Source organism: Schistocerca americana, chromosome 6 (genome assembly GCF_021461395.2).
Source record: "Schistocerca americana isolate TAMUIC-IGC-003095 chromosome 6, iqSchAmer2.1, whole genome shotgun sequence".
Taxonomy (NCBI): Eukaryota; Metazoa; Arthropoda; class Insecta; order Orthoptera; family Acrididae; genus Schistocerca; species Schistocerca americana.
Window position 1 is genome coordinate 267091859 of NC_060124.1, and position 72089 is coordinate 267163947.

Sequence of the window (72089 nt, forward strand, 5' to 3'; positions counted from 1 at the left end):
GTTGTTTTAAAGGACTTGCATACACAATGAGATTTTCACTCCATAGAGGAGTGTGCGCTGATATGAAACTTCCTGGCTGATTAAAACTGTGTGCAACACCGAGACTCGAACTTAGGACCTTTGCCTTTCGCGGGCAAGTGCTCTACCAACTGAGGTACCCAATCAGGACCCACGCCCCGTTGTTCTCAGGAGAGTTCCTGTGAAGTCTGGGACGTAGGAGACAAGGTACTGGCGGAAGTACAGCTGTGACGACGGGGAGTGAGTCGTGCTTGGGTAGCTCAGTTGGCAGAGCACTTACCCGCGAAAGGCAAAGGTCCCGAGTTCGATTCTCGGTCCAGCACACAGTTGCAATCCCCCAAGAAATTTGTCTTGCATACAGTTAAAATAAGAGCGCATTCGCTCATCCGGTACACATTTGGATAAAAAAAAGAAAAAAAATGGGGCAGGAAATGTTGAGGACAATATGAAAGATATAAATTAAAGCACGGAAAGGGAAATTTTAGAACTTGCTGGAGGAAACGGATATTAACGTACACAGAAAACGGAAACCAGGATTACTGCGCAATTAATATAATGAGCTTAACCTGAATACCTATTCTGATGTATCCAGGGTCCAACTAGTTTGAGCTGCGTCACGCGCCACTGCAGCTCGGGGTGTGGTCATGTGCGCCGACCACCAACAGCGAGGAAACTGAGTCTCTTTCCGCAACCTCCGCAGAGGGAAAACAAAAACTTCTCACAGAGAAGCCACGGAGCGATGTCACTTACATACCACTCCAAATGTGCCATCAGCTGTCAATATTTTAATGGACAGGCACTGTCTTGTTGTGTATCTAACACATAGTTACGTTTAAACGCTTAGTCGTGCTGACAGGTTTCCATCAGTAGATGCGATGTTACTTTTAAACTTAAAGTTCTGATTTTTATTCGATTACGTATTATTTAATTTACCATGGTAGGAACTTTCTGTTATTATTCTGAACACGCTTGACTTGGACTTTAAGTATATATTTCATTTCCACATATTATAAGTCAGTTCATGTTTTATTGTCAGACACTTATTTTGCCAAATGAAATAATTTTTATCTATGAATACGCATACTGGATTTTAACTACTGAGTTTACGATACTGGCTACTCAGTAGCGTAGTATAAGTGCGCTCTACTGTCCTGTTTTCTGTATAAATACAGCGCGCAGACAGGCCATCACCACCAATTACTGTCTACCTAGATATATAGAAATTGATGTTGGTACTTATTTCGGAATATTTTAATGGTACGAATGCCTAGTCTGCATGGCTTTTAATCATGTTAATTTTTTTTATTTGTGTTTCTTATTTATTACTGAGCCTGTTATACATTTAGTCTCCACTAATTGAACTCGGTCTGTCATACCATTGCTTTTTTTTCTATTTGTAACAGAGTTTTTTATTTATTTTTATTTATTGCCAAATTATAAACCTTTTACCTGATGTTTAAAACAGGACGTACAGCTTACAATTTAGGTTTTTCACATTTTTACAGTTTTCTTTTCTTTTGCTTTATCTACAACATTTACAAAGAATGTTACATTTCAAAATAACAGTAATTTAAATTTGAGATATAAATAAAATTTTGTTGTTTCTTAGGAAGAATATAAAAAGATGATAGGATAGAGGAGAGATTTGTTAGAACAATCACCGAATGTGACTGACGGTGAATACCTCGGAATGGTTTCTTCGAGCCGTTGACCGCCAGTCTCACACACACACACACACACACACACACACACACACACACAAACACACACACACACGCACAGACACACACACAAATGGTTATTAGTAGAGAAATAATATTGCTTATCCTATTGTATTACTAATACTATGTATTAACTACTTTAGATGCCCAACCATGTACAGCATTTGGTGATTTCTTGTCTCGATCGCCAGCACCTTATGCGTATTTACTGTCACATCTCAGCTTCCTCCTCCTGTTCCTCCTCATTGTCACTACTTCCGCTGTCGCTGTGGGTATCGCTGTCCATCCTCTGGAGATTGTTGTTACGCTGCACATAGGCATGTCTGTAATGTCGTGTCCGCATGTACTCTTCATGTGTTTGTCAGTGCGCTTAATTGTGACCATTGTTTATCGTCTCGTTTGCTGTGTATGTATCTATGTCTGTATCTGTGTAGTCTAAGTGTAGTGTATGTCTATTGTTCGCGTATTGCCGCAGAATAAGACAGTTTGTACTGGGGAACCTTCTTCCCCGCATGTGCATGTAGGTGTCTGCCTCAGACTCACGCGGTTTAAGTGAGTGGGATAAAGTCTGCGTCCGGTTAAGAAACGTACCATACCGCGGCTGGGATCGATATGTCTCATTCTCAACCGCTCCCTTATGTCAGGGAGGAGGTCGTGCAGTCTACGTCCCTTATCACGTCCCACTCACCTTGCCAGGTATCCAAACGCCAGCTTTTAAGGTGACGTATCGTCTCTGTCAGCACACCGGTTATTGTGTGTACCTTATCTAGTCTCCCCACCTTTAACCACAGCCTTGCAGCTCTGTATTTGATCGTGATATCTATGGGGCATATTCCGAGCACCACACATAGTGCATCCGCTGAGGTGGTGTCGAAGGCTCCAGGTAGCCTAAGGAGGACACTTCTCTGCCCTCGTCTGACCGATGCTTTGCTGGTGACCACGCTCAGTCTATATGCCCACGTGCTAGCTGCGAAGCTGAGTACTGATGCGAAGAGCGCACAGTGGTATGTCCGTATGAGAGGTAGTCTGTACTGTTTTGAATTTAGCCTTACCAGTTTCTGTAGTATTTTTTCTGCTTTGTCTGTTGTTAGCCTTATGTGTTCGTGGAAATTCAATTTTTCGACTATGTGTACCCAAAAATAAGGCGTAACGTGTGTCCCCAATTTTAACCGAAGCATTCCTTTGGAGTGATCCTTTCAGTAATGTGTATGTTGTTTTGTTTTCGGCTATCCTGAGTTTGTTGCTGTGACACCACTGAATAATTGTTTGTAGTTTTCCACTGGGTTTCTCTTCTAACTGGGCTCTGTTGTTTGCAGTGACTACAACTAATAGGTCATCTGCGTAGGCGACAATTCCGTCTGACCTGTCATCCCTATCCAGAAGTTGTAGAGAGGGGTTCGAGTGTTATGTCCCAGAAGATGGGGCTGCAGCTTAACCCTTGAGGTCAGTCTTGGATAATTGTTATAATTACTTTCCGGCTGTCCATCTGCCATTCGACTACTCGGTCTTTACAGTAGTCTAGAAAACTGTTGTACAGTGACTGCGGTACCTCCAGATGTCTTAACCTCAGAAACAGTGCGGGCCACCAGAGATTACCAAATGCTTCGGCAATGTCAATCATTATTGCCATGGCGTATTTCTGTTTTGTTGTGTTAACTATATGCAGGGCTTGGTTGATGGCATCATCTATTGATTCTGAAGCTGAAGTGGTGTCGGCTCATACCCCTGAGAGCTCTGTGTGTTTGCAGGCACTTACACAATAGCTTCTCCTGAATCTTTGCTAGGGTGCTTATTAGGCATATTGGCCTGTAAGTCTATGGATCTGAAAGATCCCTGTCCGCTTATTCCTTAATAATGACTGCTTTGGAGGTTTTCCATTCTGTAGGTACCGTGCCCAGCCGTAAGGCATCGTTCAGTAACGTTGTTAGGAACGGGGTGATCTGCGGTGTTAGTTTTTTCAGTGTTTCCGAGTGGGTACCATCTGGTCCAGGTGCTTTCTTGTTTTTGAGCACTGAGATTGCTATCGCAACCTCTTCTTGCGCAAACGGACAGGTGACAGTTGCATTGTCGTATGGTGTGTGTAGGTTTCTCTTAGTGTTGCATGATATTGTGTTTCTGTATCGATAACGTCGTCAGGGAGCAGTTTATACACCAGAAACTCCACTGTATTCCTCCATCCCCTCGTTATCGAGCCGTCATCCAGCCTTAGCGTTTCCAGAACTAGTGGGGTTTTTACCTTCTCTGTCAATATTTTGTGTGGTTCAAATGGTTCAAATGGCTCTGAGCACTATGGGACTTAACATCTGTGGTCATCAGTGCACTAGAACTTAGAACTACTTAAACGTAACTAACCTAAGGACATCACACACATCCATGCCCGAGGCAGGATTCGAACCTGCGACCGTAGCGGTCACGCGGTTCGAACTGAAGCGCCTAGAACCGCGCGGCCACACCGGCCGGCTTGTATGGTTCCCCCATATGTTTTGCTCTGTTTGTGTTGTTACAAATAGCTCCCATTGTTTTCTACGCGTGTTGTATAGGGTCTGTCTATATAAGTTTTGTGCATGCCTATATACTTCAAGTCTTATTCGTCTGTCCCTGTCTGCTATCGCCTTTGATATAATTTTCGTTTGCGCCTTGCGTCCTGTTTGAGTCTCGTGAGTTCATTGGTCCATGGTATTCGTGAGAAATTTGTGTTCTTTGCTGTCGGTATTGAAGTGTTTTGTGCATTTTGTATTACCTGTGTTAACTTGTGTGCTCTATAATCGATACTTCCTTTGATGTTTTCTAGATCGTGTCGTTGGATAATTTCCGTTAATTTGTTCCAGTCTGCTTTGTGCAACAGCAAGTGTCTGGTGTGTGATTTGGTCATTGTGCTCTGAGTGTGAGTTAGTGTGAATGTTGTGACATTATGATCACTACTGGTTATGTTGTCGTGTACAGTCCAGTTTGTTACGTATGCCATTGCTGCATTATTTGCTAGCGTAAAGTCGATATTACTGCTCGTACCATCGAACCCTGTATATGTTGGTATAGGTCCTTCCGTATTCATTACATGTAATTGTGTTTCTTGTATTAGATCGGTGATTATGCGTCCTCTGTCGTCTGTTCTGTCTGAGTTCCAGACGGTCGATGTGGAATTAATGTCAGCACTTATCACTAATTTTTTGCCTCTGGCATACATTACTAGGTCTCCGATGTAGTCTGCGTACGGCTGTATTTGATGGCTGTATTGGGCGTACATGGATGCAATAACCCATGTGACGTTCCCCTTAGTTATCTCTATGGTAACAAAGTGTTGATTGCGTAACTGTGTTACCTTAATTATGTTATAAGTTCTGTTTAGAATTACTATTGCAGCCTTACAGTCATTGCTGCCTGTTATTGTGGTAGCATGTTTTGGTAGACATATCAGTTGCCCATTTCTATGATAAGGTTCTCGTAAGCACATGATGTCTGCCTGCAACTCTTGTGCTATTTTAGGGATTTCCGCGCTGACTGTCGTGCTGTTTTTTGTATTATGTTGTAAGATATTAATTTTTTGTCTTTGTGTTCAGGGTGTTCTAGGTGTACAAAACATTTACTGCCAGTCTGTGAGTAGTCGAAATATGTTCGTCCGTGTGCTCTTACATGATCTACGAGGGCAGTTCAATAAGTAATGCAACACATTTTTTTTTTCTGAAACAGGGGTTGTTTTATTCAGCATTGAAATACACCAGGTTATTCCCCAATCTTTTAGCTAGACAACACTATTTTTCAACGTAATCTCCATTCAATGCTACGGCCTTACGCCACCTTGAAATGAGGGCCTGTATGCCTGCACGGTACCATTCCACTGGTCGATGTCGGAGCCAACGTCGTACTGCATCAATAACTTCTTCATCATCCGCGTAGTGCCTCCCACGGATTGCGTCCTTCATTGGGCCAAACATATGGAAATCCGACGGTGCGAGAATGGGGGCTGTAGGGTGCATGAGGAAGAACAGTCCACTGAAGTTTTGTGAGCTCCTCTCGGTTGCGAAGACTTGTGTGAGGTCTTGCGTTGTCATGAAGAAGGAGAAGTTCGTTCAGATTTTTGTGCCTACGAACACGCTGAAGTCGTTTCTTCAATTTCTGAAGAGTAGCACAATACACTTCAGAGTTGATCGTTTGACCATGGGGAAGGACATCAAACAGAATAACCCCTTCAGCGTCCCAGAAGACTGTAACCATGACTTTACCGGCTGAGGGTATGGCTTTAATCTTTTTCTTGGTAGGGGAGTGGGTGTGGCGCCACTCCATTGATTGCCGTTTTGTTTCAGGTTCGAAGTGATGAACCCATGTTTCATCGCCTGTAACATTCTTTGACAAGAAATTGTCACCCTCAGCCACATGACGAGCAAGCAATTCCGCACAGATGGTTCTCCTTTGCTCTTTATGGTGTTCGGTTAGACAACGAGGGACCCAGCGGGAACAAACCTTTGAATATCCCAACTGGTGAACAATTGTGACAGCACTACCAACAGAGATGTCAAGTTGAGCACTGCGTTGTTTGATGGTGATCCGTCGATGATCTCGAACGAGTGTGTTCGCACGCTCCGCCATTGCAGGAGTCACAGCTGTGCACGGCCGGCCCGCACGCGGGAGATCAGACAGTCTTGCTTGACCTTGCGGCGATGATGACACACGCTTTGCCCAACGACTCACCGTGCTTTTGTCCACTGCCAGAACACCGTAGACATTCTGCAAGCGCCTATGAATATCTGAGATGCCCTGGTTTTCCGCCAAAAGAAACTCGATCACTGCCCGTTGTTTGCAACGCACATCCTTTACAGACGCCATTTTAACAGCTCCGTACAGCGCTGCCACCTGTCGGAAGTCAATGAAACTATACGAGACGAAGCGGGAATGTTTGAAAATATTCCACAAGAAATTTTCGGTTTTTTCAACCAAACTGGCCGAGAAAAAAAATGTGTTGCATTACTCATTGAACTGCCCTCGCATATATACTTTGTCCAAGTCGAATGATTCTAACCTGCGCAGGCAGACCTGGAGCATGAGATCGAGCAGAGGCTCTGCCGATGTAGGAATGTTTTCTGTCCTTAGGATGATTCTGTCTGTTTGCTTAGTTACTTGAAAACAGAGAATGTCCCTTTGGATGGCACAATCTAAGTAACATCCGCTGCGCTGTTAGCAGGATCTCTTTTTTCTCTAGCCTACTTAAAAGTAAGTTAAATTCTAAATTATCATAATTAGGTGTAACTGGCTTGCTGTTGGTGCTGGTTTCTGTTGCGGTCGCTGAGGCTGTACTAGACTGATTGTGGCTTGGTTTTGGCCGCTGTTTGGGAGACATTTTGAGACCTTTGGGATGTCACACGGTTGCATTTCGTTTTGTCACACGCTTCTTCAATGCTTTTTGCCTTCGCACGTTTTTCACTGATGTTGGTGGTGCTTGCTGGTATGATGTCGGCGATGGTGGTGATTTGTGTGGGACTGACTGTATTTGTTACGTTGTCTTTGTTGATGTTTGGATTGGAGGTTGTTTCTAGACGCACGTTGATATCGTTGCAAATGCCACACGTCTCTCCCTCAGATTTCTCCTCATCTAATTTATCTACTTTTATAAGTCTGGGTCTGGTGGTTCTGAGTTTTGTACTGGTCTGTGTCCTGAGGGTTTCGATGTGTTTTGATTCAGGGTCTACGTGCCTGTCTGTTCCTTGGTCCTTTTTCCCGGAGTGAAGAGTGCCTCCCGAGACAAATTTGACTTGTTTGATGTACTGTTCTCATTTACGTGTGTCTTAGGGTTTTCCATGTGATGATGATTCTGGTTTGTGTTCATCTTGTATATGTGCGATGTGATGTACTTCAGTTGGGAGAAATTGTGAGGGAGTTTGTCGGTTTTGTTTGCACATTTTCTTGGGCACAATATGTGTAAGCTCATCTTCCAACTCATCTATCCTCTGTGTTAATGTTATTTGGAAGTTTATCCCGTAGTGTAATTGTCTTTTTATTTGATTGCTACCTCGTAGTGGATGGAGCCACCAGTTGTCGAGTCATCTATGTATTCTATCGTATTAATGCACCTATCTTGTAACCTTGTTGAGTGTGTTAGGGGCGGGATGGGTTCATTATCGTCGTAATTCTCCGGCAGAAGATTCATTTGTCTTCTCCAGGAAATTGATCTTTGGTAGCTTCTCTGTAATGTTGGCGGTGATTTGTATTTATGTGTTTTGGGTGATTGGGTTTGGGCGTTCGTGCTTCTTGCGTGTGTACTGATTTTCGCTGCATTACTCCATACTCTCCAGGAGCCGGTCATGCAACTGTTTATTGGTCTGACAATCACCTTCTTTTGTTTTATTGCAGACGCGGCCTCTGTAGTTGCAGGGGATGCAGACGCAAACCGCGGACGTGCACTCAGTGCTCTTGTGTCCTTGGCTGCCGCACTTGTCACACGTAACGTCGGCCTTTCTGCAGGTTTTAGTCGTGTGTCCTAGGTCACAACACTTAAAACACTGATTTCCTACTGTATAGTCTTTCACAGAAAGTGATTCGAAGTCTATGTAGACTCTCTGTCTTCGTGTAAGGACTTTGTACAGATGTGGGCTGACCTCCAGTATCTGGTGACTAAAACCCCTTCCCATAGGCCCTGTTTTGAACCTTCTTTTGACCTCTCTGTCGAAGTCTTCTTTCGTGGTGTCACCGCTTAGATTCTGCTCGTGAAGGCTGTCTAGAAACTCTTCGTCGGTAAGTGTATCTGGCACGTGATATACTGCCACGTGTGGTTTGCGTTTTCGCCGTCCTTCACAGACAATGGTGTGCAGGTCCTGTGTTTTCATTTGTGCTACAACTGCAGTCTGGATGGTTCTGATTGATTTGATATGTATATACCCTTTCCTGGGATTTATATTCTTGGTGATGGTCTGTCGAACAGCTTTGGCGTCTTGATTTGCTGTCGATTTGATATATAGTGTTGTGGCCTGTTTTGTTTTAGCCTGTTCTATTCTTCGAGTGTCTTTGGTTTTGGGCTCAAGGCGGTAGCATATTTCAGTGTCTGTGCTTGTGTTTGTGCTTGTTGTGTGACTTTATTACTTAGTTATCTAATGTGTTGTTGCATGTCTTGGTTCGCTACACTCAGCTCTCTATTTTCATCCCCTAATTTCTCAGCCTTCTCTTGCAAAGTTTCTATTTGTAAGTCTTTGACTGGATTCGAGGCTCTCTGTAGTTCTAGTCTTAGTCACCTATTTTCATCGTTTAGGCAGGACAGTTTAGCTTCGAGGCTGGTTATTTCGAAAGCCAAGGGAAACATTTTGTCTCTAATGACGGTTAACAGAGCAGATGAAACATGCTTGGCTTTTACCTCTGTTCCTATTTCACTCAATATTTTGTCTATGGCTACTGTCTTTTGACTGGGGGACATAGGCGCAAGTTCTTCCTCCGTGTGTTCGATGCCGGGTGTGACGTTGATGGCTCGAGCTAGCGTTTTACCCCACGGTTTCCTCCTTCTTCCGTCGGCCTCTGGTGTGGTGGTGTCGCTGCTGCGTCGGCTGTAATCAAGGCTGAAGGTAGACAGGCGGTTGTTAACCAACAGCAGGGAGCACGGCTGGTGGCCGCTACTGCTGGCGTCGACGGCGGGGCGCGGGCAGCCGGTGGCCGCTGCCGACGCGTCGGATTCCGCTGCGGCTGGCGAGGTGTCGCAGCGCGCGGCGCGGAGTGCTGACACCCGAGAACCGACGCGGCTGACTGGCGAAACCGACACGCGCTCGGCCAGCGGGAGGGCGACGGCCTCTCCGTTCAACTGTTCAAATATGTGTGAAATTTTATGGGACTTAACTGCTAAGGTCAGCAGTCCCTAAGTTTTCACACTACTTAACCTAAATTATCCTAAGGACAAACACACACACCTATGCCAAGGGAGGACTCGAACCGCCGCAGGGACCAGTCGCATAGTCCATGACTGCAGCGCCGCAGACCGCTCGGCTAATCCCGCGCGGCTCCTCTCCGTTGATCCGTTGCACACGACGAACGCACTAGACGTGCTTTAATCACTCTCTCTGTTTTATTTGCAGTACTTAATGAGTAAAGAAAAACGGACTATGTAAGATAACATTCCCGGTACCCGATAATTAAATATCAGTGTCCACAATCAAATTTTGCTGAGAAAATCTCTATCTGAATGCGGAGGCACATCACACTGCAACCGACTCGGCGGCCATTTTGCCAGTATTTGTAACAGATGGCAATGTCCGAATGTGATAATTATGAATTGTACAGCTTATGTAATCGAGGCAGACCTTTACAAATAAAATGCCGTAACATGATCGCGGAGTTATTTCCAGCCTTTGTCTTCAATTGATATCTGTAGATGTTCCCAAAGACGTCTGGAAACGTACACACATTTGATACACCAAAAAGTAGCATATGTCGTAGCTCCATATACAAAAAACACAGCTAATCGTGTACCTATGTTATACAGGAAATGAAGTTTTATCTTTCAAGGGAACCTCCAAATCGCACCCCCCTCAGATTCAGCTATAAGTTGGCACAGTGGATAGGCCTTGAAAAATGGAACACAGAATAATCGAGAAAACAGGAAGAAGTTGTGTGGAACTATGAAAAACGTAAGCGAAATATACAAACTGAGTAGTCCATGCGCAAGATAGGCAACATCAAGGAGAGTGTGAGTGAAGAAGCGCCATGGTCCCGTGGTTAGCGTGAGCTGCTGCGGAATGAGAGGTACTTGGTTCAAGTCTTCCCTCGAATGAAAAGTTTAATTTTTTATTTTCAGACAATTATCTGTCCTTCCGTTATGTTTTCATCACTTTTTTGGGAGTGATTATCACATCCACAAGAAAACCTAAATCGGGCAATGTAGAAGTATCTTTTTACCCATTCGCCAAGTGTACAAGTTAGGTGGGTTAACAAGATATTCCTGTCATGTGACGCACATGCCGTCACCAGTGTCGTGTAGAATACATCAGACGTCTTTTTCTGTGGAGGAATCGGTTGACCTATGACCTTGCGACCAAATGTTTTCAGTTCCCATTGGAGAGGCACGTTCTTTCGTCTACTAATCGCACGGTTTTGCGGTGCAGTCGCAATACACAGACACCAAACTTATTACAGTGAATAGAGACGTCAATGAACGAACGGACAGATCATAACTTTGCGAAGATAAAAAAAAGTTAACTTTTCACTCGATTGAGGACTCGAACCAAGGACCTCTCGTTCCGCAACCGCTCACGCTAACGACTTTTTTCTTTTTTAATCTAATTTTTTTCGCTTTTGTTCGTTGTATCTGCTCGGGGCTGACGTCGTAAGACGTCCATTTAAGTTCGTTGTTGATCGATTAACTCAGTTAGCTGCCCTCTTAGAGAGGGCAGCTAACCCTCTGACCAAACACGCTTAGCTACCGTGCCGGCATTTTTATAGTTCGGTGCAATTGTTAGTGGCGGACGTCCCCTGACGCCCGTTGAAGTTCGTTATTGATCCATTTACTCAGTTTTTTTATTACAGAGGGCAGCTAACCCTATGACCGAACACGCTGAGCTACAGTGCCGGCGTCACTGGACCACGGCTCTTCTTAGCTCACACTGTCCTTGATGTTGCCTATCTTGCACATGGACTACTCAGTTTGTATATTTTGCTTATTTTTTTCATAGTTTCACACAACTTCTTCCTGTTTTCTCGATAGATCTGTGTTCCGTTTTTCAAGGGCTATCCACTATGCCGACTTATAACTAAATCTGAGGGGGGTGCAATGGGGAGGTTCCCTTGTTAGTAGCTTAAGCCTGTCTTGCGGCATATAACGACGGAGCATGACATGAGTGCTCTGCTTTGTAGTGGACTGGCCAGACAGCCAATCCACTATGACCGGTAGCCGAAAGGCACGCGTTTAAGCTCACGCAGGCTGGCGTGAGGTCTGGAACAGGTCAGAGAAATAAGACTAGCAAAACAGGAGGTAACTGGTAGAATACTTAACTTTAATCCATAATTGGTGTACATCGCTCTTGACGGTACATGTTTTACAATCTCAATATAAACTGGTAATGGCGCCTTGCTAGGTCGTAGCAAATGACGTAGCTGAAGGCTATGCTAACTATCGTCTCGGCAAATGAGAGCGTATTTGTCAGTGAAGCATTCCTAGCAACGTCGGCCGTACAACTGGGGCGAGTGCTAGGAAGTCTCTATAGACCTGCCGTGTGGTGGCGCTCGGTCTGCAATCACTGACAGTGGCGACACGCGGGTCCGACGTATACTAATGGACCGCGGCCGATTTAAAGGCAACCACCCAGCAAGTGTGGTGTCTGGTGGTGACACCACATGCTTAGCGTTGGTTACGCAGCAACAAACGACTGTGGCTGCATTGCTTTCCAATTTCAATAAATTAATTGGATTCTTTTGCGAAAGGTTTCAGCGCCAATATTAAGAGGCATTTTATCGTTTTCATTGCCTTTCCGAGAGCTGTTTCATACAGTTATGAAATCTACGCAGTTCCATTAAAAAAAAAAAAAAAAGACACGATTCAATATCTCGGTTGGTTCCAGAATTCAGAGCGTTACCCACACAAAACATCACGTGGCTCTGGACACACTGTCAGTTGGCAAAATCTCGTTTCCATTTCTCGAATCATTCATAAAATAAAAGGGGTGTTACATCTTGCGTTACTCGCCCTGTACATCTGACATTACACGCGTGCTGTTTGCTTATTGCTTTTGACTGTGTCTCATTGAATATTAACTGTGAGAACTGGTAACGGACTAATGCAGTCCCGAAATCTATTGTCCTAAATAAATCACACATTTTAGACTATTGGTGCGTAGCCACCTCATTGCTGATTCGTGATAGGGTAGGTGGGGATTAAGCCCCGCTTGCGGTAAATCTCGCTCCGAGATTTTGAACTTACTTTCTTGGATTCAGGAGTTGTCCTCCAGGAGACAGGTTTTGTCCTGTTTCAACTTACTGTTAAGGAAAGTTCGTCGTGGCAGGTCGCTTCATAAATGAGAAAGTGAGGTACGTACGGATTTTTTTTTTTTTCTACTTACAGACAAGTTTTCTTCAGATGTTTTCTTGAATACTGCATAATGTACGGTTTCAAGAGAGGAATCAATAAATTACTCGTTCACACTATTGCACTTAAGCATCACTATCACGTGAAGTAATTATAAGTCGACAATGGCGCATTCGTCTGAAAATGGCGAAATGGGGCTAACCCTCGCAAGTGTTCTGGTGTAAACCTCCGCAGTTCCAAAATTGTGATGATGTGTCTTCTTTGATTACTCTCTAGAAGATGACATTCAACACACACTGCGTGAGATTGTCTCATACAAAGATATAGATCCGCTGTCTAAAATAATAGGTGGTTAGCACACTGGACTCGCATTCTGGAGGACGACGGTTCAATCCCGTCTCCGGCCAGCCTGATTTCGGTTTTCCGTGATTTCCCTAAAACGCTTCAGGCAAAAGCCGGGATGGTTCCTTTGAAAGGGCACGGCCGATTCCTTCCCCATCCTTCCCTCACCCAAGCTTGCCCTCCGTCTCTAATGACCTCGTTGTCGACGGGACGTTAAACACTAATCTCCTCCTCTAAGATAATAGTCAGGAGAAATTTTCTAACAAAAAATTGAACTTGTGTTTCCAAGGTTGACACCCAACAAAAAACGAAAGAAGTATGCGTGGGAAAAGAAAAGCTTGCTACTGATATGCAAAGGCATGCCAAAGAAAGAAAGAGTGTTCTATATAGATGTAAGCTAGAGTCATTTACTTCCAAGCAAAAAAGCAAAACTGTCACTTCATTACGCTTCAGAGTCAGGATCACACTTCTGACTTCATGATAGTACCTCTGGTATAGATATGGTCTTAATATTTGGAGAAGAAGTATCTGGAGAAGAAGAAAAAGAAGAAGAAGGAGATACCGGAACTTCTAAGAGGAATCAGAGGACCTAACAAAGTACAGTATTTCCTAGGTACATAGATAGCTTACCCTATGTAATTGCGCTTTTTCAGATTACAGTACTAGTACTCCTTTTGTAGAGAAGAAAGTATTATATTCATACAAGTGTTTTTATACATTATGTTCTAATTTAGGAGGCATTTCAGTTCAATATTGTAAGTTTCTCTATGATCAGATAGACCTGGAACTGGGATCAGTTGTAGGACAAAACCAAATCTATGACTTCAATGTGAATCCGTGGAAATTTAGCCCCTCATTCAATGGAATATCAGAAATAAACTGAAAATTGCGGGGCTTTTCACCACCACCCATCTACCCTACAGCTGTACTATAGCTGCACAAAAGATAAGTATATGTATTGTTTAAGCAATGGGGCATAGCGCACACACCATCAGATACCATGTTGCGTATGCCTGAAGTTGTAAAACTACTATAGCCTAGCCGCGCGGAATGGCCGCGCGGTTTGAGGTGACATGTCACGGATTGCGCAGAGCCTCACGCCGGAGGTTCCAGTCCTCCCTCGGGCCTGGATGTGTGTGTTGTTCTTAGCATAAGTTTAAGTAGTGTGTAAGTCTAGGGACCGAGGAAATCAGCACTGTGGTCCCTTAGGAATGCGTACACATTTGAACATATAAACCATAGGCAACATAGACTATCAATGGTTCAAATGGCTCTGAACACTATGGGACTTAACTTCTGAGGTCATCAGTCAGCTAGAACTTAGAACTATTTAAACCAAACTAACCTAAGGACACCACACATCCATGCCCGAGGCAGGATTCGAACCTTCGACCTAACGGTCGCGCGGTTCCAGACTGTAACGCCTAGAACCGCTCGGCTACCGCGGCCTGCTACATAGACTATCGTAAGTAAGCATAGATAAGTTGGATTTCCTGGTAGTTTTAGTCAGTTAAGAGCGTAACGGCGCTGCCTTTATTGTAGGTGTGTTGCATGGTTATCGGGTGTTATTTCGGTTGCTCTATATGTATATCCGATCAGCTTCTTGCTAGACTCCCCTATAAACTGGAAGTGATGAACAGTCTAGAAACTTAATGAGGAAATGTAAAGGGCCGTGTAAACTACAGAACTTATTTTTGTACATGGTTATCCTCCTGTGTGTTACTTTACAAAAGACATATTTACAGCATAATTAAAAATATCAATGTTTAAATCGAGTTTTACTCGGAAATTGCTGATTTTTAATGTGAAACGGAAGGGTGTTGTAGTAGTTTATCATGTATCCGTATAAAACGCAATTTCGTTAAAAAAATGGTAAGATTAAAATTAAAAAACACTATACTATTTCAAAAGTTGCTTCAATACTTCATCGGGCTTACATTAAACATTTTTCTTTTATTTCTAAACAACTGCCACACTTATCAAAGATAACAGGAAACTCATGCCGTTAATCATGATGACAAACATACTATTGAGAACAAAATAACAATTGTTATTGTTGCACGTGACTGTGTGCACAACGGTAACAAAAGGTGGGCCACAGATATGGTGTGGCAATTGCTGTTGCAGGAAAGCTGGATGAATGATGGAATGGTAAGAAAGTGGGTGAGAGAATTTAAAGGTGGCCGCACAAGTGTGTATGATGAACAACGGAGTGGGCGTCCTTCGGTAGTTAATGAAAGTTTGGTGCAGGACAATATGGTGAGAGAAAACAGGCGCTTTACGATTTCCTCCTTGCGGGATGACTTTCCTAATGCTTCTCGTAGTGTTTTGTATGGCATTGTGACGAAGCACTTGAATTAATGAAAATTGTGCGCCGCGCGGGATTAACCGAGCGGTCTTGAGCGCTGCAGTCATCGACTGTGCGGCTGGTCTCGGCGGAGGTTCGAGTCCTCCCTCGGGCATGGGTGTGTGTGTTCGTCCTTAGGATAATTTAGGTTAAGTAGTGTGCAAGCTTAGGGACTGATGACCTTAGCAGTTAAGTCCCATAAGATTTCACACTCATTTGAACATTTTTTTTATTTAATTGTGCGCACGTTGGGTACCGAAATTGTTGACGGATGTGCACAAAACCAAACCTTTAGACAGTGCATTAACTTTCCTTCAGCGGTACCACATGGACAGTGATGATTTCTTAAGCCAAACTGTTACGGATGATTAAACATGGGTGGCGTACGTCACACCAGAATCAAAGCAACAGTCCATGGAAGTTCAGCAAGGGCATCGTTTTGCTGCAAGACAATGCGCGTCATCATGTGGCGAATCAGACCAAATATCTCATCACATCTTTTCGATCGTTAGCTATAGATCATCCTTCCTACAGCACCGATCTGGCGCCCAGTGACTACCATCTGTTCCTGCAGATCCCGGCGGAGGTTCGAGTCCTCCCTCGGGCATGGGTGTGTGTGTTTGTCCATAGGATAATTTAGGTTAACTAGTGTGTAAGCTCAGGGACTGATGACCTTAGCAGTTAAGTCCTATAAGATTTCACACACATTTGAACATTTTTTTTTTTTTTTTGTTCCTGCACTTGAAGATACACCTGGGTGGTCAACGTCTTCAAGACGATGACGAAGTCAAAACAGTGGTGATGCAGTGGTTAACAAGTTAGGCGGCAGACGTCTATGAGGAGAGTATTCAAAAACTGGTACAACGTTAAGACAAGTGTCTCAATATTGACGGAAATTATGTAGAAAAGTAGTTGAAGGTACACGCTTTCATGTTCAAATATAATTATTGAGATATTTTAGCACGTCTTTAATTTCAAATGGGAACTTACTTAAAAAACACGCCTCGTATAACTGAGTACAAGTTTACAGGCACTGTGCTTTTTATTTAGATGTACATTCTCTACTTCCTGCAAGGAAACAAGGAGGACGAGCCATAGATTTTACTTGGCCATCTGAATGGCCACCTGCAGTTATGTTCGTGGAAAGAGTTGCTGGAGAACGTAGCCTTGGCTCTTCGTGAGATTCCACTTCAGTGCGGATGTTCGCAACCATCTCAGTGCTTTATTTCCTGTAGACTGGAGGGGAAGGTCCTATTCCATGACCTGAAGATCACTTGACCTGAAACCCCTTGATTATTTGCTACGGGGATATCTAAGGTCGCTTGTGTATGCGAGATGGAATTAGATGCTAGAACTGTAGTTGCCTGTGATGTAATTCGCAGGCCAGGGTAGCCGAGCGGTTCTAGGCGCTTCAGTCTGGAACCGCGCGACCGCTACGATCGCAGGTTCGAAGCCTGCCCCGTCCTGGATGTGTTTGATGTCCTTAGGTCAGTTAGGTTTCACTAGTTCTAAGTTCTAGGGGACTGATGACCTCTGATGTTGAGTCCCATAGTGCTCAGAACCATTCGAACCATTTTTTTTTTTATGTAATTCGAAACAGATCAGGTATATTTGTCAAGGTGAGTCATAAACTTGTTCACCAATGACATGCTTCCATAGAGGTTTCAGCATATTTTGTAAAATACGGTACAGATGGTACGTTCACTATGACGATGATGGTATCTCAAATTAACTGAAGCTAATGTAAATAACAAAGTAGACAATTCCTGTTATCTCCTTCAGCTGGCTTCTGCGATCCCGGGTTCCCCAGCACAAGTTGCTCAGTAGAGGATCGTCTATGTCCTGTTAAATTTTTGCACCCTCTTAGAGAAACACTCCGCAGTTTCTTTCTGTTTGTGCATGTAAATTGTACTTGTATCATTAGTAATTGCTTTGGTTACATAATTATGCGAACAGTCAGTTTTTTAAGCTTATAAAATGTAATCTTTGTTGTGTAAGTATGTGAAACACACTCTGGCCTATCGCTGATCGCTGATCGATGTACGGTTTCAGACATGGGCACAATATTTAATAAAGAGAAGTTGTCAGATTCTACTTCTTGTCTCGCGCATGCGTTTATGTTTCCTACCCTACTAATACCGGTAACCCTATAATGTACTGTCATTTACGTACGAAAACCACCGAACCGTAGTACTGGTGGAGCGCATCTCTTAGCGTTAAGTGTCTGAATCGTTGCCTGCGGCCCACGTAGCGTCGGGCGTCCATCCGCCCCGCAGCTGGCGGCGGGCGGCCGTGTGTCAGGGCAGGCTGCCCGGCTGTGCTGATCGCCTAACCACGCCCCCACCGCCCTCACGCGTTATGCCGCTCATCGGCTCCGATAGCCCGGCCGGACGCGATCATGTGCACATACGGCCTGTTTGCATGAGATGAATATTTATAAACAGCGCCGGGGCCGGCCATCAGATTGGCGCTTATGCGAGCTGTCGGCCGCCGCCCCCGGCGCTCCAGCCCCCCGGATTGTGGGGGCGGCGGGCGGACGGTCGATGGGGCGCGTCTCGCCTGCCTCCCGCGGCTGCATAAGCAGGCGACCGGATCACTGCGGGCACCGTGCCGCGCCAGCCAGATGGAGTCAACGCCACTTCACCGGCCTTCACCGGCAACGCGCCACTCTAAACTGCCTGTAAATAGCGAGCCATGATTTCATTAGCGAAAACACGTGCCGCGCGGTGATTTGCACGAAATTATAACCTAACCATATTCCGAACGTTACAATCCATTCGTCGTGCGGCATTTCCTCTAGAAATTATTTACTCAACTCTTATCCTTCCTAGTGATTTTTCACTCGTATGGTGAGCCTTTTCGACTTTCTGAGCAATGTCTTACCCGTCGTCCCAATCGTCTGTTAATATAAGTAGTAGGCGCTATCTGTGGATCTGGTAAACTTTACTCTGTTTGCCGGCCGCTGTGGCCGAGCGGTTCTAGGCGCTTCAATTTGGATCCACGCTGCTGCTACGGTCGCAAATTGAATCCTGCCTCGGGCATGGATGTGTGTATGTCCTTAGGTTTGTTAGGTTTAAGTAGTTCTACGTCTAGGGACTGATGACCTCAGATGTTAAGTCCCATAGTTCTTAGAGCCATTTGAACTATTTTTTATTCCGTTTCTTATCGTATTTTAACAGATTATGTACCTTATTTTTTAGCCAGATGGAGAATAGCACAACATTTCCCTAAACGAGCTTGGAATACCGCCTAGAAACCATACACAGGCCACATAGTGTACCAGATAGACAGTCGTATATGCGCCGCGCAGATTCTGCCTGTGTGTGTGAGTCTGTTGAGCTGGGGACATAGAAACTACGGAGAGGCTTCGCCCCGCCGTACAACAGGCCACAGCAGTCAACACACCCCACCGCCGCCCCACCCCCGAAGCCAGGGTTCTTGTGTGGTTCGGCCGCCAGTGGACGCCACCCCCCTCCCTCCCGTTCATAGACGAGTGTAACCCCAAATGCTTGTTTGGTGTACGTGTACGTGGAGGCAGTGTTTTAGCAGCAATCTCCGACATAGTGTAGCTGTGGCGGAATAAGGGGAGCCAGCCCGCATTCGGCGAGGCAGATGGAAAACCGCCTTAAAAGCCATCCGCAGGCTGACCGGCACACCGGACCTCGACACTAATCCGCCGGGCGGATTCGTTGCGGGGGAGAGGCACGCCTTCCCGCTGGGCAAGCACCGCGTTAGACCGCGCGGCTAGCCGGTGGATTAGTATGTCTGAGTATGGCTTACTTTCCTGTCCTACCAGCTAGCGTGCTACGTGTTAAAGTATACCTACCCTTTATTCAAAAACTGGTATGTACCTCTTGACCACCTTATTTATCATACTGCCTTAGGACCTAACGCCATTGTCAAATACAAGCGTATGTTGTGGAAGGGTGTCAGTGAAGATGCACTGGTGCAATTACACTAAAGTTATCTCAAGAAAAAATGGCGTTTCTACAGCTACATAAAACTTACGTCGCTAAAAAAGGAAGAAGTAAGTACCCAGTGGAAAAATTATATTAAATGCAGGTCGTTCAAGAAAACGAAAAATGGTATTGTATGTATTGTATTGTATGTTAACCGGGGGCCTAGAGACGACGGAGAGGCTCCGTCCCCGCCGCAGCCGCAGTGGTCCTCAACCCCACGACGACTACCGCAGTCCACTTCACCCCTCCGCCGCCCCACACCGAACCCAGGGCTATTGTACAGTTCGGCCGCCGGTGGACACCCCAGGAAACGTCGCACACCAGACTAGTGTAACCCTCTGTTTGCGTGGTAGAGTAATGGTGGTGTACGCGTACGTGGAGAACTTGTTTGCGCAGCAATCGCCGACATAGTGTAGCTGAGGCGGAATGAGGGGAACCAGCCCGCATTCGCCGAGGCAGGTGGAAAACCGCATATAAACCATCCATAGACTGGTCGGTTCACCGGACCTCGACACTAATCCGCAGGGGGGATTCGTGCCGGGGACCAGGCGCTCCTTCCCGCCCGGAAAGCCATGCGTTAGATCGCACGGCCAACCGGGCGGGCTTTAAGAGTGGTATTACTCACCAAAATACCTATAAGACACTGTCAGGTAAAATCAAACTCAACATCTGGTCGAAATTACGTAGCGACATTTGAGAGCACTCTCACTGTACTCATCGAAGTGTACAGGCCGAAAAAAATCGCAGCAACAAAAAATTATTAATGTAGAGTAGTGAAATTTCTCCAATACAAAACTGCGAGACCACAAATATAATAGGGAGACAAACCATTGCCAATGCAAAAATCTGGCCGGCCAGGGAGGCCGAGCGGTTCTAGGCCCTACAGTCTGGAACCGCGCTACCGGTACGGTCGCAGGTTCGAATCCTACCTCGGGCATGGACGTGTGTGATGTCCGCAGGTTAGTTAGGTTTAAGTAGTTCTAAGTTCTAGGCGACTCATGACCTAAGAAGTTAAGTCCCATAGTGCTCAGAGCCATTTTTTTGTGAAATCTCGCAAATTAATAACCGGTTTAATCGCCACAGTGTTGAATGCAACCATGCAAACCTCCCTGCATTGTGTTGTATAGGTGTCCTTTGTCAGTTTCTGGGATGGAGTTCCATTCCTACTGCACTTGGTCAGGCAATACAGGGACCAATAATGCTGTTTCTGGTTGACGGTGGTGTTGTCGTATGATAATGTTCCGTAAGTGCTCGATTGTAGACACATCTGGTGATCGAGCAGGGCAAGCAACACGTTGACACGTTGTAGAGCATCTTCGGTTACAACAGAGGTAAGTGGGTGAGCGCCTATTTGTTGGAAAACACCCACTGCAGGCAACAGGTCCATTAAAGAGACGGACGCTCAAATTTGCAATCAGGTTGTATGGGATAGTAATGACAGTGCTTCTGCTGTCATTAGAAATCGCACACCCGCATTGTTACTACAGTTGCAGGTTCTATGTGTCTAGAAGGCATCTCTTTGGTGGCAGGCCCTCAACCGGGCGCCATCTAACCAAGTACGGCCATCGCAGAAGCAGCTTCCATCAGAGAAGGTAACAGACCTCTACCCTGCCTCCAATGAGTATGACACCACTGAGGTCTCAAATGGCGTTGGTTTGGCGTCAGTGGAATGCATGCTACAGGACATCTAGATCGGAGCTGTCCTTGAGTAATCGATCTGTAACAGTGGATTGTGTCACTATGCGTCAACTACTGCTCAATTTGCTGCTGCAGATGCAGTACGATGCACCAGAACTACACGTGATAGTCTTCTCTCTTGTTAGCGCCAAGTGGTCGTCTGAAACTCTGTCTTCTTCCGACCATACGTTCTGTTGACCACCGTTGTCAGGAATCCCGTACATTGGCCGCTTCCTGCCAAGTCTTTCTGCAATATCGCCTTCTCATAGCGATACTAAACGACGTCGTTCATACTCAGTGAGTTGCTGACAGTGCCGTCTTTGTCACTTTAAAGCGCGTATTTAAATCAAACCTGACATGCATCCTCCTAGTGGCGCTACTATCACCACTCTTACGCGACCTGTGAGAAATATGATGAGACAGCATCATTCAAATGTAGAAACATGCCTACTGACTTCCGTTTATATAGCAAGACTCCTTCTTGGTGTTGCATCAGGGTATCAGGTAAAGAAGACCGCCAGATATCAGTAGGATATGGCGTTTGCATTTCCGGAAATGTGTTGCTACTCAGATTATTATGTACTTACTCCCCTCTACAAGCCCTAGAAATTTGTATTGCAATTTCCGAGCACTCTGCTTATAAATACCTTAAAATCGTTATATTGCTATTCCAAAGACGACATACAAGTAAATTTACAAATTTAAATGCAAAACGACGAGAAGCGTCTCGAGTATGTGAAAGTTTTGCAGAGACAAGCTCCAGTGTATAAAATGTAATACAGCATGCAGTACACGTAAGGACAGCAATACAACAAATGAGTATGTGTTCAATATAGCGGACAAAATAAATACTGAAAAATTCGCACCTGCCAAATGTTGTGATAATGCACAGTGTGCAACCTACTGTTCCTTGGAAATCTGGCCACTTATTCTGAGACTGCGATATTATTATCGCGAGTAGTAGCTAGCAAACAGCTGTTGGTAGCAGTCGGACGCAAACTGCCGTGGACAAAAGACGCGCGACTGGTGACCCGTCGCAGCCTGCCTTTATCGCTATACGAGTTGCATTCAAGTTCTAAGGCCTCCGTTTTTTTTTTCTCCAGACTAGAAAGAGATAGGAACATGCGCATTGTTTTAAAATGAGGCTGCGTTCAATGTCAATACGTCCCAGAGATGGCAGCACCGTACGGCAGATGGAATTTTACCGCCAGCGGCGAGAATGAGAACTGTTTTAAATACTTAAAATGGCGACGTTTTCCTTACTTGAACAGCGTACAATCATTCGATTTGTGAATTTGCGTGGTGTGAAACCAATTGAAATTCATCGACAGTTGAAGGAGACATGTGGTGATGGAGTTATGGATGTGTCGAAAGTGCGTTCCTGGGTGCGACAGTTTAATGAAGGCAGAACATCGTGTGACAACAAACCGAAACAACCTCGGGCTCGCACAAGTCGGTCTGGCGACATGATCGCGAGAGTGGAGAGAGTTGTTTTGGGGGATCGCCGAATGACTGTTGAACAGATCGCCTCCAGAGTTGGCATTTCGGTGGGTTCTGTGCACACAATCCTGTATGACGATCTGAAAATGCGAAAATTGTTATCCAGGTGGGTGCCACGAATGCTGACGGACGACATCATGGCTGCCCGTGTGGCATGTTGCCAAGCAATGTTGAAGCGCAACGACAGCATGAATGGGACATTCTTTTCGTCGGTTGTGACAATGGATGAGACGTGGATGCCATTTTTCAATCCAGAAAAGAAGCGCCAGTCAGCTCAATGGAAGCACACAGATTCACCGGTACCAAAAAATTTCGGGTAACCACCAGTGCTGAAAAAAATGATGGTGTCCATGTTCTGGGACAGCGAGGGCGTAATCCTTACCCATTGCGTTCCAAAGGGCACTACGGTAACAGGTGCATCCTACGAAAATGTTTTGAAGAACAAATTCCTTCCTGCACTGCAACAAAAACGTCCGGGAAGGGCTGCACGTGTGCTGTTTCACCAAGACAACGCACCCGCACATCGAGCTAACGTTACGCAACAGTTCATTCGTGATAACAACTGTAGTGATTCCTTATGCCCCCTACTCACCTGACCTGGCTCCTAGTGACTTTTTGCTTTTTCCAACAATGAAAGACACTCTCCGTCGCCGCACATTCACCAGCCGTGCTGCTATTGCCTCAGCGGTTTTCCAGTGGTCAAAACAGACTCCTAAAGAAGCCTTCGCCGCTGCCATGGTATCATGGCGTCAGCGTTGTGAAAAATGTGTACGTCTGCAGGGCGATTACGTCGAGAAGTAACGCCACTTTCATCGATTTCGGGTGAGTACTTAATTAGAAAAAAAAATCGGAGGCCTTAGAACTTGAATGCACCTCGTAGTAGCGCCGGAGAAGACTTTGGTATTAAGTGAGGGTTTTTTGGTAATTCGTCTTTTTGCAGCACGTAGTTGTTGCTTGCTTGCACACTGGAGGGATTTTGTCAAATTTCTATATTCATACATTGAAAGTAATTTTGTTCACATGGTTCAATTGGCTCCAGGCACTATGGGACTTATCTTCTGAGGTCATCAGTCCCCTAGAACTTAGAACTACTTAAACCTAACTAACCTAAGAACGCCACACACATCCATGCCCGAGGCAGGATTTGAACCTGCGACCGCAGCGGTCGCGCGGTTCCCAAAGTAATTTTGTATCTTCGTTATAAACAGATATGTGATTATTAATTATAGAATCTCCAGAGTAATTAAAGTTGTTACTAATCAAAGTGTGCAATAAGAGTGAAAGTCGAAGTAAAGTCTATCAGTGTTTAAATGAATAATATATTGGTTTCTTTCAGATTTTTACACACCTTAATGCTTGTCGACCAAACTCCTCCTAATCATTGAGCTTCTACATAAGAAATAGTGGTGGTAGTTTTATTAGTAGTTGTGACCATGCATTCAACTCAGCATGGATCCCAGTAATACTTTCGTATTATTTTAGCTGGATGCAGAATATTCACTCAGATGGAGTGGCAAGACAAGTTATCTATTGCCAGCAGGAGCATTATTGTATTAATTGCAAGGAGATGTTAAAAAAACGTTTTTATAATCATAGTCAGGTATAAGAGAACTTGATTTTTCATGATTCATAGGAAGAATAATATATTTCTGTTTTTTTGTTCTCATTCAGAAACCAAATATTGTCAGAGGTTGAGCTTTACACATTTTGATACGTCTTTCACCAAAACAATAATATTTACAAATAAGGATGTAGACAATTCTCAACAGTATGCTGTGACATATAAGTATGGGAGATTGCACAAAAACAGGTGTTAATATTTTTTATTGATTTTTAACGTTTCTAGAATGTTGTAGATATCATGTAATAAATAATCTGGTCGTTGTCTTACGGAAAGCTAACGCTAAAAACTGGGTTATTATATATCATATTAACTAACACGTAAAGTACCAGTAACAAGCTCAATTTATAATAAGTGAACCATGAAAATAAAATAAGGCAGTCAAACCGCTGTAATGACCCATTGGAGCATTCAAAAATATTGCAGCATTCTGATATCTCACAGACCATTTATGCATTTTAATACTTTCTTCTTTTTCCTACCCTTATCCAGAATCTTCACAAGTCGACGTGTTAATTATTGAACTTGACAATAGTGTTAGGTGCGCTCCCCTTCCTGTCGCTTTACCTCCTCCCCCCCCTCCCCCCGGCCTTACCTAAAGCCCCACCAGAGAGAACTTATACACTCCCATATGTCTTCGAATCGTGTGACAGCTTGATATCCATCTGATCAGATGTGAGAGATCGCCTTAAAATACAAATATCGCCATTCTTTTTTTTTTTTTTGCAGCCTACGTCCTGAATTAACTGCTGGCTGTATTCCAGTCTCTGTCTTCCTCTATAGTTTTTACCGTCTATAGTTCCCTCGAGTACCATGTAAGTTATTCCATGATGTGTTGGCAGATGTACAATGCTTTCCTATGTTGTCAGTCTTTTCCATATAGTCCTTTCGTCGCAGACTCTGCGGAGATCCTCCTCATTCCTTACCTTATCAGTCCATCTCTTCTGTTCCCGTTTGCCCACAGTCCATGTTTCGCTACCGTACAATGCTGTTCTCCAAACTTTTTTTTTTTTTTTTTTTTTTTTTTTTTTTGTCATCAGTCTACTGACTGGTTTGATGCGGCCCGCCACGAATTCCTTTCCTGTGCTAACCTCTTCATCTCAGAGTAGCACTTGCAACCTACGTTCCTCAATTATTTGGTTGACGTATTCCAATCTCTGTCTTCCTCTACAGTTTTTGCCCTCTACAGCTCCCTCTAGTTCCATGGAAGTCATTCCCTCATGTCTTAGCAGATGTCCTATCATCCTGTCCCTTTTCCTTATCAGTGTTTTCCACATATTCCTTTCCTCTCCGATTCTGCGTAGAACCTCCTCATTCCTTACCTTATCAGTCCACCTAATTTTCAACATTCGTCTATAGCACCACATGTCAAATGCTTCGATTCTCTTCTGTTCCGGTTTTCCCACAGTCCATGTTTCACTACCATACCATGCTGTACTCCAGACGTACATCCTCAGAAATTTCTTCCTCAAATTAAGGCCGGTATTTGATATTAGTAGACTTCTCTTGACCAGAAACGCCTTTTTTGCCATAGCGATTCTGCTTTTGATGTCCTCCTTGCTCCGTCCGTCATTGGTTATTTTACTTCCTAGGTAGCAGAATTCCTTATCTTCATTGACTTCGTGACTATCAATCCTGATGTTAAGTTTCTCGCTGTTCTCATTTCTACTACTTCACATTACCTTCGTCTTTCTCCGATTTACTCTCAAACCATACTGTGTACTCATTAGACTGTTCATTCCGTTCAGAAGATCATTTAATTCTTCTTCACTTTCACTCAGGATAGCAATGTCATCAGCGAATCGTATCATTGATATCCTTTCACCTTGTATTTTAATTCCACTCCTGAAACATTCTTTTATTTCCATCATTGCTTCCTCGATGTACAGATTGAAGAGTAGGGGCGAAAGGCTACAGTCTTGTTTTACACACTTCTTAATACGACCACTTCGTTCTTGATCGTCCACTCTTATTATTCCCTCTTGGTTGTTGTACATATTGTATATGACCCGCCTCTCCCTACAGCTTACCCCTACTTTTTTCAGAATCTCGAACAGCTTGCACCATTTTATATTGTCGAACGCTTTTTCGAGGTCAACAAATCCTATGAAAGTGTCTTGATTTTTCTTTAGCCTTGCTTCCATTATTAGCCGTAACGTCAGAAATACCTCTCTCGTCCCTTTACTTTTCCTAAAGCCAAACTGATCGTCACCTAGCGCATTCTCAATTTTCTTTTCCATTCTTCTGTATATTATTCTTGTAAGCAGCTTCAATGCATGAGCTGTTAAGCTGATTGTGCTATAATTCTTCGGAATTGTGTGGATGATGCTTTTCCGAAAGTCAGATGGTATGTCGCCAGACTCATATATTCTACACACCAACGTGAATAGTCGTTTTGTTGCCACTTCCCCCAATGATTTTAGAAATTCTGATTGAATGTTATCTATCCCTTCTGCCTTATTTGACTGTAAGTCCTCCAAATCTCTTTTAAATTCCGATTCTAATACTGGATCCCCTATATCTTCTAAATCGACTCCTGTTTCTTCTTCTATCACATCAGACAAATCTTCACCCTCATAGAGGCTTTCAATGTATTCTTTCCACCTATCTGCTCTCTCCTCTGCATTTAAGAGTGGAATTCCCGTTGCACTCTTAATGTTATCACCGTTGCTTTTAATGTCACCAAAGGTTGTTTTGACTGTACTGTATGCTGAGTCTGCCCTTCCGACAATCATACCGAGCGAGGTGGCGCAGTGGTTAGACACTGGACTCGCATTCGGGAGGACGACGATTCAATCCCGCGTCCGGCCATCCTGATTTAGGGTTTCCGTGATTTCCCTAAATCATTCCAGGCAAATGCCGGGATGGTTCCACTGAAAGGGCACGGCCGACTTCCTTCCCTAATCCGATGAGACCGATGACCACGCTGTCTGGTCTCCTTCCCCAAACAACCAACCAACCGACAATCATATCTTTTTCGATGTCTTCACATTTTTTCCTGCAGCCATTTCGTCTTAGCTTCCCTGCACTTCCTATTTATTTCATTCCTCAGCGACTTGTATTTCTGTATTCCTGATTTTCCCAGAACATGTTTGTACTTCCTCCTTTCATCAATCAACTGAAGTATTTCTTCTGTTACCCATGGTTTCTTCGCTGCTACCTTCTTTATACCTATGTTTTCCATCCCAACTTCTGTGATGGTCCTTTTTAGAGAAGTCCATTCCTCTTCAACTGTACTGCCTACTGCGCTATTCCTTATTGTTTTATCTATAGCGTTATAGAACTTGAAACGTATCTCGTCATTCCTTAGTACTTCCGTATCCCACTTCTTTGCGTATTGATTCTTCCTGACTAATGTCTTGAACTTCAACCTACTCTTCATCACTACTATATTGTGATCTGAGTCTATATCTGCTCCTGGGTACGCCTTACAATCCAGTATCTGATTTCGGAATCTCTGTCTGACCATGATGTAATCTAATTGAAATCTTCCCGTGTCTCCCGGCCTTTTCCAAGTGTACCTCCTCCTCTTGTGATTCTTGAACAGGGTATTCGTTATTACTAGCTGAAACGTGTTACAGAACTCGTCATTCTACAAGGCCGATTTCATCCGGGTTCTGCGCGGGTCTCGAAATCACGGAGACATCGTGCTAGCGCCCTAGCGTAAAACCATACGAGGAGGTAAAAATGTTTACTCCTTCGGAACAAAAAACCTGTTAAAACATTATTGTTGTTGATTGTGCTCCACAACTTTTATAAGTGGTAGAAATAACGTCATGTAATACCGTTAGCTGCCGTTGAATTTATGATATATTGAGATACAGGTTTCTCTTCAAGACCATTATCCAGCACCAATTTTTCTTAAGAGCAGCGGTTTCACACGTGCATCAAAATTACAATGCCTAAAATACAATATTTGCAAATAATGTTATTCATGCATCAGTAGTTGCATTATTTCACCATGGCTAAGCATTATTTACAACTGTTATATTTCTCACGTCACGTTTTTCTGTTTATCTACGCAACTCCTGCTGTTGACAGATATCACCGCCGCACATTGGTCTTCGACCGAGACGTGTCGCACAATAAAGAATAAACTGAACAGCACCTAAAGGTGTTGTATGATCACATTGCTACAAAAAATTGTTGCATAACCTTAGTGCAACTATATCACATTGCCAGTATGGAAATAATGACGCAGCAATTACCCGAATGTGTCATTTACATAATTTAAAAAAGGATACTTTTTACGGAAAGCATGGTCTCATTATGAAGCTCATTAAAGATCGGACTGATCATAATGGATTAATGCATTTTAGAACGTGTTGGGATAACGTTATCGAGGAAATTATTGAGTTTTTACGTTCATAAACAATCACACATTTGGACAACAGGTGTTTCGTAATATTCGCGCTGAAAAACAAAATAGTCACTTTGTAACTCCGACGACAAAAATGTATCTGTTAGCGTGGAAGACCGACACCGGAGAATCTCAAAATTCACATAGTCGCTTGTGGAGAACACGAAGAGTGACATGGTCGCTTACTGTATATCTGATATATTCGATAAATATCCTTATTTCGCACTTGCACTGACAAATGTCGACCTTCATAATGCACTGGTGGTCAACGTTGAACAAAAATATTTTGTTGGGTTTCTAAACATTCTTCTTTTGTTAAACACATTGTGACATACCTTAAGGTAGCAGAAACGTTAAGTAACACTTCACATCAATAAACTGTTGAACTTACAAGCAACAGTACATTCCAAATGATAAAAGGAAATAATAGGATTAATAAACTTTCTTAATCATGTGAGTGACGTTACTCGGTCACAGTTTGCACTGTTACGACACTTTGAATGGCACAAGTGTTCCTCGTTTATACAACTGATTGCAATATAGATGGGGCAATAACAGGTAAAGATGTTTGAAGGATTAGACACGCTATTTATTCAGCAGTGATAGTTTTCAAAGGTCATAGCTAGACAAACTTCGTTAAAATATTTTCGTACACCATTGTGAACTTGTATTCGCCGTCCCTGTGTCACTGCTGGTCTCTAATACTGACTTGGTATCTTGAGCTTATCTCCCAAACTGAGCCCTGGTTTCACAACAGTATCTTTCATGAAACTTCCTGGCAGATTAAAACTGTGTGTCGGACCGAGACTCGAACTCGGGACCTTTGCCTTTCGTGGGAAAGTGCTCTAACATCTTTTTTCTTTTTTTAAAAAAAAAGGTCTCATTTTGTTCGCTTTGAGCATTGCATCTGCTCGGGGCGGACGTCGTAAGACACCCCTTTAAGTCAGTTGTTCATCGATTAACTCAGTTTTTTTACTGCAGAGAGCACCTAACCCTCTGACCGAACACGCTGAGCTACCGTGCAGGCGTCCATCTGAGCTTCCGAAGCACAACTCACGGCCCGTGCTCACAGCTTCACTTCTGCCAGTCCTCACAGCTTCATTTCTGCCAGTACCACGTCTCCTACCTCCCACAATTGTGATCCTTTCATAGCATCTGTTATTGGTAATTACTAAACACCAGTGGCTGTTAGCTTTAATTTGTACGATAAAGCACTGAAGATGATCATTATGTGATCGAAAATCGATTTTGCTGTTAATAAATCATCAAAATTACGGCCAACGCTGACCTTCCTCCTAATTTTATCTGCCGATTTGTTCTTGAGTTAAGTAATTACCTTTTGTAATTGAACAGTTAACGCCTCTTAATTTGGCGTTTATCTGAAGGAGTTTTACACATTAACTTCTTCTGAAATTTTCCGGTGCTCCTGTACAATAAATGAGCAATTATTAAATCATGGCGCGAGTAGAATTTGTGTGTACAGATCTTGTGATAAGTGGGCCCCGCTGTAATTTGTTGTTGTGTATTTCAAGTGCTTGTGTTAAATTAGATTTATCTGGATACTGTTTGAGGTTTTAATTTCTGTCAGTTATTAGTATTAATTCGCTTAAGGGTTCTACATGCATTTTTAAGATAGCATTGGGGATTTTAAAAACTTTATCAAAAATAAAAGGGGAAGGACAATAGGTATTTAAATAACTGTTGAGTAAGAATGGTTTGTTAATAAATTTGTTGTAAGGGAGGTCTGAATTAATGTTAGCCCGGCACCTTACAACTCGTCAACAGCTCCTACCATACCACTTGGCTTGGACGGACATTATTTCTGCGTTCTCCACTTCGTCACTAAAAAGCCTGGCAAAATCTGGACGGGCCGGAATGGTATATATTTGGCAGAAGGACATCTGGCAACGCTACTCGTATCGTAACATCGCAGTCACGACAGAAAACCATCAGGCGGGTTCTCAGTTTTCTTCGAACTTAGCTGAGGACAGGGAATGGAATAACTGCTACACCGACAGCCAACGGTTCACACTTTACGGCCTTTCTTACATGCTAACACAACTGCTGTCAGCTCCATCTGTATCAGAGAAAATTCCAAATTGCATAAACATGTCGTGACATAAATATCTTAAGTATATTAAAATATTAAAATACCAAGGTTTTCCTGAAGTTGCTTCGGCGGGAACTACGACGCGAGCTTGTGATACTACCTGTGCCTTTTCTGTCAGTAGCACGGGGTGTGTTCCTTCCATGGCTTCGGTTCCGACACGCGCTTCCACAGCACTAAGGGCCGTGTTTGCACTCAACAAGTCCGTCCCCCCCGACACCATAATGAATACGTTAACACGGCGTTCGACTCCAACGCCAGACTGCCGATGTTGTCCGCAACGGCGAGTTAAAGTGCTTATCCGCAGCGGGGAATGCTTAATGCGCGGCTGGGAGGTGGATATTGGCGCTTTATTATTTACGGTCGGCCACATTAAAGCAGTGCCTGGCGCTACCTGCGGCAGAACGCGCCTAATGGTTCCCTCGGTGAATCATTGAACGAGCGCAGACCGTAAAGTCGCATTCGCTCTCCAGAGCCCTCACATGCTAAAACATGGCCGCACGAGAGTACGCTACATGCATATAGCCACTGATGGTTCGCGGAACGAACTTCTCTCTTTCCCATGGACCACGGCCAGCGACATCTACTTCTGAACCCAAGTGGTATTATAAGAAAATGAATCTGGAAAGAGCAGCACCCCGACTGTTCCTGTCAAGAAGAATCTTGCACCATTTCTAATTACTCGTTACGAACTAACGATTGGCGAATACTTCTCACGAACATACAGTTCCGACTGGACCACCTTTGACCAGTTTGGGCTAGGTGATACAGCTCTGTAACTGGATGAGGAAAAGGAAACCTGTGATGTGTTCCGTACAATTTGGAGTTGTGTGAGTGTCTATTTCGAACCATGTGAACTGCATAGAACGCTTTTCGATAAGTGGGAACACTGTTGTTATCGTGGTCTTCAGTCTTGAGACTGGTTTGATGCAGCTCTCCATGCTACTCTATCCTGTGCAAGCTTCTTCATCTCCCAGTACTTACTGCAGCCTACATCCTTCTGAATCTGCTTAGTGTATTCACCTCTTGGTCTCCCTCTACGATTTTTACCCTCCACGCTGCCCTCCAATACTAAATTGCTGATCCCTTGATGCCTCAGAACATGTCCTACCAACCGATCCTTTCTTCTAGTCAAGTTGTGCCACAAACTCCTCTTCTCCCCAATTCTATTCAATACCTCCTCATTCGTTATGTGATCTACCCATCTAATCTTCAGCATTCTTCTGTAGCACCATATTTCGAAAGCTTCTATTCTCTTCTTGTCTAAACTATTTATCGTCCATGTTTCACTTCCATACATGGCTACACTCCTTACAAATACTTTCAGATACGACTTCCTGACACTTAAATCAATACTCGATGTTAACATATTTCTCTTCTTTAGAAACGCTTTCCTTGCCATTGCCACTCTACATTTTATATCCTCTCTGCTTCGACCATCATCAGTTATTTTGATTCCCAAACAGAAAAACTCATTTACTACTTTAAGTGTCTCATTTCCTAATCTAATTCCTTAGAATCACTAGATTTAATTTGATTAGATTCCATTGTCCTCGTTTTGCTTTTGTTGATGTTCATCTTATATCATCCTTTCAAGACGCTATCTATTCCATTCAAGTCATTTGCCGTCTGAGACAGAATTACAATGTCATCGGCAAACCTCAAGGATTTTATTTTTTTTTCCAAGGATTTTAATTCCTGCTCCGAAATTTTCTTTTGTTTGCTTTACTGATTGCTCAATATACAGATTAAATAAAATCGGAGATATGCTACAACCCTGTCTCACTCCCATTTAAACCACTGCGTCCCTTTCATGCAAATCGACTTTTACAACTGCCATCTGGTCTCTGTTCAAATTTTAAGTAGCCTTGCGCTCCCTGTCTTTTACCCCTGAAACCTTCAAACTTTGAAGGAGAGTATTCCAGTCAACATTGTCAAAAACTTTCTCCGGGTCTGCCGGCCGCGGTGGTCTAGCGGTTCAGGCGCTCAGTCCGGAACCGCGCGACTGCTACGGTCCCAGGTTCGAATCCTGCCTCGGGCATGGATGTGTGTGATGACCTTAGGTTAGTTAGGTTTAAGTAGTTCTAAGTTCTAGGGGACTGATGACCAGAGATGTTAAGTCCCATAGTGCTCAGAGCCATTTGAACCATTTTTCTCCGGGTCTACAAATGCTGGAAACGTGGGTTTGCCTTTCTGTAATCTATCTTCTAAGATAAGATGTAGGGTCGCCCTGAGGTGGGCTTCTACCAATTATAAAATTCGTCTGAAAAGAATTGGTCTTAGTATTTTGCAGCCGTGACTTATTAAATAGATAGTTTGGTAATTTTCACACCTGTCAACATCTGCTTTCTTTGGGATAGGAACTATTATATTCTTCTTTAAGTCTAAGGGTATTTAACCTGTTTCATACATTTTCTTCACGAGATTGTAGAGTTTTGTCAGGTCTGGCTCTACCCAGGCTTTCAGTGGTTCTAATGGAATGTTGGCTACTCCCATGGCCTTGTTTCGACTTAGGCCCTTCAGTGCCCTGTCCAAATCTTCACGCAGTATTGAACCTCACATTTCATCTTCCTCTGCGGTGTGATGTAATGGGTTAGTTGTCACGCCATGGAAATATTCTAAGTCTGGAGTTGGCGTGGCTGCACGGGGTCCTCTTGGTGGGCCGCGGCCCGGCAGCAACTACGTGGTGCCGAACGTCAGCTGAGCATGAGGGGTAGCCCAGCACGTGGTCCAGGCGCGTGGCTGGGAAGTCCATTGTGACGTGTCGATGAAGGAGACACGCCAGGAGTGCCAAAGATGGCGGACGTTGTGAAACCTTAATGGCAGACACTTCACAGTTCGTGTAGAAATTATTAGTAGCCAGATGAATCATGATACATCAAAAAGAAACATGTACATTACCATTATTTGCACGACAATTCTGATGGTGTGATCAGATTTTCAATATCTTTATTAGTTTAAAGTTTAGTATCTGCCTGTAAATTATACGAGTAACACTCAGCATAGAATTTCCAAAATCTAAATGATTCATTCGATTGCGTCAATCGACATGTCTTTAGAAAGCTGTTAGAGTAAACCTAAACTGGTATAGATTACAGTCATGTAACTTGAATAGTACATGAGTTATTGGAGGTCAAAGTGTCTGATAACTATCGATCCCGTCAGGCCATAAGTACTCCACAGTTACACGAAAAAACGGTAGCAGCATGCTTATAAATATATTTATTCATCTATATCTTTGTTTATATCGGATATATACTATTCATGAAAAAATTGGTCAAATATTTACTGTGTTTTAGAGAGCACAGAGACATTTGGCTAATGTCCTAATTTTGCTTGCTATTCCTTTGATATATGTTTATTTCATTTGTTTATGTGTTTAATAATGTATGTTAGAGCGTGTTTATGGTCCATCCATAGGAATATTTATTTAATTACAAGATATTTAAATGTAAATTTAGTATTTCGAATGTGTTTAATTATGTTTGTGAATGTGCGTTGGCCTGAACACATGGTGGGAGAGCTCTAGCCAGTCACAGTGCTTGTGAATGGGGAGATTGGATGGAAGTGTGAGGACAGTAAGGCAGAGGACAGGGGAGAGTCCGGGACAGTACAGCACCACGGACTTACAGTCGGCAGAAAGACTTGGATAGTTAAGCAGTTTGCGAGTGGGCGCGGAGGGTAGAAATATTTCAGAATGCCGACCTGTGCTCTTGTGCGATTTCCGTGGCTTCCGCAGTGAAGACGTGGTATGCATTCAGAACTAAATATCTCGTGAGCTATGTTGTTGTTCATAACTAATTACGTGTAGTAGGAATCTATTGTTTCCCTATTATTTAACTTATATTTTATATAATTGCTGCACCATCGACATCAATAAGTGTTTTGCAGAAGTATATCACATTCTCAAGAGTACTTCTACTATCGTACTTATCAATTAAAGTCGTTAAGATAGTACTTGCAGATTTTATTTAATTGCAGTCCTTCATTTATAAATTTATATGTTACATTCATGGTTCGGAATTGCCGAGTGATAGAAACCTTCGACCATTCGATTCGTGTGTGTACTCTTATCGTATACTGTAGACTCAGCAGTATTTGGCTAGTAATGCAGCAACTACGTATCCCAGCCCCTAGACAACGAAACCAGACAAAACCTTTAATATTTCAACACTGTGTCAGAGGGAATGTAGTTGAGGGCCATCCGTTCATCACTTTGTTTGAAAGTCCATAACAGCCTGTTTTATTTCCAAAATACTACCCGCAAGTACATCGTTGTTGTGTGCACTCCTTCCACCTTTATGCTTTCCCTTTTTTGTTAGGACTGGTTATCCGTATGAGCTCTTGAAATTCATACAAGTCGTTCTCTTTTCTCCAAAGGTCTCTTTAATTTTCTTGTAGGCAGCATCTATCTTACCCGTAGAGGTATACTCCGCTACATCCTCACATTTGTCCTCGAGCAATCCCTGCTTAGCCATTTGGCACTTCCTTTCCATCTCATTTTTGAGACGTTTGTATTACTTCTTTCCTTTACTGCATTTTTATATTCTTTCATTTCATCAATTAAATGCAATACCTCTTCCGTTATCCAAGGATTTCTACTAGCCCTCGTCTTTTTACTTACTTGACCCTCTGCTGCCTTCAGTATTTCATCTCTCAAATCTAACCGTGCAGGGTAGCTGAGAGGTTTGAGACACCGTGTTGCCTTCTTCGCGGTTCCCCCCGTCGGAGGATCGAGTCCTCCCTCGCGCATGGGTGTGTGTGTCGTCCTTAGCGTAAGTTAGTTTCAGTTAGATTAAGTAGTGTGTAAGCTTAGGAACCGATGACTTCAGCAGTTTGGTCCTATAAGACCTTAACACAAATTTCCTAAATTTTTCTAAGATCTACCCTTCCCTTTTCTACAGTATTTCTTTTCCCCGTTATTGTCAGTCGTTCTCTAATGCTCTCTCTATAACTCTCTACAACCTCTGGTTATTTCTGTTTCTCCAGGTCCCATCTCCTTAAATTCCCACCTATTTGTAGTTTCGTGTGCTTTAGTCTACAGCCCATAACCAATAAATTGTGGTCGGAGTCCACATATGCCCCTGGAAATAATTTAAATCCTCGTTCCTAGATCTCTGTCTTACCATTATAAACTATTGGCCTTTAAATTTCTAAAGCAAGGAGTGATGCAGATGATAAACGGATACTCATTGAACAAATATATTATACTCGAACTGACATTTGATTACATTTTCACGCAATTTGGGTGCATACATCCTTAGAAATGAGTACCGAGAACAACCACCTCTGGCCGTAATAACGGCGTTGATACGCCTGCGCACTGACTCAAAGAGAGCATGAATGGCGTGTACAGGTACAGCTGCCCATGCAGCTTCAACACGATACCACAGTTCATTCAGAGTAGTGACTGGCGTATAGTGACGAGCCTGTTGCTCGGACACCATTGACCAGACGTTTTCAATTGGTGACAGATCTGGAGAATGTGCTGTCCAGGTCAGCAGTCGAACATTTTCTGTATCCAGAATGGCCCGTACAGGACCTGCAACATGCGGACGTGCATTATCCTGCTGAAATATAGGGTTTCGCAGGGATCGAATGAAGTGTAGAGCCACGGGTCGTAACACATCTGAAATGTAACGTCCTCTGTTCAAAGTGCCGTCAATGCGAACAAGAGGTGACCGAGACGTGTAACCAATGGCACCCCATACCATCACGCCGAGTGATACGCCAGTATGGCGATGACAAATACACGCTTCCAATGTGCGTTCACCGCGATGTCGCCAAACACGGATGCGACCATCATGATGCTGTAACCAGAACATGGATTCATCCGAAAAAATTACGTTTTGCCATTTCTGCACCCAGGTTCGTCGTTGAGTACACCATTAAAGGCGTTCCTGTCTGTGATGCAGCGTCAAGTGTAACCGCAGCCATGGTCTCCGAGCTGATAGTCCATGCTGCAGCAAACGTCGTCGAACTGTTCGTGAAGATGGTTGTTGTCTTGCAAATGTCCCTACCTGTTGACTCAGGGTTCGAGACGTGGCTGCACGATCCGTTACAGCCATGCGGTTAAGATGCCTGTCATCTCGACTGCTAGTGAAAGGAGGCCGTTGGGATCCAGCATGGCGTTCCGTATTACACTCCTGAACCCACCAATTCCATATTCTGCTATCAGTCATTGGATCTCGACCAACGCAAGCTGAAATGTTGCGATACGATGAACCGCAATCGCGATGGGCTACAATCTTTATGAAAGTCGGAAACGTGATGGTACGCCTTTCTCCTTCTTACACGAGGCATCACAACAACGTTTCACCAAGCAACGCCGATCAAATGCTGTTTGTGTATGAGAAATCGTTAGGAAACTTTGCTCATGTCAGCACGTTGTAGGTGCCGCCACCGGCGCCAACCTCGGGTGAATGCTCTGAAAATCTAATCAGTTGCTTATCACAGCGTCTTCGTCCTGTCGGTTAAATTTCGTGTCTGTAGCACGCCACCACCAGCGCCAACCTTGTGTGAATGCTCTGAAAAGCTAAGCATTTACATATCACAGCATCTTCTTCCAGTCGGTTAAATTTCGTGTCTGTAGCACGTCATGTTCATGGTGTAGCAATTTTAATCGTCAGTAGTGTATAATCTATCCTATACCTTCCACTGTCTCCAGGCTTCTTCTACGCATACAGTCTTCTTTCATGATTCGTAAGCGAACTGTTGGCTATGATTAAGTTATTGTCTGTGCAAAATTCCACTGGGCGGCTTCGTCTTTCATTCCTTAATCCCATTCCATGTTCACCTACTACTTTTCCTTTTCTTCCTTTTCCTACTACCGAATTCCAGTCCCCCATGACTACCAAATTTTCGTGTTCTTACTCTATCTGAAGATTTTCTTTTATCTCATCATGCATTTCTTGAATCTCTTCGTCATTTTCGGAGCTAGTTAGCATATAAACTTGTATTATTGTGGTAGGCGTGGGCTTCATTTCCATCTTGGCTATACTCCTATTTAGTTTTGTATTGTTCCTCTTGCCATAGAACTTCACCAATTCCCACTATATCTAACTTTAACATATCCATTTTCCATTTCAAATTTTCTAACCTACCTACCCGATTAAGGGATCGGACATTCCACGCTCCGAGCCGTAGAATGCCAGTTTTCTTTCTCCTGATACCAGCGTCCTCCTGAGTAGTCCCCGCCCGGAGATCCGAATGAGGGACTTTTTTACCTCCGGAATGTTTTACCCAAGAGGACGCCACCATCATTTAACAATGCAGTAAAACTGCATGCCATCGCGAAAAAGTACGACTGTAGTTTCCTCCTGCTTCCAGCCGTTCGCAGTACCAACACAGTATGGTCGTTTTGGTTGATGTTACAGGACCAGATCAATCAATTATCGAGAATGTGGTCCCTGAAACTACTGAAAGGGTTGCTGCGCCTCTTCAGGAACCAAACGTTTGTCTGGTCTCTCAACAGTTACCCCTCCAAAAATGGTGCAAATGGCTCTGAGCACTATGGGACTCAACTGCTGAGGTCATTAGTCCCCTAGAACGTAGAACTAGTGAAACCTAACTAACCTAAGGACACCACAAACATCCATGCCCGAGGCAGGATTCGAACCTGCGACCGTAGCGGTCTTGCGGTTCCAGACTGCAGCGCCTTTAACCGCACGGCCACTTCGGCCGGCTAGTTACCCCTCCGTTTTGATTGCACCTACGGTACGGTACGGTAAGGGAGTGAATTTTGTCATTGAGGTTCCTAACGGCAACTTTATATTTTGTTCTCCAATACAGTAGCTGCTTTCATTTTAACAGCAGAGTGGCCAATGGAAAGCTAAAGGTGCCTCTAATGGCCAGGACGTCCACTACCAAGATTTCCCAAAATATCTAGAAATATCTCTCGATAAGACCTTGTCCTACGCAACGAACATCGTAGCAAAGCTGATATCGCGCAATAACGTGGGGTGCAAAATCTACAATACAACGCTGTTTTTCCTTGTGTTTCAAATGGTTCAAATGGCTCTGAGCAGTATGGGACTTAACTTCTGAGGTCATCAGTCCCCTAGAACTTAGAACTACTTAAACGTAACTAACCCAAGGACATCACACACAACCATGACCCAGCCAGGATTCGAACCTACGACGGTAGCGGTCGCGCGGTTCCAGACTGAAACGCCTAGAACCGCTCGGCCACTCCGGCCGGCTTTCCTTGTGACTCGCCTACTCTGCTGCTGATTACTGTGCACCAATATGGCCTAATAGTTCACACGCTAGAAAAATCGATGTTCAGCTAAACACAGCAGTGAGGACAGCAACAGTTTGCATCAGATCTACCCCTATTCACTGGTTACCACCCCTGATCCATATTGCTCCACCATATCTTCGAAGACAGAATTCCCTTCTCAAGGTATATAAAACATTAATTAAAATCCCTCATATTCCAGTCCTCTCTAATGCGTCTGCAGTTATAACGACCCGATTAAAATCCAGACATTCACCCACATTATTGGCTGAATCGCTATAAGCAGTGGAATTCAGAATGAGCAGGAAGTGGCCAGAAACGTGGAGTAATAATACACATAAAGAATATTAAATTCTTTCAAGGCACAAGACCATCCTGTACGGAATTGCCACGAGCTGCCCGGAAAACAATTAACTGGATTCGTTTAGACTATGGCATCTGTGCAGGTGGTGGAAAGAGTTCAAGTTCTCAGTGAATCTGTAATGAACATCGAACCATCAAAGACATTGTAACAAACTGTAGGAGACGAGCTTACGCTGGAAATCTAAAATACTTATTTTAAGTGACAGAAACAGCTGTGGAATCGATTGAAAATTTATATTAATCTGTAGATTTAGTCGTTTAGTTCTGTTTACTTTCTAAAATTATGCAATTCATGTACATAAGCTGCAGTTCAGATTCTATTACCGTACGCTAAATAAATAAGCATAATACTATCTATTGAAAGATAAATATTACAGCTATAAGGTCATCGCTTTCTACCACCAGCTACATTTTATGACCAAACCTATACTGTGTCGCTGAAAGGTAGGTTTTTATAAAGTGATAGGAATGATCTAGACATGCGTAGGAAGAAATTTTAAAAATTCAGTTGACAACAGAACGATGTACCACGATTTACAACGATTTATCGGTGTCATGATAGCCTTTGTCTCTAGCATTATGTGCATGTAACTTATGCAGATATTTTATCCTGTGATTCCCGTTACAATTTTATGTTGACAAGATCCTCTAGCTGCGGGCATGTACCAGTGATCATTTATTCTGTAGCACGCCAAATGTAATCTGGCTACTATCTAAAGCCATGGCTGTGACAATTCTCCTTTTGTGAATTTTATATATGATTAGAGCCGCTCGGTTTCAGCTAATCTAATACACCAGCATGTGATGTGACACGGACAACTCCCTCTGAAGAAGATATTTTTAGAAATCTCCAAACCTGGGTCAAGGTTTAATAAACCTTTGGTTTGACAACAAGTTGGCTGATGTTTAAAACGTCTTCAGATTTGCCCAATTTTGTTTCGCAGCCATGTTTAAGATGTAAATTTCAGAAAATTCCTGTTTTCGCAATCAGCTCTTCAGTCAGCCTGACACATATTTTTTTTTATTTCTATAGGCAGTGCTCCACAGCTCATAAATGATTTACAAAAGACATGATAAAACCGTCAAAAACCGTAACATTAATAATATTTATTATTTCGACTACTTCGACTTTAAATTGTCTTGATGTTGACGTCCAGGGACAGAAGTAGAAGCACATAACACTCACTGAAAGAATGTATTTTCGTAACACGAAAAATGTGCTTACTGGTTATTATTATCAATACAATATTCGTCAACTTTTGTGACATTAAAATTACAGGCATAGGAAAGGAGCCCGCAGTAGTAAGAATCACAATACAGTTTAGTTTGATGTCGAGCGTTAAGTTAATGGATGTTTCTCTTCCAGGCGAACAACGTTTATTACCATTTTTTTTAAATCAGATCTAGATTTCGCCAAATATTCCGACAAACAGTTTTAAACGCCTCACCCTGTATAATATTCTCCACGCCCGTTATCTAAGAGCGTGAAACACGTAATCAGCTCACCTGTGTCCTTTTACAGAAACAAAATCTGAGTGGCTTGCGAACAGTACACATTCTGTCAGTGCTGGTGGATAGCGCGTTGACGCAGACCACACTAGCAAGCATGTCCCATGTGATCATTTCTGAGTACTGACAAAACACGCGGTAAAACAAGTCCCAGGCCACGTTCGTATTCATGATGGATGCGAGGGAGGCTTTAATCGCAAGCGCTTAACGGGATTATGCATCATTAACGCAGTGATGATAAATTTTGCAGCGAAATATTACTGATGTGGCCACGTACGTCACAATAACTTATTCATTGGGACAATACTGTTTAAAAACTGCATATTGTAAATGCAGACGAACAAAGTTCATTTCTTGGAAGCGTTATCGTCATCCTTAGGTGCAATATGACTTTCTTAAAACACAGACACAAGAGTTGCTCAATATTTTTAAGGTTCTTTCAATATGGGTCTACTCCTAATGCGTACTGACGTGTCAAAGCCAATAACAATCTAATTGCTGAAAGATTTTTCGTCGTTCTTTTCGAGGTGGCTGCAAATGGCACAGATTTTCAATTTTGTGGAATAATATCGGGAAAGAAGATATTCTAATTAATCCGATTGAAATAATGAGAGATGAGAAGCGACACTACAGAGTTAGTGAATAAAAGGCAACGTGGACTAGACTGACCAGAAGATAGAAGATGTGATCTAAGACATTATGAGATAACTTCCATCGAAGATAGGAGGTTTTTGACAGTGATGGCTCCACTAAACGCCTGTGAATTATTGAGGAAGCTTGGGTGAAATACAGTGAGCGATACTTCATTCGCAAGTTCTTGAGTTGAAGAACACGAAATGTGTGAGGCAGTGTTGTAGCCTTTCCTCGATGTTACGCAACCTGTACGGTGACGGAGCAGCAAAGGAAATAAAATGGAGAAATAACAAAAGGTAATAGGAATTCGGGAGAAGAAGTAAACTATTTGACGTTTGCCAATTACGTAGTTCTGTCAGAGATGGGAACAGAAGCTGGAACAGCAGTTGAAATAAGTGGAAAGCATCTTAAAAAGACGTCATAAGATGAACAACAGAAGTAAATGATAATAGAATGTAGTCAAATGAAACCGTGCAATGATGAGAAAATTAGGTAAGGAAATGTAGCACTGAAAGTAGCAAAGGAGATTTTGTATTTGGGCGGAAAAATAACTGATAATGGTCGAAGTAGACAGGATATAAAATACAGATTGGTAACAGCAATAAAAGTATTTCTAAGAAATACTAATTTGATACCATCCACACTTGTAAGTGTTACAAAAACGCTTTCTGAGGCTTTTTGTATCTTTTTCCGAAGGTTTTTGTATGGACTGTAGCCTTCTAAGGAAGTAAAATGTGGGATGTATGCAGACCAGTAAAGGAGAAATGTCGCATCGACATCTAGGTCACTACAGACATTAGACACCTGTTTCTAGGATGGGGAAGGAAATCGGCCGTGACCGTTCAAAGTAATCATCCCGAAATTTGCCTTGAGCGACTTATGCAAATCAAGGATGCCCTAAATCGGGGTGCCGGTCGCGAATTTCTAAAATGACATCACCCAAATCCGAGTCAACGTTGCGAAATGCTGCACCAGCACTCTCAGAGACTGAAACACGACCTACCGTTTGGCTGCCTTGGCGATGGAAGCACTGGGCAGACAGGTAAACACCACTCTTGACACAAATAAATTTTAAATACGCTTTATTACGATAACTAAGTTCCTTGACAATGCGAAATTAACAGTGCAAATGTCAGCTGAAAATAAAGAGTGTAAATTTGACCTCCAACGCCTCAGGCTAATCTGATCGCCCCACACATACTTAGACACCCTATCACACTGAAACATAGGTAAAAAACGCGTACAATAACAATGTGTCAAGTTAACACGCTACATACTGTGCCTGGCGACAAGAATCTCGTTTGGAAACAATTAAATTTGTACCTGAATGCAACTGACAGCAAGAAATTATAATAATACGTGTGTGTTCAAAACGTGTAACAAGGTAGACGCCTTAAATCAATAATATTATCTTTGGAACTCTTCCATTTCTGGATCAGAACAATGTGCAAAAGTTTTCTTTTTCTGTGTAAAAAGCAGCCACACACACCATCCAACGAACATGACATGATGTTCGCGGAGTAAAATGACGACAACAGAAAAAAGAGCGCAGAAAATATGTCACAAATAGCGCCAATAATAGCTTAAAACATGCTGTAGCATATAATAAATAAGATTAAAAAACCCCACTGATGATGGTGATATTTGTCGCCGAAACTAGTTTGGGATAATAAAGAAATAAAAAAATAACACGGTGTTTTGCATCAAGGCTGACTCAATTTGTGATATTATTGCCTTAAAACAATCATCAACAAGTTCAGAAGGCAAAATGGATATGCAAAAAAATTCATAGCAAAGGTGCCCAAAATTCGGCGAACGCACACGCGTTCATATAATAGCTGGAACCCCGACTTCAAGTTAAAGTTTGACAGGCAGTTTAGAAAACTACTTGAAATTGATTTAAAACCCAAACAATTGTAATGGACACCGTTGCACTCACACTGGAAATAGAGGGAACAACCTGGAATTTTCCTGAGTTTCTAGACCCTACAATTGAATAACGAATGAACAAGCGCCCGAGCAACCATTAGTATAAATATCTTGAAAAAAGTATAGATCATGTTATTAAAAAAATGGGCTCAACCCAAGTGCAGCTTGTATGCACACCAGCTTCGTTTCATTAACACTTGAAGCCTATAGTACCCCGAGTATTAGTATTCGACTCGTAAGGATATGTTTCAATAGTAAAGTGAAGCTCACAGTTTCTCGAAGAAAAATGAAATTTTTTTTTTGTCTTCATGAAGTGTGTAACCATTTCATAATTGAACACCTATGAAAAATGTAACATTATCTGTAATAATAATAGACAAATATTTAACTCGTAGGATGAAGTACTAAACAGAAAGCCTTGGAGGCACATACTGAAGAGAAAAAGTGTTTTTTACACTTTTAATAGAAGAAAGAGGTGGCTTGCTGTAATATCTGCTATGGTCTTCACCAATAGCCGAACTGTCATTGCAACTGAAGGAGAGGTGTTATTGTATTGGTAGACAATAAACAGAATTTGTAAAATAAATTGCGGATGTTAGAAGTGGTAGATATAAGTTGATGAAAATATAAGTATCACCTTATGATGGTATCAAATCAATCGACGTACGTGACTAAAATCGTTTGATTGTATTTTTGGTTGATAATTGGCTAACGCAGACCAAAATAATTACCGTTCTTTGTCCGCATGGTGGCACAGCAGAAAATTGGGAGGGGTGTTACGCTTTTCTTTATTTTGGTTTTACGTGTAACAGCGCTTTATGCTTTATAGCTGTCTTTCTAACAATCGCAAGTCATTTTTGTCAAATACGTTATGATTGTGCCAGTATAGTTTCCTTAATAAATTCCATCATCGAGTTACAGTCCCCAACAAGACTAAAATGTCATTTTGTTCCGAATTTACGACTGTGTTCGCTTTAGTATCAAGAGGTAATAGATGTCAGTTGTAACCTGGACGTCAGTTATTTAAGTTGGTTGGTAGGTTGGTTGATTCGGGGGAAGGGACAAAACGGCGAGGTCATCAGTCCCATCGGATTAGGGATGGACGAGGAAGGAAGTCGGGTGTGTCCTTTCTAAGGGATCATCCCGTCATTTGCCTCAAGCGATTTTAGGAGATGACAGAAAACCTAAATCAGGACGGCCGGACGCGGGTTACAACCGTCATCTTCAGTTATTTAAGTTCTGATGACAAATGATTAACGCTTTCATCATCGATAGCACAATATCTGTAGCTCGTGGTCTGGTGGCTAGCGTTGCTGTTTCTGGTTCACTGGGTAGTGGGTTCAGTTCCCGCCCGGGTTTGGGATTGTTCTGTGCCCGGGGACTGGGTGTTTGTGTTGTCCTCATCCTTTCATCATGATCATTCGTAACAGTGGCTCGATTGGTTTGCGAGAAAAAATTGGACTGTGCAAATATTAGGACTTTGTACTGGTGCTGATGACCGAAAAGTTGGGCGCCCCACAAACCAGACATTATCATCATCACCGATAGCATAACATGGGAGGGTGATAGATGAGAGATGGTTCGTTTTTTGACCATTGTAAACTTAAATTTCAATGCTATCACAAGTCGGACGGTGTGGCCGAGCGGTTCTAGGCGCTACAGTCTGGAACTGCGCGACCGCTACGGCCGCAGGTTCGAGTCCTGCGTCGAGCATGAATGTTAGGTTTAAGAAGTGCTAAGTTCTAGGGGACCGAAGCTAAGTCCTATAGCGCTCAGAGCCATTTTGTTTGCTATCACAAACATGTAATCGTATCAGTGCTCTGCAAGACAAACAGTAGGTTGGTTGGTGATTTGGGAGGGAGAGGACCAAACAGCGAGGTCATCGGTCCCATCGGATTAGGAAAGGATGAGGAAGGAAGTAGGACGAGCACTTTCAAAGGAACCAACCAGGCATTTGCCTGCAGCGATTTAGAGAAATCACGGAAAACCTAAATAAGAATGGCCGGACGCGGGTCGGAACCATCGGCATTCCGAATGTGAGTCGAATGTGTAAACCACTGCGTCACCTCTCTCGGTCAAACAGCAATGGTCAAGAGTCACGTAGGGATCAGAGCTCAAATAGAGTGTGCAAATGACTGCGTCACCTCACTCGGTCAAACAGCAGTGGTCAAGAGTCACGTAGGGATCAGAGCTCAGATAGATCGGCATAGTAAAACTTTGACTTGTCAAGGGAATTCCAGCTGGAAAACAGATAAAAAATTTTTATACATTCCAATAACTGGACACAGATCCCTGATATACAAGAACCGTTGCGAATACACAGCTAGAAAAATTTCCAAGATGAAGTAACAGTTTTAAAAAGTGATGGGGAGTAAGAGGGCTGCAAAGGATATTGTTTTTAAAAGAACAATTAATTACTTCTGTTCTCTGCGGCCTAATACGCTCGTTCAGTGTGGAAAACATCTGTCCACACGACGAAAGTAGAAGTTATTTTTACTGAAACACACCGGATAACAACTGAGTGCATAAAGGTCACGCAACTGGACAATGCACACAAGACAGTAAGAATCTCTGCTCCTAGAATGAGACGAGGAGGCCTTGAGTACGTTGAAAATTCTGAGCGGAACTTCTACGAATGGAGCAGAGGACACATTTTGAGTACTACAAAAACGTAAAATCGATGCGGACTCTCTTGTTACTCATTAGCATAGAGCCTCCAAATATGTGCCGTCTTTAAAAATTTACTAGCATCAACCCTCCATGGCAGAAAATGATATGAACGTAATTAGAATAAATAATGAAAGACATCTCCTAACATTACACGAAAATTATCAGACCGGGTGATGAAAAAGTCAGTATAAATTTGAAAACTTAATAAACCTCGAAATAATATAGATAGTGAGGTGCAAATTGACACACTTGCTTGGAATGGCATGGGGTTTTATTAGAACAAAAAAACAACAAACACCCCATATTGCCAGATGCGTGAAAGATCTCTTGTGCGCGTTGTTTGGTGATGATCGTGTGCTCAGCCACCACTTTCGTCAAGCTTGGCCTCCCAGGTCCCCAGACTTCAGTTCGTGCGATTATTGGTTTTGGGGTTACCTAAAGTCGCAAGTGTATCGTGATCGACCGACATCTCTAGGGATGCTGAAAGACAACATCCGACGCCAATGCCTCACCGTAACTCCGGACATGTTTTCCAGTGCTGTTCACAACATTATTCCTCGACTACAGCTATTGTTGAGGAATGATGGTGGACATATTGAGCATTTCCTGTAAAAAACATCACCTTTGCTTTGTCTTACTTTGTTACGCTAATTATTGCTATTATGATCAGATGAAGCACCATCTGTTTGACATTTTTTGAACTTTTGTATTTTTTTGGTTCTAATAGAACCCCATGTCATTCCAAGCATGTGTGTCAATTTGCACCTCTCTATCTACATCATTCTGTGATTTATTCAGTTTTCAAATTTATACTGACTTTTTGATCACCCGGTATACAAAACATAGGCTGAAAAGAAACAACTACTAAAGGACCAAGTAAATAAGACTAACAACTCACTGTTTACACTGGTTTATCATGTAATAGACAGAAATCCCAACAAATGATTACACATCTGATTCCTCTCATAAGTATCTACAGGAAAATATAATATTTAAGAATAAATTAATGAATAAAAATAAAACAAATATTTTTTATTTTATAAAAAGATAAGAAATCTCTCTCCCTCTCTAATACACACACACACACACACACACACACACACACACACACACACAGAACCGTTGAATGCAGAAAACTGAGAATGTTGGTAACACTAAGAAAAACAAATGAAATTCTGTATTAATAAGATGGCAGTTACAGTGATGTGTGACTTAAACAGTGAACTGAAAGTGAACTGTAAGATGTCCACTTGGTTGCCAGATGAGAAAAAGCAGTTTGATTAGTTGCAAGGAATTAGAAGTTACCTGTAAGTACCTTTCTATTTCATAAAAAAAACGTTAAGGAACTGTTTTCAAATCTATAACCTAGATGTGAAACCATAACCTATGTGTAAAAATGGAAAAGTATGTGCAAAAATGGACAAATCATCTAATATTTCAGGACACCCACTGAAGATGCCTTGTAAAAAAGGCGAATAATTAATAATAAAAATTTCGATGTACAGCATGCAAAAAAGGCATTTTCTTTGAAACAACTGCAATTTCCATGGCAGACTTCAAGAATGCTCGTTCGGATAAGAGCAGGTCTGGCGATGCTGGAAACCAGCTTTATCACTATGATGTATTTTGTGATCAAGATGAAGTATGATGAAACAGCATAATTTTGGATCTACGGCTTCTAAGTTCATGTGTACCCTTGATGATCTATGAGAAAGAAAGAAACGGGTCAGTGATATTGTTGGAACCTAGAAGAATAAATGAAGAAGAAAGGAAGTGGAGCGTACTATAAGGAAAATAACTTTGTTGGAGAAGTCATGAACCGTTTTCGGGACGTTGGCAATGCGCTACGTTGTTTTTTACTCACTAGCGACGCAGTAATGTTGCTTCAGCCAGCATTTCAGCTTCGCTAACGTAAGTTTGTACTTACGCCGGGATACCAGAAATAGCACGCTCCTCGCGCCCACGCGCGACTTTTCTCAGGCACTTGCCGCTAGCGTACTTGTTTACAGAAATTCTGTAAAGACGCACTCGGCCGAGGCATGCAAAAAGAAGAAGGAAGTGAGCGGGCGGCACTTTGGCGCTCTTTCGTCCTCGGCGCCTCCTCCTTCAGCCTCTTTGACACGGCTCTGTAGCGGGCTGCGAGGATGAGCAGGCGGCTGCGGCAGTGTTGGGGGTGGGGGGAAGGGTGAGGTGGTGGAGGCGTAAGCGGGGGCGGCAGCTGGCGGCCAGCCGCTCGGAAAATGCCGGCAGGGGCGCGGAAAAGCAGCGCGGCGCTAAAAACCAGCCCTTCCCAGCAGCGGCGGCGGAGCGGGGGGTGGCAGTGGCAGCGGCAGGGGGAGGCGGCGCCAGCCGAGGAGAAAGGATAACGCGGCTTTTCGGCCAGTTACCTTTTCTTATTATGAATTACTATTCAGAAGAACGGAGCAACTACACCCGGCGACTTTCTCACTGTGGTCTTTTCAGCACAAGAGTCATGACGTCTACACATGCATTCCTTTTCATACCTCTACCAATTGCTACACCAAGGTAATTGTAGAGTTGGCCAGTTTCTGTTGTTGGTTTTTATTATATTAGTCGTAGGATACTTAGTTTCTGCGTTTGTTGTTGCTGTGGTCGTCAGTCCATTGACTGAACTGATACAGCTCTCCGCAGTACTCTGTCCTGTGCAAGCCCCGTCATCACCTAATTACACTACTGGCCATTAAAATTGCTACACCAGGAAGAAATGAAGATGATGAACGGGTATTCATTGGACAAATTTATTATACTACAAGTAACATGTGATTACATTTTCACGCAATTTGGGTGCATAGATTCTGAGAAATCAGTACCCAGAACAACCACCTCTGGCCGTAATAACGGCCTTGATACGCCTGGGCATTGAGTCAAACAGAGCTTGGATGGCGTGTACAGGTACAGCTGCCCACGCAGCTTCAACACGATACCACAGTTCATCAAGAGTAGTGACTGGCGTATTGTGACGAGCCAGTTGCTCGGCCACCATTGACCAGAAGTTTTCAATTGGTGAGAGATCTGGAGAATGTGCTGGCCAGGGCAGCAATCGAACGTTTTCTGTATCCAGTAAGGCCCGTACAGGACCTGCAACATGAACTAGTGCATTACCCTGCTAAAATGTAGGGTTTTGCAGGGGTCGATTGAAGGGTAGAGCCACGGGTCGTAACACATCTGAAATGTAACGTCCACTGTTCAAAGTGCCGTCAGTGCGAACAAGAGGTGACCGACACGTGTAACCAATGGCACCCCATACCATCACGCCGGGTGATACGCCAGTAGGGCGATGACGAATACACGCTTCCAATGTGCGTTCACCGCGATGTCGCCAAACACGGATGCGACCATCATGATGCTGCAAACAGAACCTGGATTCATCCGAAACAATGACGTTTTGCTATTCGTGCACCCAAGTTCGTCGTTGAGTACACCATCGCAGGGCTCCTGTCTGTGATGCAGCGTCAAGTGTAACCGCAGCCATTGTCTCCGAGCTGATAGTCCAAGTTGCTGCAAACGCCGTTGAACTGTACCTGCAGATGGTTGTTGTCTTGCAAATGTCCCCATCTGTTGCTTCAGGGATCGAGACGTGGCTGCACGATCCGTTGCAGCCATGCGGATAAGACGCCTGTCATCTCGAGTGCTAGTGATGCGAGGTCGTTCGGATCCAGCACGGCGTTCCGTATTACCCTACCGAATACATCGATTCCATGTTCTGCTAACAGTCATTGGATCTCGACCAACGCGAGCAGCAATGTCGCGATACGATAAACTGCAATAGCGATAGGCTACAATGCAACCTTTGTCAAAGTCGGAAACGTGATGGTACGCATTTCTCCTCCTTACACGAGGCATCACAACAACGTTTCTCCAGGCAACGCCGGTCAACTGGTGTTTGTGTATGAGAAATCGGTTGGAAACTATCCTCATGTCAGCACGTTGTAGGTGTCGCCACCGGTGCCAATCTTGTGTGAATGCTCTGAAAAGCTAATAATTTACATTTCACAACATCTTCTTCCTGTCGATTAAATTTCGCGTCTGTAGCACGTCATCTTCGTGGTGTAGCAATTTTAATGGCCAGTAGTGTATATTAGTCATAGGATACTTAGTTTCTGCGTTTCGTGTTGTTGTGGTCTTCAGTCCAATGACTGGACCGATACGGGTCTCCACAGTACTTTGTCCTGTGCAAGCCTCGTCATCACCGAATGACAGATCCCTGCATGCAGTTAAACTCTCTTGCTCTATTTGTCCTGTGATCTCCACAAACAACTGATAGGCCCTACACCTCCCTCCAAAACCAAATTGAAGATTCCCAATAATCGATCCGTTCTATTATATCGCATTACTCCTCTTTACCAAATTGTATTCAGTACCTACTCTCTTGTATATGTGCTTTTCTTTCCAACTTCTGTGATTGGCCTTTTTAAAGATGTCCATTTCTCTTGAACAGAACTATTCCTTATCGCAGTATATATATCCTTAGAGAACTTCAGGTTAGACGGTATGGTGGGACATCTGTTAAGACATCAGGGAATAGCTTCCATGGTACTAGAGGGAGATGTAGAGGGCGAGAAGTTTAGTGGAAAACCGACACATGTAACATTAAAGTCAGTTATGATTCATAACAGTTTGTCTTTCAGTATCATTTGGAATCACTACTGAATTTCAGAAAATGGCAGAACAATTTATTTAGATTTTCATAATTAAAAAACGTTAACTACTTTTCATGTTTTGTAATATAAAATTCAGAAATGATCATTATTTAGTTAATATGCTGTTGCGTGAGTAAATGAGAATGAGTGAGAGTGTATATGTGGGACGTACATAAAGATTCAATGTTATATTATATACAGCATTACGTAACTGAATCATGGGAAAGCTGTGTTTTTCCTACCTTGCTGATGACGTATGTCGAAAGGTACTTGCTTTTGTAAGAAGGCAGCCAGAATAAACGTTTGTAAAGTAATAGTTTTCTAAAGTTATTTCAGGATTAGTTTTCTTTTTGTTTGGTTTTGTTAAACATTTTATTAATATATGCATGATGAAGTGACATAAATGCACCTGTGAATAATGATTGGCGCGAAAGTGATCTCGAAGGATTGTTTTGATTGGCTGGTCATTTTTAACAACCAATCAGAGTTAAGTATTTCCTGCGCATTGGAAGTAGTTACACTCTCTGGAAGGAACGGCATTAATCAGCCGCTAGTCAGCTATTGGACATGCAGGTCATGTTGAACGCTTCCGTCTTTATTATGTGTAAAATAAAAAAATAATTGGCTTCTCGCGTCTAGATTGTGTGGCCGTAATAGCAGTTGCATTTACGGACAGTTTCGTGAAGTTTGGAAGTTTTCGGATTGTTTGGTTGGAATGAGAACCGCGTGTGAACTTTCGGCCTTTGTAAAATTCCACGTGGCATGTTTCACATGCATGTATGGAATATTTGGCGAGCAATTTCTTTATTAGACATCCCCTGAAAAAGGATCAAATATGAAACTCGTGTATTGTAGCAGAGTAATGACTGTAAATAGCTTGATAATTCGGGTCGGATTTAAGTACATTCCTGGCTACCTTGTGTGTGTTCTGGGTTGTCTGAACTGTGAGCTGAGGACAGTCATATAAGGTGAAACTACTTTACCTCTGGCATGGCCAATTCTCCAAAAAACGTCTGTTTCCTCTGCCTGTATGGTGAGCCGCCACCTGCTATCGAACTTACAATCGGGCTAATTCAAAGCAGACAGAATTTATTTCTGACAAAAATTAATTCACATAGATATACTGCATAACGTACACTATCTCAGTCAGGCTTGCGACGAGGCGGGGTTAATTAAACACGGGATGATGGCAAGTTTTATTTTGAACCTAAAGAAATAAAAGAACTTGTTTCATAATTTTGACATTGTGCTAAACAGATGAAGCAATCGCCCTCCACCCGAAAATTGGTGTATTACAGGATAGCTTGCTGCCAGAGTTTACGCGGACTTTTCAAACGTAAGCATTGACGGTGTTTTTCTTCAACGCTGCTTTTAACGCATTCTGGACAGTATCTACGAATGCAGAGAAACGGGCTGGTGATCAAACGCCGTACTAAGGTAGGTGGAACTTGTGTAGTTCACAGTACGACGAGAGACAGTGATCAAACATTTACGCAACATTTGAAACCCCGCCTCGTCGCAAGCCTGACTGAGATAGTGTACGTTATGCAGTATATCTGTGTGAATCAATTTTTTGCCAGAAATAAATTCGGCCTGCTTTGAATTTGCCCGATTGTAAGTTCGATAGCAGGTGGCGGCTCGCCATAGAGGCAGAGGAAACAGACGTTTTTTGGAGAATTGGCCATGCCAGAGGTAAAGCTGTTTCACCTTACACACACCGTACTGGCGCAGCACTCATCAGGGTCCGCAAACCTGTGAATGTACAGATCAATTACGCAGAACATTTCTTCTGCAGGTCAGTACAAGGCGTTGCCCGGGTTGATAATGTGTGGGCGACCACACCGGAGGCTACGATGACATGGACAGAACACTGGCTCCCACGACAGAGTAGTATCAGATATTTTATTTATCACCATCCAAGTAAGGAAGATGTATATCCCACTCAAAATGGTAATCTCACTTTGATTGACTACGCGTTTGATGACGTTAGAAGCAATCATACAGCTACCTCCTTTTCGTGAGCAATGCTCCAATTCCCCGAATTTCTGTTTCACAGACGATGGAGAGAGTGTATGTGTGAGATGATTCCACTGATGCGGAAAAAGCACAGAGTCACTCTGATTTGCTAAAGTCCGTCTTGGCGTCGTCCTAATGAGGAGTACGGCCAAGCAGCTCTTTGCCTTGGCAAATGGTGAGAAAGGCATCGTGCGTCAAGTAAGATCTATGATCAGAAGGGAGAGGTGCGCCATACAGGAAAGTGTGTTCGGAAAAGTGTGCGAAGTGCCAAAAGATATCATCTCTACACTTATCTCATCCAGGCCTGGTGACTTCCCTCCCCTCATCTTGCCCAATGCCTCTTCTACTTCTCCCCATGTGAGGTGTTTTCTATTTGACATTCATACCCTTTTTCTTCTCGGGTTGCTCCTCCTCATCCAGGTCTCCAGTCGGGTTCAGGAGTTCTTATAAATACTCCGTCCACATATTCTTCGCGTTCTTCGTTATTCTCTGCATCTTGGCCATTTTTGTTCACCATTCGGGTATAATCTGTCGTACCGTTGTTCCTCTTACTTAAAATCATTCCATATAATACCTTTTTTGAACCTTCACTATCCTCCTCCGTCATTCTGGTCCACTGTCCCATTCACTTTCTTCTCTCTTCCGCCACCAATCTTTGTGCTTTTTTCTTTATTGCTTGATACGCTTTACCTGTCTGTACTATTCTCTTCTGAAAATATACCATAAAGGCTCTGTTCTTCTTCTGTACTGCTTCGGACAAACATACGACACAATTATGCTTTGGGCATGCATGCATGCCTGAAGGAACAGGCACTGCGGCGACTACAGCCGTCGTGAAACACGTGAAGTGCACTCTCAGTCGCGAAAACCGACAACCATGAGCTGCATAATGCAATGGAACTTTGTAGCAGACCGTATTTCCCGCCATATCAGTCCCCCAAGGTATTGCGTCACTTTCTCTCTCTCTCTCTCGCTCTTTTTTTAACTGTACCTGCGGCAAAGTGGGCAAGAGACAATGTGCGAGGCCTGGCCAAACGAGAAGAAGAAGAAGCGATATATAGCCAGAGGAGAATTCTATTTTATATATTGACAAAACATAAAGAAGACGGCATGAAAAGGAAAAAAAATCACAGCGGAAGACTTCTGAGGCCCGCTTTAATACTCCACGAATGCCGCTGTCCCATCTTCACGACATTTTCTCGTAACGTCTTGTGGGTATGGTTATCTGTTCAGTCACCTACGTATGGACGTATCAACTCATCTCCTGCCATCAATGATCGAACTATGGGGCGTATCATGACAGATGCTACACAAGAAGTTCGGAAGGTATTCACTGTACTTGGGACTTTCACACTAGCACATTGTCGATCGTTGAAATAGTTCAAATAATCAATGAGACATATGACATCACGTTCCAAACAAATAGTAAACTGCATGGCCTCTGATCTACGTGACTACGTTGTGTGCCTCCTCTTTTAATAAACGTAGACGAGACTGCGTGAACCGACAAAGAGGGCATCATCACTCCTTAAAAAGAGAGCCAAAAATGGACGCACACAGTACCAGGTTTCTGCCGCCGGACCATACAGCGGGCGGTGTTTGTATGTATCCTGAACGTTGCAGTTCACCGCTTCAGCCATCACGGTCAGACTTAGACTTCCGTATGTCGTATGTATTGCGTCACAACCTGCTTTACTACCAATTATGTAACTCCCGCACCGGAGCGAGGGGGAGGGGGGGGGGACGCATTAAATAAAAGTCGATTCCTCGTATCGGCTCATAAATATGATACTGCAGTGCCTGTAAAGTCCGGAGAGCCGGCCGCGGTGGACGAGCGGTTCTAGACGCTTCAGTCTGGAACCGCACGACCGCTACGGTCGCAGGTACGAATGTGCCTCGGGCATGGATGTGTGTGATGTCCTTAGGTTAGGTACCTTTAAGTAGTTCTAATTTCTAGGGGAATTAAGTTCCATAGTGCTCAGAGCCGTTTCAACCGTTTTGAACCATGTTCGGAGAAACAAGCAATACAGCTATTACGGCTGTCATGAAATACATGAAATCTGTTCGCAGTTGCGAATACGAACAACCATCAGCAGTGTAATGGGCAGATGACAATGAAAATTTGTGCCGAACTGGGACTCGAACCTGGAGTTTCGTCTTTATGCGAGCGGTTACCTTAATCGCTTTGGCTATCCGTGAACGACGTATGGCCGGACACAAACATCCATATGCTTCACAACATGCATTCATAGACATTATGTAATTCTCGCACTAGGGGGTGGACACTTTTAATTTGATCGTCACTACATGGCACAGTTTGTGACTCATGAAAGACGATCTGTGGAAGTTTATGTCTGGCGGCGAATCACGTGCTGACAGCCAAAGCGGTTAAGGTGACCATTCGCATAAATCGGAAAACCCCGTTTCGAGTTCCGGTCTGGCACAAATTTTCATTTTACACCCAACGATTGTGCGGTATTCGCAACTGCGAATCCGTTTCATGTATCTGCTGGTTGATTTCCTTGTCTGTTGAGTACACTTTGTCTTAGATAATTTTTAATGTTTGTTACGTCTTCCTTAAACAGTAATTTTTGTTGTACTTACAATGAAATGTAGTGGGTCAGAGACTTTTGGATCCTTCGTCGTCGAAACAGATCTTCTGTGACTTCCTATGCTGAGGTTTCCTAAGTAATCTCACAAGCTTGCCATCTGTTGGTGGGAGAGGTAATTAACTGATATCTTTCCCTTAACGATGGATCAGCACACTATCAGTAAGAATGCTGTTACAGCCCAGAACAATATTCCAGGAGGAAACTTCAACCTTCATGCGCTCGCGCTAGAAATAGTCAGGCGAGCGCTCGCGCGGGCGGTCGGCCGACCGCCCGAGAGTTTTCGTCAATCTCTTGAGGTTTTCCGATTTTAAAGGCTATATTTCCATAAAATATCGACATTGGATATCTCACACAATATTGCAAACACGTTTTTAATCAAAATTATTTATTTAACAATAAAATATACAATGGAATACAATAAGGAAGCCAAATACCCAAATGAAATATAAGAACATTTTTTTTAATTGTAATGTTTTGGGACTATATAATGTAATACTTAAGACTAGAGTTATTCACTGTCTTAACCCGTCACAAGAAAAGCTTATTTTGCTTTGAAAAAAGAATTTTTGATTGAAAACGTCACAAACATTTCTGTCAGATGAAAAATGCTGATCAGTCTGTATCCATTTCATTTTCGTTTTAAGGCTGACAACAGTTATTACACGTAACTGTCGTGGTTGAATGTCGTAGACAGACGTTTCTTCCACATTCACCGCATTCTCGCTTTGTTTTTATATTCTTTTTTGAGCCACACCAATCACATACTCCTCTCCCTGTAGGGGTTGATACAGCTGGATAAACTACGTCACTCTCTCTATAATTTTCCAAAAATACTAACAAATCTTATGCTAAATGAAAGAAGACAAAATTTCTCGTATAGGAGCAAGTTTGTCCGTTGCTTGACGTTTCCATCTCGTGTTTAGGTCATCAAATCTTATAGCTCGTAGCAAAAGTGTAAATCTATTTAGGCTGAAATTGGCTCGCAAAATTGTCACACCTGTTCTATTGCTATCGAAATATTCAAATAAATTTGCACGGTTTCCTCTTTTGGCCTCAATCAAAAACAGAACACCAAACAATGCTAGCATTTCAGCCGTTGTTGTCGGCTTATAATCCCTCTCACGTACCTCAGAGTCACTGCTTCCTTCTGTCAGTGCTTGACGTGCCAATTTTTTCCTTTCAGTATAAATATTCGTGTACCTTACGATCCCTTCTACAATTTGGGGAGTTATTATACACTGAAAACTTTCCAGTCGAGTTTCACATTGTCTGGCTTGTCCTCTAGGACATTATATTTTCTGACTTTGATGTTGTGCTGGTAATATTGGCACTGCTAGCCCAAATAGTTTCCATGTTCTTACCTATATAAAATCTGATGTCATTTGTTGGTAGCTCCTGTTGATCTATGTCATTGTCTCCCCCGTTTTCCAAATCAATTTCCAACTCACTTTGATGTATATCATCTTCAATCCCTTCTTGTTCATAATCTGGGTAATCGGAAACGTCATCTTCTAGGGATTCTTTACGGCCTTTCCCCTCTGCTTCCTCTCTCTCCAATTCAGCCAAGATTCTATGTATGTCATCAGACGTAAGTTTTCGTCGTTCCCTTTAAAAAATAAAAAAAAATTTTTACTTTTGCCAACAGAAATTTCTTAGAATGACGAAGTGCTAAAGTAGAAAGAAAAACAGAATTTGTGAATGGCAAAATATATAGGAAGTAATGCAGATTCACTAGAGAATTGGAAGAGTCTATAAAATTGAGGAATTATAGGGGAATTACAAAAGAAATACTTACATTCCGAAGTAGATGAGTAGAAAAAAGGTGTCTAAACGCTCGCAGGGCAGCAACTGATCGTTTCTGTAAGTGCCGTAGGCGCTTGCAAGGCGGTAAACTGACCGCCGAACGTGTTCGGACCTATTTGAACTTGTCCTGAGAGGTAGAGAGATGCGACTTGGACAAACTTTGAGCAGCATCTGTCGGAAAAAGGTGCAACTAGAGAATACATGTCCCTCCCGCCACCTCTTTACCTTTGTGGAGTAAGTATGACGCGAAATTGTAAAAAGGCGGTCACTTCACCGCCCGCGCGGGCGAGTGAAGGTTAATTGGACAGGAAAAAGTTTTCCCGCGGTCGGCGCCAGTGCTGAGTTGAAGCCAAGGCAGGCCGGTATTCAATATCTAGATGCCCGCCCGGTTAGCCGTGCGATCTAACTCACTGCTTCTCAGGCAGAAAGGCGTGCCGGTCCCCGACATGAATCCGCCCGGCGGATTAGTGTCGTGGTCCGGCGCGCTGGCGAGTTTTTGGATGGTTTTTAAGACGGTTTTCCATCTGCCTCAGTGAGTGCGGGCTAGTTCCCCTAATTCCGCCTAAGCTACACTATCTCGGCGATTGCTGCGCAAACACTTTCTCCACGTACGCGTACACTACAATTACTCCACCACGCAAACATCCGGGTTACACTTGTCTGGTGTGAGACGGTGAGACGTTCACGCACAATAATCGTGGGACCGGTGTGTGGCGGCGGTAGGGTGAGTGGACCGCTGTTTCTACAGCGGAGACGAAGCCTCTCCGGCGTTTCTAGGTCCCCAGCTCTATACAATACAATACCTAGATTGGAATACCAACAAGGAAAAATAGTCGGTCTGGCATGTAGAATGGGCACACCACCAAAGTAAGCCATACAACCCGATGTAGCAGAGTGATCTCACGGCAAGGGGAGAATGACAACAATCTGTGGACCACGCACAGTGAAATAATAAGGCGTAACTCATACGAATAAGTAGATTTACAGCCCACAAAAGGTGGAGAAATAACTAATCTGAAAGCCTGTGGAGAGGAGTTGTGAGACCATGGCGTGGTCTACAGCAATTATGCGTGGAAAAACTCTTCTGCCCTAAGAATGGATGGTGCTGAAGTGTCATGCTCATACTCGGCTGTCAGTCTGGCAGTCATGGCCGCAAAAATATAAAAAAAGGGAAACACTCTCCAACTCACCATGTCACAACACGCCCTGTCCCAGTCAACAACCTCGAGCAAAGATTTTAGTGGCCTCAAACCAGAGGGACACCACACGACAGATTGAGATAGTGGCGCCAGGAATTTGAAGGCCTATGCAAGCAACTCAAAGAGGGCTCAAAATTCCCCGTTACGTTGAGCTGTGGCGGGGTTGCTGGAGTCGCGTTTCGCCTTCCTGGCGCCCCCAGCTTGATCTGTCGTGTGGTGTCTCTCTGGTATGAGGCCACTAAGATCTTTGTTGTTGGGAAGGGGCGTCTTGTGTCTTGGCGAGTTGAAGAGTGTTTCGCCATCCATTTCAGGGTTAGTTGCTTCAGCAGGTGAGTTGTTTTACACTCCTTAGCGCAATCCTACTTTCGTATCCACTGCCCTTCTTTTTCTTACAATGATCGCAACAGACCTATAGGTATCAATAAGAAAATGACAGTTAGGACTTCAAAATACAAAATTTAATCTAATTTAGCGAATCGAAGTTGCAGCTTGTCGGTTGCAATGGGGCCCAAAATTCAGCACAGCGAAACTGATTTCGACTCTCTCATCAGTCCACCACGTCCCAAATCTGGCTAGCCAGGCCAGCACTCTAAGTCAGCCTCGGATCCAAATAGGCTGAAAAATATGCCCAGCAACCACTCGCCGAACTCCAAACCCAGTACTCTTGCGCAAGTGCTCGTCGTACTCGCCGTGTGGACGTCTCAGACCGTTCTCCTTAGTTCGTCACCACTAACCAACAAGAGCAGAGTGGCGTAGGTGGAAGCGTGCTGGGCCCATAACCCAGAGGACTGTGGATCTGAACCCATCAACAAACTCGAGCAAAGATCCACGCGTCCATAAAACTAGGGCACATCCAGTCACTCTTGTCACACAGTACTGTCACTGGCACAGACCGTCCTCAAAGAAAACCATCATAACGATCGGGAGAGCGGTGTGCTGACCACGCGCCCCTCCTATTCGCATCCTCAACTGAGGATGACACGGCGGTCGGATGGTCCCGATGGGCCACTTGTGGCCTGAAGACGGAGTGCATAGACCGTTCGATACAAATACTCTGACTTACAAAACGCCGTTTTCAGGCAGCAGCTAACCAGTTGCGAGGTGGGTCCTGTGCTGCACCATCAACTGTCGGCCAAGGTGACATCGTTCTATGATGGAACAGCCACCCTATTCTAAAGGACTTAGCTACCGAGGGCTGCTACGACTTCGTTTTCCCGTTGGCCTAAAGTGCCCCCTAACCCGGCCTCCTGGAAGCGTTGTTGTTGTTGTTGTGGTTTTCAGTCCAGAGACTGGTTTCATGTAGTTCTCCATGCTACTCTATCCTGTGCAAGCTTCTTCATCTCCCAGTACCTACTGCAACCTACATCCTTCTGCATCTGCTTAGAGTATTCATCTCTTTGTCTCCCTCTACGAGTTTTACCCTCCACGCTGCCCTCCAATAATAAATTGGTGATCCCTTGATGCCTCAGAATATGCCTTACCGAGCGATCCCTTCTTCTAGTCATGTTGTGCCATAAATTTCTCTTCTCCCCAATTCTATTCAGTACCTCCACATAATTTATGTGATCTGCCCGTTTAATCTTCAGCATTCTTCTGAAACACCACATTTCGAAAGCTTCTATTCTCTTCTTGTCCAAACTATTTATCGTCCATGTTTCACTTCCATACATGGCTACACTCCTTACAAATACTTTCAGAAGCGACTTCCTGACACTTAAATCTATACTCGATGTTAAACCTCTATTCTTTACAAACGCTGGAAGCGTAGCTGATATTACTTAGTTAGCTGCTGAAATACCATCAGCACGGGAGAACGCAGTAACTGCCGTCCTCTTCCCCCCTACCCCCCCACCCCTCCCGACCAGTGTCTACGAGCAGACAGTGGCGTCGTTGGCGGGTTCTCTGTTCAAATTTGTGTGAAATCTAATGGGACCTAACAGGTAAGGTCATCAGTCCCTAAGCTTACACACTACTTAACCTAAATTATCCTAAGGACAAACACACACACACCCATGCCCGAGGGAGGACTCGAACCTTCGCCGGGACCAGCAGCACAGCCCATGACAGTAGCGCCTAAGACCGCTCGGCTAATCCTGCGCGGCGGCAGGTTCTCTGTGAGAGGCCATGACGTAACTCTTCACGACTACGGCCACCTCGCTGGCTGCCCCTATGGGGCGCCGTCTACGACGTCGGTGAGAGTGCCTTAGCAACCTGCTAAACGTGCTGCTGGCCGCAAGAGGCAGCAGGGACAACATGACCGATCTGCGTTCAGCGGGCTGTGACGTTGTGCGGTGCAGAGTTGATGCCACTTGCCGCAGCCGCCGGGAAAACCAGCAGCGTCCAGGCGTCAGCGTATTCCGGAGTGGCTAGTGCTCTTCTACCCACACCTACTGCCGGCAGCCGTGAAGGAAACAACCGTGAATCCATGATTAAAAACTGTTTATTCCGTTAGCAGTGGCTCATTAGCGGCGTTGGGCGTTCAATACATCCTCACAAGGGAACCTCAGATTTAGTTATAAGTTGGCACAGTGGATAGGCCTTGAAAAACTGAACACAGATCAATCGAGAAAATAGGAAGAAGTTGTGTGGAACTATGAAAAAAATAAGCAAAATAGACAAACTGAGTAGTCCATGCGCAAGATAGGCAACATCATGGAGAGTGTGAGGTCAGGAGCGCTGTGGTCCCGTGGTTAGCGTGAGCGGGTGTGGAAAAAAAGGTCCTTGGTTCAAGTCTTCTCTCGAGTGAAAAATTTATTTTCTTTATTTTCCCAAAGCTATGATCTGTCCGTTCGTTCATTGATGTCTATGATCACTGTAATAAGTTTTTGTCTGTGTTTTGCGACCGCACCGCAAAACCGTGCGATTAGTAGACGAAAGGACGTGCCTCTCCAATGGGAACCGAAAACATTTGATCGCAAGGTCATAGGTCAACCGATTCCTCCACAGGAAAACACGTCTGATATATTCTATACGAGACTGGTGACGGCACGTGCGACACATGACTGGAATATGTTGTCGACCCACCTAACTTGTACACTTGGCGAATGGGTAAAAAGATTTTTCTACCTCGCCCGATTTAGGTTTTCTTGTGGATGTGATAATCACTCCCTAAAAAGTGATGAAAAAATAAGAGTTTGTCACATAAACTGCAACAGTTTCACAGCCGCACAGTTTTCCCTGTGCTCTGTCAAAACATATGTTTTTAACGTTTTCAAATTTTTCCGTCTGTATACCGTCAAATCCTGCATATGTGTAAGCAAATCTGAACATGTGCTGGAATTTTGGAGAGCGAAGTTGATTATATAGAAAATTAAACTTTTCACTTGAGGGAAGACTTGAACCAAGGAATCTCGCTCCGCAGCTACTCACGCTAACCACGGGACCACGGCGCTTCTGAACTCACATTATCCTTGATGTTGCCTATCTTGCACATGGACTACTAAGTTTGTATATTTTGCTTGTTTTTTTCATAGTTCCACACAACTTCTTCCTGTTTTCTCGATTGATCTGTGTTCAGTTTTTCAAGGCCAACCCACTGTGCCAACTTATAACTAAATCTGAGGGGGGTGCGATGGGTAGGTTCCCTTGTCAGCACCGCATACCGCGCCACGCTATCCTGGCAAATCTAGAGACCACATATCCGGCCCTCTATAACACTAATCGTAGCCCCGAATAAAAACAGCTCCGTTACTAGAATGAAATTTTCACTCTACAGCGGAGTGTGCGCTGATATGAAACTTCCTGGCAGAATAAAACTGTGTGCCGGACCGAGACTCCAGTTCGGGACCTTAGCCTTTCGTGGGCAAGTGCTCTACCAACTGAGCTACCCAAGCACGACTGACGCTCCGTCTTCACAGCTTTACTTCTGCTAACTTCTGCTAGGAGAGCTTCTGTAAAGTTTGGAAGGTAGGAGGCGAGGCACTGGCAGAAGAAAAGCTGTTAGGACGGGGCGTGAGTCGTGCTTGGGTAGCTCAGTTCGTAGAGCACTCGCCCGCGAAAGGCTAAGGTCCCGAGTTCGAGTCTCGGTCCGGCACACAATCTGCCAGGAAGTTTCAACCCGTTGCTGTAATGAATAATGATTAACATATGTTTTTAAGGATTATGCTGACAATTATTTCTTCTTAATCTAATAACAGCGAAGTTTGACGAAAGTGTCTGAGGATTCAGTATATTGTATGGTTCCGTCGCACATCTCTTTCATCTAACAACCATATTTATAACGAGTGAATACTTACAGTTTCCGAGTAGATCAGTATGATGTAAGTTCTACAACAAATTTTAGTGTGGAAATTCGATGCAATTCAATCTTTAAATAATTCTCCATCTTGTATGGTTCAAGTGATTTGAAGGCGCACTTTCTGAGGCTTTCAGGTTAACGGAAGTCTCTGTTAAGTTACAACCTGGGGGGGGGGGGGGGGGGGGAGGGGAGGAGACCAACAGTGACCAGTAATCTGTAATTCAAGTCCTTTTATTGCCACATGATGATCTTGGAAACGTAAATTTTTCTTGGGCAGTAACAGGCGGACACGACAAACAGTTTATTTGAACACGTAATTAAATGCAGAATAATCCGATGTAGAAATGCGTGAAAACGCAGAAGAGTCCAGCTTAGCTGAATAAACCGCCATCTGGCCATCAGGAGGACGGAACCAGGCTGTTCAGTTATAATTTACCTTATATTTCAGCCGGCCGCGGTGGCCGTGCGGTTCTAGGCGCTCCAGCCCGGAACCGCCCTGCTGCTACGGTCGCAGGTTCGAATCCTGCCTCGGGCATGGGTGTGTGTGATGTCCTTAGGTTAGTTAGGTTTAAGTAGTTCTAAGTTCTAGGGGACTGATGACCACAGCAGTTGAGTCCCATAGTGCTCAGAGCCACCACCTTATATTTGAGTACACTATAACATCCTATGAGCTGATTCTTCACTATACATTACTTTAGTTCTTCTGTTCCATTACAGTGATTGCGTAATGTGGTGGCGAGTGCATGTTGGTAGGTGGATTTGCAAGTAGAATTACTGGACTCTGTCATTTCTGGGTGGCGATGATAGATATAAATTCCAGCATAATTCCATCTAGTTACTGCATCCATCTGAGGCTTTGGCACATTGGAAAACGGCACAAAAAGCCCCTCTCGGCACCAGCACAATTCACAACCTTTTCGCGAGTTTTTTGGTGGTTCAGTAGCTCATCCCCGACTGACTCTTTGTTCCACCTTTCTATCCAAGCTGCATGCTTCCGTTCCCCAGGGGAACCACACCACCTTTTACATACAAAATAACTAAGAACGCTAAGTGAAGGTCAGCAGTTTACATAACAACAACCAAACATATTAAATAAAACAGAACATTTGCACATATTGACATTTCTACAAAAACATTATTAAAACAAATTTATTCCAACTCAAAGATAACCAAAGAGATTATGTGAGAAAGACAAAACATATCATTTGCTAATATTGTGTGTATTACAGAGATTACACTTCATTACAGTATCGAATTAATCAAACACTAATTACAGAGGTTCAACGATGGGATGTTGAAAAAAACAGAAAGCTAAATGAATCAACAAAAGGTATGTAGGGTGTAGGCTATGGTGTTACAAAGAGATCACCAATCAGGTACCGGACGGAAAGAAACGTTGGTATTAAAAATCGTTGGGGAGATCATGAGATGAGTACATGAAGCGGATTGAGAGGGTTGTAATAAGCATTCTTCTTCTTCTTTTTTTTTGGGGGGGGGGGGGGGGAGGGGTGAAGTGGCCTGTACAAGATAAAGTAACATGGAGAGCTGCATTAAATCAGTCGTTGCGCTGAAGACCTTACAACAATAACATTTCAATTTCCAACACTCTCTTGTGCCTTTCTTACCAGGGTTTAAAGGCTTAAATTTTTACTTTTCAATAATTATCCTTACGCTTCAATTCGAGATTTTTTTTTAAATTCCGGTGAGATCCCCGCAACTCCCTTCTCAATTCTCTCGTCCCAGTTACTGCTAGTTTCTTTGCAAACCTGCCATTTGTGCCTACCGGCTGCGAGAGCATACGTGATTCCACCCCTCTCCCCCCTCCCCCCCCCCCCCCATGTTTTATTGCAGTATCTGTTGTTGGTATTTTGAAACGGAGACAACCTCCTTGGTTTCGCGCTGCACCTCATATCAAAACAGAAACGCTTAAAGAACGCCGGAGTATTAGGCCTGCTTGTTTGGCAGCACGGCTCGCGCTGCTGCCTGCTGACTCGTGTGCCGGCGCTGCGGCGGCTGGTGAGTGGCAGAGGCTGCTGTGCGGCGGACCTGCGGTAGTCGCCGGAGATGACTTGGCGTCCGCTAATTATTAAACAGCGGAGCAGGCGCGGCTCTCTCTCTCTCTCTCACAAACACACATACACACACACACACACACACACATACACACATAGCGCCCCGCCCAAGCCCGCGGCCGCGGCCGCTCTGCGAACCGGCGGCTGTGCGTCCCATTCGGCGGTGCTCGCGTGTATTATGCAGCTGCCTATCCGCCACGAGTTCCCCGTGTCTCCACCCACGCGTGTGACTGCCTAAGTTACTCCTGCAGCAGCACCGTTAACAGCATGTTCGGCAGGATGCTAACTGCCTTACCTTGAAGTAGTGTTCGGGTAATCCAAATTGCGAGAAATCCAGTGTTGCAAGGGAGAAGCTTACAACTAACAGTACAGTTCCTATCAAAGTGGACGATCCAATTAATTGCATTTGAATACTACGCAGCCCAAAAAACTTCCCCTCAATCCTAACTACAAGCAGCAGTTACTTAGTATTGCCGTGGCTTCGCCACACTGAACGAAAGCTTACAACCAACAATACAGCTCCAATTAGAGTGGGCCAGTCTCTTAATTGCATTTAAATACTGCACGGCCCAAACAACACTCAAATCTTACGTCGTTTCGATTCGAAATCTTAATTCTAAGATTATGTTGACAACATGAATGAGGACAATTATCACAAAGCTTGGTTTTAAAGCTCATAGTTTTAAAGCTTGAGACATATATACTGTTCTTAGGGCACCACCATACCACTGTGATTTCGACCCTATAGAACTAGCCCGGAATACAAGGAAACAAAAATGCAGAATAAAGGCTTTTCTCCCATTAATTTTAGAAACCACTTTTGGTTGAAAGCTTGCGAACATGCAATCGTCGCAGAGATGGGGTTTGTGGAAGAAGCAACACAGAATACAATAATCAGTCTTGGTCAGGAGAGGAAACATGAATATGAGGCACATGACGCTGACAGTTCTATGGACACTGAAATGGCGCATGAAACTGGAACAGATTCTATTGAAACAGACAAAGCAGGTGACAGACTTGCTTTGTTTGCTGGACTGCCAGTTCATAACCAAGTTCAGTACAGATTTCATGACATAACCGTACTGTAACGCTCTTCCTCCTCTCCGCAACCCCCAATTACGTGCTGAATCAAGATCAGCCGACCGAAGCGCACTCAGTCTCATGTGCTATATTGTGGTCGACTGGCAGTGTGACTGTTGTACTGCTTCCACGTGGAATAGCTTTCACTCCCTACCATGCAGTCACTTCTAAAGCATATAAAACATAGGTGGCTAATGTCAGGAAATGCCCATTCCCCCCCCCCCCCCCCCCCACCCCAACACTCCACCTTCGAGAAATTTAATTGATCTTTTCCAGCACGAAGTATTGTCACTCTGTGCCGTTCCTCGGCCAACGATAAATATGGGCCTGAAAGCATGTTTGTGTGACGTCAGCAATGTAGTGTTCGACGTTAACGATAAATGCTTATAGCAGTTGTTCGGTCAAATCTTTGACTGTGTAGTAGGGGAGCTTTTAGCAAAGATCTTTGATAAAAGTGAAAGCGAGGGCCATTGTTTACACGTCGCTTCCCTTGCTTTAGTGCATTAAGCTATAAAATGACGAAGTATAGTTGGTTCCTGACTACTACAACAGTTATCATTTCAAAGTGTGAACGATATTCAGTTCTTTGTAACACAAAGCACGCTGACTACAGAAACTGTAACAAGCGGTTTCAATCTTACAAAAGCAGCAGCAACAATCAGCTGCATTTAACCCTTTCAGATCCTCTGGCTACAATTGTGTACATTAAATATTACAGCCTGTTAGCTGCAACAAAAGTATTTCTTCCCTCAGCGAACCTGAGGTACATCTTGAAAATGTTCAACTTTTTCATCACCCACAAATGCTGCCAACCGTTGGACATCACTATAAAAATATCAGCAAGTCAATGTGGCAGTGTGCAGCAACTCGTGACCACTAGAATACATGGTTCGCTATATTCCAGTGTATAATTGAATATTGTTGTTGTTATTTTACATGGAAATTATCGAGTGATCATTTTACTATTTATTACAATGGAGAATATTTCATAATTAGTTAGTTTAGTCCTTAAAGTGAAGCCAAGTGAAAAAGTACGTTTTGGAAATGGGTACATATTTTTGTATAAATCTTGCTCCTAAAATCATTAAAAACTCACCTAAGACGACTAACACATAAAGAAAAATTTTTCTTCCTCCAGAAAAATTTCGGGTCTGAAAGGGTTAAAGTTGCTGCGCTGTGGATGCTGTTAAGCTAACATTAAAAAAAGGACTTGGAATGATATGGAGACGTGAGAGGCCAAGTGTATTCAAAGTGTACACTAACGAAAAGAAAGTATTTATTTTCACTCCTCTTAATAACTTAATCTTCATAAATTCCTCCTTGGTGATTTATATATTGCTTCACATGTGAAATAACACGAAATATGGAACAACATGAGACTCTAGTACAACGTATATTGCGGGCTACAATAGCTAAAAATGTTAACTTAGCCACAAGACGATACTTAGCGGATATATCATTCATGACTTGAATGAAACACTGCATCAGTTACATATTTTTCACGGCCTGCACTATGCTTTCCAATAATTTCTTCTTGTTAACAAATACAAATACTTATATGATGTTTCGGAAAGTCGGACAAGGGAAATTTCTCTGAGTGCGGTAAAGCGTAGAAGCACAGCTGCAGGGCAATAGACGCAAAGCAACACGCATACAAGCAGCACATAATATACCGATCTGAATATTTTCTCTTGATAATGGGAATAAATTCTCGAATAGCGACACATTAAGCATGAAAAAATACGTAACTAGCTCAGTGTTTCATTATTTAAATCATGAGTGACACAGTTTCAGGCAATCCAAAAACAGTGCTTATGATGAATGATATTAAGAAATGGCGTATCTTAAAAATCCTGTATGCAAATATGAGGGTCCACTTTCACTTGGCCAACTTAAATGTTGGTACCCCTTCTCAAATAATCTTCTTTGTTCGTTTTGTCCCCTAACTGTAGCTCAAGAAGTACGTTCTCATAACACTTCAAACTAGTCTTCTCGCTGTCCTCGGTTTCGTTCACAATCGTTTCCATTTCTCTATCTTTTCAAGTAACGTGCTCGCCTTCAGCATATTCTACTGTACAGGCGATTAGGTGTTCGCCATCCATTCTAGAACTATTACGGTGAAAAATTTTACCGTCGTTCAATAGCTCAGTGAAGTAGTTTGGTGAAAGAAGTTCAACGAAATCTTTGACAAATCACGCGTTTATGTCGGACGATAGTTAACATTACAATGCTGACGACACATATACATGCACTCAGGCCTGTGTTTATCGTGGGCCTCGTTGCCATCGAAACGTAAGGGACTCTTAAGCAATTGCTCAAGCGTCGCAGTCGAGAGACAACCAACGGTATCATGCGACTGCACAGAGGTAACCAACTTCCTTCTTTACTCCACATACACATGCACTCCACTTACATGATCCACTCCATATCTCTGCTTCAGTGATGCTACTGAACGATGATGTCAGTCCTTGTCACAGATCAAACACAGGACTTGATCTGAGAAAAAATTTATGTGAATGTACGTCTGCAACAAAGAACTGTATGGAAGCGAATCATTGACCAAAGGGAAGCCAGAGCACAAGACGTGCAAAGTGGCCTGTGCCGTTATAGGAGAGTGTTGAGCATTACGTCAACTCATAAGAGAAGATACGAAGTGATCCTTCAATGGGCTAGGAAACGTTGGTATGGAATTTGTTAGCCAGCATGAGGAGAGAGGGGAGTGCATGTGTTACGACGTCGGGTGATAGCTTCCGTGATATTACAGGAAGCCGCAGAGAGAAAAACTGTGGTAGAAGACCGAGACGTGCAGGTTATTTCAAAATTACACCGACGAACTTCGAGGGTACGTACAAGGTATCTTGAGGAACACAATGAGGATAGGCACCAGTGCATGTAAACGTCATCCAACGACGCTGCAGAGGGTCGCAGTTATAGGCGTCACCCTTGCCGCCAGGGCACCCCTCCTGCACAGGGCTGACGTCTCGCAGTGCTCGTGACAAAAATCTCGTATTTAGATGACAGTGAACGCGCCCACGGTTGTCACATAAATACTGTAGCGGCACAGGGAAGCGACAAACATATGCAGTAGAAACAACAGCGCACAGTCGTAACTTGTCACAAGCTGGTGTGCCGCATCATAAAAACGTTGACCAGGAAGTAACAGCGCGACACGCATTTCGCGTATGGTGATGCGAGAGTCACGCATCTATGGGCAACGACAGAAAAAGAGGCTTTGTCCGGATCACTCCACGTTTGCAGGCATACGCTGGCTACTGAGTGAGAAGGGTGTTTTGACAGGGCGTTGACCTTACCACGGTTCGCCGGCCGGTGTGGCCGAGCGGTTCTAGGTGCTTCGGGCTGGAGCCGCGCGACCGCTACGGTCGCAGGTTCGAATGTGTGTGATGTCCTTAGGTGAGTGAGATTTAAGTGGTTCTAAGTTCTAGGGGACTGATGACCTCAGATGTTAAGTCCCATAGTCCTCAGAGCCATTACCACGGTTCGAGCGGCTCCCCCGTCGGAGGTTCGAGTCCTCCCTCGGGCATGGGTGTGTGTGTTGTCCTTAGCGTAAGTTACTCGTAGTTTAAGTTAGATAAAGTAGTGTGTAAGCCTAGGGACCGATGACCTCAACAGTTTGGTCACATAGGAACTTACCACACCACCACCACCAACACCACCGCTACCACCACCACCAACAGGGCGTTGATACGACAAAGGTCGCACGCAAAGCGTACACACACCACGACTTGTGGACGACAAAGTATAGAGAGTCGACGGAGACCCATTTGCAAGCACCCGCGCTGGTGCACGAGCAGTGGAAAACTGCTGATCAGCGGCTTGGTGGGTGCAGCGTTAGGACGGAAGGCGCTATTACGTTGCATATGTGTGTTGGTTCAAATGGCTCTGAGCACTATGGGACTTAACATCTGAGGTTATCAATCCCCTAGAACTTAGAACTACTTAAACCTAACCTAAGGACATCACACACATCCATGCCCGACGCTGGATTCGAACCTGCGACCGTAGCGGTCTCGCGGTTCCAGACTGAAGTGCCTAGAACCGCTCGGCCACTGCGGCGGGCCATATATTTTGTTCACGGATGAGGCGTCCTTCGCCCCTGAGGGTGTGTTCAGAGAGCACAACTACCACGTGTGGCCAAGGCGAAACCACTCACCACCCACGAACGACGTCTTCAGGGAATGTTTACTGTCGGTATATCGGCCGGCACGGTCCACAATTAGTTCACAGGTATCCACATGTTTCCCCCTCGATTCAGAGGCGACAGATACGCAAAGTTCATCGGGGAAGAGCCGCTGCAGATACTGGAGGAGGTGTCACTTGCAGTTCGTCGATGTATGTTGTTCCAGCGCGATGGAATACGCACACACTTAGGTCGGGCTGCAAGAATCCAAATTGCGCGGATGTTTGGCGATCTCTTTATTGCTCGAGATAGCCCTATACATCTACATGTTCCTCCACACTCCCCAAGCCACCTGACGGTGTGTGGCGGAGGGTACCTTCTGTACCTCTATCGGTTTTCCCTTCTATTCCTATCTCGTATTGTTCGTGGAATGAAAGATTGTCGGTATGCCTCTGTCTGGACTCTAATCTTTCTGATTTTATCCTCATGGTCTCTTCGCGAAATATACGTAGGAGGGAGCAATATACTGCTTAACTCGTCGGTGAAGGTATGTTCTCGAAACTTCAACAAAAGCCCGTACCGAGTTGCCGAGCGTCTCTCTTGCAGTCTTCCACTGGAGTTTATCGATCACCTCCGTAGCGCTTTCGCGATTCTAAATGATTCTGTAACGAAGTGCGCTGCTCTCCGTTGGACCTTCTCTATCTCTTCTATCAACCCTATCTGGTACGGATCCCACACCGGTGAGCAGTATACAAGCAGTGGGTGAACAAGTGTACTGTAACCTACTTCCTTTGCTTTCGGACTGCATTTCCTTCGGATTCTTCCAATGAATCTCAGTCTGGCATCTGCTTTACCGAAGATTAATTTTATGTGGTCATTTCATTTAAAATCAGTCCTAATGAGTACTTCCCGACAATTTATGGAATTAACTGCTTCCACTTGCTGACGTGCTATATTGCAGGTAAATGATAAAGGATCTTTCTTTCTATGTATTCGCAGGACGTAACACTTGTCTAAATTGAAATTCAGTTGCCGTTCCCTGCACCATGCGTCAATTCGTTGCAGATCCTCCTGCATTTCAGTACAATTTTCCATTGTTACAACCTCTCGATATACTGCAGCATCATCCGCAAAAAGCCTCAGTGAACTTCCGATGTTATCCACAAGGTGGTTTATATATACTATGAATAGCAACAATCCTACAACACTCCACTGCGGCGCACCTGAAATCACCCTTACTTCGGATGACTTCTCTCCTTTGAGAATGACATGCTGCGTTCTGTTGTCTAGGAACTCTTCAATCCAATCACACAATTGTTCTGACAGTCCATATGCTCTTACTTTGTTCATTAAACGACTGTGCGGAACTGTATCAAACGCCGCGCGGAAGTCAAGAAACGCAGCATCTACCTGGGAACCCGCGACTATGGCCCTCTGAGCCTCGTGGACGAATAGCGCGAGCTGGGTTTCACACGATCGTCTTTTTCGAAACCCATGCTGATTCATACAGAGTATATTTCTAGTCTCCAGGAAAGTCATTATACCCGCACATAATACGTGTTCCAAAATTCTACAACTGATCGACGTTAGAGATAAAGGTTTATAGTTCTGCACATCTGTTCAACGTCCCTTCTTGAAAACTGGGCTGCCTAGATAATCTGACCACAACCTGTTTGAGTTCTTCCTCTGAAGAACGTGGTATACGAAACGCCGGTGGCGAGGTCGTTCGCACCATGCCCGGTATCTTTAAGCCAGCCCGGCAGTCAATGATATGCAGATGTGAGGCACGCTGCGACGCAGGAAGCAGGCATTTTCAGCACCTACTACAACGGCATTTAATCCGTAAGTGCAGAAAACATTGTTGCGAAGAGTATAAGCGATCCAATAAAATAATTTAAAGAAGGGAAGAAACTGACACGATCGGAATTGAACATATAGTATTTAACGTTTGCTTCACTTGTTACTTACTTTGTACAATGTACTTAATTTCCTGTACCAACGGAATAAAAGTTAATCTACATTCTGTTGTTTGATACATGGAACAGTGTCAACATGTATGGTTCCTCCCCATTCTCTTTTCACGGTTCTCCTTTAAATTCAATAAAGGCACCAACGTCTCGGAATGTCGGCTGCTCTTCATGTACTGCGGCCGATTACCGCATATTCCAGAGGAATAGATAGCGGTGGCTGCTGTGTTGGCCGACATCCGCCCCCGTAGACACGACACGGTCGTTCTCCGTCTATTACATCCTCTCTGCTACACCACGAAGCGTCGGAGATGGCATAGAG